Source organism: Nicotiana tabacum, chromosome 20 (assembly GCF_000715075.1).
Source record: "Nicotiana tabacum cultivar K326 chromosome 20, ASM71507v2, whole genome shotgun sequence".
Taxonomy (NCBI): Eukaryota; Viridiplantae; Streptophyta; class Magnoliopsida; order Solanales; family Solanaceae; genus Nicotiana; species Nicotiana tabacum.
In genome coordinates this window covers 86,276,228-86,348,316 of record NC_134099.1, presented here as the reverse complement: position 1 = coordinate 86,348,316, position 72,089 = coordinate 86,276,228, and the positions used below count along the sequence as shown (strand labels likewise).

General features: G+C 38.4%; 1 protein-coding gene and 2 long non-coding RNA genes across 5 annotated transcripts; 1 reads left to right on the top strand and 2 right to left on the bottom strand.

Annotated features, from left to right (window-relative positions):
• Positions 1-27,615: 27,615 nt before the first annotated feature.
• Positions 27,616-33,844, bottom strand: LOC107775278 (uncharacterized). Of its 2 annotated transcripts, none has more exons than XR_012703987.1 (7): positions 33,562-33,844; positions 32,212-32,313; positions 30,717-30,851; positions 30,357-30,401; positions 29,870-30,002; positions 29,676-29,783; positions 27,616-27,911 (listed from the first exon to the last, which is right to left on the bottom strand). It is a non-coding gene; the product is annotated as an uncharacterized LOC107775278 (long non-coding RNA). The 2 variants fall into 2 exon arrangements; XR_012703988.1 differs by having other exon boundaries at positions 32,212-32,338; positions 33,562-33,831.
• A 116-nt stretch (positions 33,845-33,960) lies between these two features.
• Positions 33,961-37,655, top strand: LOC107775279 (uncharacterized). Its single transcript, XR_012703898.1, has 3 exons — positions 33,961-35,606; positions 36,111-36,203; positions 36,408-37,655. It is a non-coding gene; the product is annotated as an uncharacterized LOC107775279 (long non-coding RNA).
• A 112-nt stretch (positions 37,656-37,767) lies between these two features.
• On the bottom strand, positions 37,768-47,243 carry LOC107775276 (WAT1-related protein At4g19185-like). 2 transcript variants are annotated; one of them, XM_016594995.2, is made up of 8 exons: positions 47,040-47,210; positions 46,661-46,902; positions 44,239-44,301; positions 44,005-44,121; positions 42,689-42,974; positions 41,758-41,913; positions 38,694-38,845; positions 37,768-38,130 (listed from the first exon to the last, which is right to left on the bottom strand). In XM_016594995.2, exons 2-8 carry the CDS (start codon positions 46,867-46,869, stop codon positions 37,947-37,949), a joined length of 1,167 nt encoding a protein of 388 aa, XP_016450481.1. In that variant the 5' UTR covers positions 46,870-46,902; positions 47,040-47,210; the 3' UTR covers positions 37,768-37,946. The 2 variants fall into 2 exon arrangements, with proteins under 2 accessions (XP_016450481.1, XP_075097241.1); XM_075241140.1 differs by having other exon boundaries at positions 46,661-47,243.
• Between the last annotated feature and the right edge of the window lie 24,846 nt (positions 47,244-72,089).

Genomic DNA, 72,089 nt, shown 5'->3' with positions numbered 1-72,089 from the left:
CAATGCTATGTATCTCAGAGATGAATCATGTACTCACACTCTTAGAGTACTCAATCTCACTGTCTCACACTTTTCACTCATCATGCTCAACCACTCGGTACTGTATATGGCCCATTTAGCCCAGGCTGATCCATCCCGAAATATATACATCACTGACCATCAGTCACTCAGTGCCGAGGAAGGCCAATCCAGTCCCATGGAGAAGATCCATATCCTGGTATATAAATGCTTCGGACAAGATCCATGTCCCAGGGAAGATCCATCCCTCAATATAATCAATCGCGTTCACTGGGGGTGTGTACAGACTCCGGAGGGGCTCCTTCAACCCAAATGCTATCACAAGCCATATCCAAACATAAATCAATATAGCATGTTGCGGCGTGCAGCCCGATCCCATAACTGTCCTCATAATCACCTATGGGCTCACAATGTCATAAAGACTAACCCGGAACAATGATATGATGTGTCAATGAATAATAACTGAGACTGAGATATGATATAAATGCATGAATATGACTGAGTACGAAATATCAATGAAAAACCAGTGGGATGACAACAAGAAATGACCACTATAGGTCCCAATAGTATCGATATAAAGCCTAAACATGATATCTAGCATGATTAAAATATCAATTATTTTATCACATGATGAAAACACAGATATCAACAAGATAGGGCCACTATACAGTGCCATAGAAAACAACAGAGCCACAATTCACAGGATGCACGCCCACACGTCTGTCACCTAGAATGTGCGTCACCTCAACACCAATCACATAACACGTAATTCGGGGCCTCATACCCTCAGCACTAAGTTTAGAAGAGTTACTTAACTCGAACAAGCCAATTTCAATACCGAGAAAGCCAAGCGATGGTCTAAACTCACGCGTTCCGACCTTCGAACGGCTCAAAACTAACCAAAAACAACTCAAATACATCAAACAATGCTAAAGGAACCAATCCCAATTGAAAAAGGTCGAATCTTTAATCAAAAGCCTAAAATCGGCCAAAAAGTCCAACCTGGGCCCGCACCCCGGAACCCGACAAAACTCACAATATCCGATAATCCATTCAATTATGAGTCCAAACCATACTAATTTCACTCAAATCCGACTCCGAATCGATGTTAAAAACATAAAAATTCACTTTATGAAAATATAGGAAAAAACCCCCAAATTTCACATTGAAATCATCAATCAAATCCCAAAATCGAAGATGGATTCATGAAATATAACCAAAACCAAGTAGAGAACACTTATCCCAATCCATATGGTGAAAATCGCCCAAATTCGAGCTCTCCAACTCAAAATATGATCAAATGAACAAGCTCTTATTTTATATATATATTCTGCCGGTTATTCTACCTCATTTCTCGTGCCAAACGATCCTGAAACTCTCCTTTTATGCCTCCAATGAATTCGTCGTAAAATTTTAGTAAAGTTAGGCTTTTGAATCGCTCCATTTGACCTTATAATGAAGGAGATATGTTGGTTTTAATATTTGCAAATAGTGCAGATTTTTAAATACAAATTCAGTTGCAATTTTATAATTAATCTGAAAAATCTTGCAACCCAATTCTTAGTAAAATAATCATAAATTCCTCATACGATGTCCAAATTTAACGATTCTTTTTGCTATAACTCCATAATTACGATACAGATTTAATGCTTCAATCAAAAGAGAAATCAGAGATCATTTGCTTAATGTGGTACCATTTATGCTTGAAGAAACCACGTCGAAACATAAGAAAAATGAGCGCAACGCATCCCAAACCTATCTGAAACTCACCAAGCCCCTCGGGACTCCATACGAATATAACAACAAGTCTCATAACATAATACGGACCAACTCGAAGCCTCAAATCATGCATAACAACATTGAAACGACGAAACGTGCCTCAAAAAAAACTTAATGAACTTTCGACTTCCAAAAACTCGCGCTGAAACATATCAAATCAAATCAGAATGAACTCAAATTTTGCACACAAGTCCTAATACATCATATGGAGCTACTCGTGTCCCTAAACTACCGAGGAAATGCAAATGCACAAAATGATCGATCGGGTCGTTATAGGTTTGACATAAGTGTGGGGTTTTAAATGTTAGAGTGTATGTATTAAAGTACTTAGGGAGGTGTAATCACTCTTATATCTAAATGTATCCTATCAGTTTCGCAACCTACATTACAATCAATTAAAATCCTACTTGATCTTAGACTGAATAAGCTCAATTAGTAGAGTAGTACACTACGGGCAAGCCTATGGTGCATCTTTTATGGCATATGAATGTTGTTTCTAAGAGTGAGAGAATTCTTTCTATCTTAAGTTCCTAATTGTTCTTAAATTTTATTGAGTGTGGAACTACTCTATTTTGTTTTGGGGGGGGGGGGGACTTGATTCATAAAGGAAATGTAATGCTTGACCTCTATGTTAGAGTAAGTGAGAGGGTTGTGAAAAATACATTGTGCTTGTGAGTCAAATCTTGAGGTGATGATGTTACACTATTGTGCTTAGTCTATTTTAAATATTCTTGGTATAATGAGTTAGGAGGATTATTTAAAAAGGTTGTGCCTATATAAAGTGCAGTTTGACTGCTCGAGGACGAGCAATGGTTTAACTGTGGGGTGTTGACAGTACGCTATAATTACGTATTTTAGTCGCTTATCAGACTCTGACTTACTGCACTTTTATTGTTGGAGCTTTAATCGCTAGTGTTTGCACTTATTGTGTATTTTATGCCTTATATGAGTGATTCTGAGTTATGTAGATGTTGTGGAAGTAATTTGAGTTATTTGGAGCTTTGAAGTCTGAGTAAAAGCCCAAGGGATTAATCCAGGATCATGTTCGGGGCTCGAGAATAAATTATGGACGTCAAAATTCAGGGAAGAAGCAATTGCTGAAGAAATGTACTAGTGCGAGGCACTATGCTACGCATTGTGAGCATGTGATTTTTGCCCTATATGAAATACTTCTAAAAAATTCAAGAAAATAGATTTTTTCCAATTATTTGCCATTTTATAGGATTTTTATTAATTGTTTGCATTTTTGTGCATGTTTAATTTTTATTAAAATAATGAAAATATCAACAAAAAAAATACCATGCATTGCATTTAGATTTTTGTTTTTATAGTTTTAGGATTAATTAGTTAATTATTTGTTTTATTAAAGTTGAAAATCAAAAATGGCTCATTTTATATTTTTTACCTTTTAATTTTTAGATTATTGATTTTTTCTCTTTTAATTTAGGATCAAGTAATTTTTATAATTATTATAAATAGATAATTAATTAAATTTTACCAGTAAAGATAATTTAGGACTTAGTTTAGAGTTTATTTAAATTAATTAGTCTTTAAAAAAGGATTTTTGGCCGAATTGGGCCATTTCTTCCTAAACTAGCCCAATCCTAATTTAACCCAAGACACCCCAAGCCCAAAACCTTAAAAATCTGATCCAAAACCCATCTTCCCCCCTTTTTATCTTGGCTATTGATCTCCAACAAGATCCAACTGTCCGGAATTCACCCCACTTTTAATATAAAAGTGTCCTAAAATTTTCACCCCCCTCATTTTCAAACTACCACAATCTTCCACTTCTCTCTCAACTCCCCAAACTCTAAAGCCCTCATCTCTCTCCCTTCTCTCTACCCCACTTACGTCGCCGCCCCTCACCACGGCGGCGGCCAACCTCCAAAAAAACCCAAAATAACTTCATTCTTCTCCTCTTCTCCTCTTCTCCTCCTCTACCTCACCCCACCAACTAAACCCATAAATAACCAACCCACCTAAAACCAAAAAGTGGCTGAAACTCCCCCCCCCCCACCACCACTACTCCGCCGTCGAAAATCACCCAAGGCGGCGGTGGAACTCCAAACTCCTCAAACTCACTCCATACACTCCTTTCATCCTCCTAAATCTTATCCTACCAACCAAATCCCCAAAAACCAAACCAAAATCCGTAGATCTTAGATCTAAAAAGGCCAAAACCCTATATCTACCCCTTTTCCATTTTCCTATCCGTTAAAAAATCCTCCGGTCAAGATCTTCCATCAAGGATCTTAGATCCAAGACGGGAGTCTTAGCTTGAGGCTTTTTTCATGGTTAGACCCTTTTAATTTTTAATTTTATTTACGCATTTGTTATTTATTTCCGTCATTTACACACTTTTTCTATTTCCGTTAATTTTCGCATTATGTTCTGTTATTACGCATTTTTTTAAATTTTTTATATTCTGCCCATATTTTTATTTTATTTTATTTCGTTTACGAAATTTTTTTATTATTTTTATATTCTACCCGTAATTTTCGCATTATGTAGTTGTCACTTTGATTGTTAATTAAATAAACGGATTAATCAGAAAATTTTAAAAAAATAATATAAAAAAACAAAAAAAAAATAGTGTTGCATTTCTTGCTTGATGTTTCATTTTTGTTATTGTTATTAATTTTTGGGTCTGGCTAAATAGACAGGCCCATAGCTTTGTTATTATTGTTTATTTATTTTTCGTTGTTAAAATTGGGTCTGGCTAAATGGACAGACGCGTGACTTTGTTAAAGTTTAAGAGCCCAAGAGTCATCTGAATCAGGCCCGGAACCAACCCGGTTTTGAGGTAATTCCAAGAAGGGTCAATTTTGAAAACCTAAATTCTAAAAATCATTCAGAAAGTGCTAGAACTTTCTAGAATAGGGACAATTATCCCAATGCTGAGTAGGAAAAAGGATAAGACCCAAAATTATCTGAAAATAGGACACTTGTCCATTTTCTGAGATAAGGAAGGTACTAGAAGTTGGACAGCAGACCATTTCTGTAAAGAAAATGCCATTTTCCCTAATTTATAGGGAATTCTAACAGATTCTTTGTACCTTAATTCTAATTTCTTTTATTATACATTCTATAAATACACTCCTTCTTTTTATTATACACAGAGCTGGATATACATTTTGGACCTAAAAATACACTAATTCTGCACTACTTTGGAGTCTCTTTCTTTTACTATTAGCAAAGAACTCCTACTGGTTTTTCACACTATCTTCTGGATTTCTGGGTTTTTGGAAGCCGGTTTTGGTTTTCTGTTTGGATTTGCTGTTGTTTATCACTCAACTTTTCAGAGACCTATTTTCTTTCTGTTTGTTTTCTTGCTGCTGTCAAGGCACTTTTCTTAACAAAAAGTGTAAAGTTTCAATCTTTTGCTGAATCATGATGGGAATTTGTTGATAAATCCGCAATTAGTTTGAATATTGCATGAACCATGTTAGTTTGAAGCTTGTTTGTTTGCTATGTTGCAAATTTGTTTACAATATTTTAGGAAAATGTATTAGTTTAAAAGAGTTCTGAAAATTACAGAATCTGCTTAAAGATTCATACATTTATAAAATATGTATGTTCATATGTAGTAGTATCACATAAATCATTTTCCAAAAATTCTGTTAGAATAGCAATAGGCAGTTTGGTTATTCAGTTAGCAAAAAATGTAATAATTTTACTGCATTTCCTTGTGTGTTAAACCAGCTTAATATATTAGCAATTGTGACGACCTGGTCAGTCGTCTCATGAGTTACCGCTCCGTTTTCCCCCATTTTTGTTTCTTTATGCTTTGTTCATCTGTGTTTTGTGGTATTGGGTTGGTCGGATCGAATCCGGAATGATTTTGGTAAGATTTGAGACACTTAGTCTCTTTTAAGGATGTTTAAGTTGGAAAAGTCAACCAGATGTTGACTTCTATGTTAGAGGGCTCAGATGTGAGTTTCGATGGTTCGGTTAGCTTTAGGAGGTAATTTGGGACTTAGGAGTGTGATCGGAATGAGTTTTGGAGGTTTGGAGTAGATTTAGGCTTGAATTGGCGAAGTTGGTATTTTGGCGATTTCCGGTTGGTAGGTGGGATTTTGATATAGGGAGCGGAATTAAATTTTGAGAGTTGCAATAGCTCTGTTGTGTCATTTGGGATGTGTGTGCAAATTTTCAGGTCATTCGGACGTGGTTTGGTTGGGTGTTTGATCAAAAGAGAAATTCGGAAGATTTTAGAATGTTTGGCTTGAATCCGTTGTGGTGATTTGATGTTGTTTGAGGTGTTTTGATGATTGGAACAAGTTTGAATAAGGTTTTAGGATATGTTTGTGCCTTTGGTGGAGGTCTCAAGGGCCTCGGGTGAGTTTTGGGTGGTCAATCGGATCATTTTGGAGTTTAGAAAATTGCAGAAGTTGCAGGTTCAGCTGTTGCATGTTTTTACTCTTCGCGTTCGCGAGTGGACCCTCGCGTTCGCGAAGAGTCAGAGGAAGTCAGTGGAATTTTGGCCTTCGCGTTCGCGAGAAGGTTTTCGCGTTTGCGGAGGGCTAGGAAGCGATGCATCGCGTTCGCGTGAAGGGCTCCGCATTCGCATAGAGCAATTGGGTCAGCTGGGTTTGAGGTCAAGTTGTTCATCGCATTCGCGGGAGGGGGAGCGCATTCGCGAAGGTTCGTCTGGGTAAAGCATCGCGTTCGTGAGGGCTTAGTCGCGATCGTGTAGGAGAAAAAAATTTCAAAGTAAATTTGTGCTTCGCGAACGCTAGGGTTTGACCGCGTTCAAGAAGAAGGAATAAATGTCTGGGCAGAATATTTTTAAGCTCGTCTTGTCCCTGATTTTGGGGCTTATCTCCTCCATAGTTGATCGTTTTTGGAGATTTTTGAAGGAGATTGAAGATGGATTCAAGGGGAAACGTTTGGAGGTAAGAATTTTGGACTAAAAACTCGATTATTATGTGAATTCCACCTAGAAAATAATGGAAATTAAGCCAAAAAAATTGAAGAACTAGGGCTTGGAAATTTAGACATTTAATTGAGGATTTGAAGGACCATTTGGGGTCGGATTTGAGAACTTTTGATATGTATGAACTCGTGGGGAGATAAGGAATATATTGATGTAAAAATTATTGAATTCCGAGATGTGGGCCTGGGGGTTGGGTTTTCGTAATTTCGGGATTTTTGCCATATATTAATTGTTTTTGCTTGGGCTTCGTTCCCTTAGCATATTTTGACGTCCTCGTTCTGATTTTGGATAGATTCGACGCGAGTGGAGGCCGATTCGAGGGTCAAAGGCATCGCGAGCTAGAGATTTCACCGGTTCCTAGTGAGTAATGATTAAAAATGATGTTCTGAGGGTTTGAAACCCCGGATTGCATATCGTAGTGCTACATTGAGGTGAGGCACACGCTCGATGACGAGTCTGGGGTCGTGCACTATTGAGAATTGTGACTTGGTCCGTCCTGATTGATGATTTTACCGTGTATTGGATAGAAAACTATTTGCTATCATTATTATTTGGGCTGAATGTCATATTTGGGCCTAGTGCCAACTATTTGAAATATCGTAATGCTACATTGAGGTGAGGCACACGCTCGATGACGAGTCTGGGGTCGTGCACTATTGAGAATTGTGACTTGGTCCGTCCTGATTGATGATTTTACCGCGTATTGGATAGAAAACTATTTGCTCTCATTATTATTTGGGTTGAATGTCATATTTGGGCCTAGTGCCAACTATTTGAACCTTTCGGGGCTTTTTATTGATATTTCCTCACTGTTTTGACTTTATACTTGAATTCAGTCATGTTATTTTCCACTGTTTTCATACTCAGTCATGTTTACTCAGCTTTTAAGACTTAAATGATATTTTAAATGATGTTTGGGCTGAGAAACACTGTTTTACTATTGCCCGAGGGGCTTGTGAGGATTTTGACTGAGTAAGGCCAAGGGCCTATGTTGTGAGGATTTAATACTGATTATGAGGCCGAGGGCCTGAGATATGTACGCCACGAGGTGGATTGACTGATATGAGGTCGAGTGCCTAGTTTTGATGCCACGAGATGGCTTGTTATTGCGTTTGGGCCGTAAGGGGCCCCTCCAGGAGTCTGCACACCCAGTGAGTGTGGGTACCCACTGTGATGTGAGATTGAGCCCGAGGGACTGGTATTGTTCGGAGATATTGCCCGAGGGGCAGATTTGTTGATACTGTGCCCGAGGGGTGAGCCTTTTATGTGTTTACTTTTCATAATTGACTGTCAATTACCTGCTTAATTATTGAAAAAGGCTTTTCATGAAACTACATTTGAGTTAAAGGATTTTACCTATCTTTCATTGATTTACTGATTTTAAATGGTTTTACTATTTCATTATAGAATGCTTTGTGCCTTACGTGCTTTCTTACTTTCAGTCATTATTTACATTTGTTACTCACTGAGTTGGAGTACTCACTTTACTCCTTGCACCCTATGTGCAGATTCAGGCGTAGCTGGTTCCGCTCCCGAGTGTTGATCCCTCCAGCTTCAGGCGGACATTCGGAGTTCACGAGGTAGTTGTTGGCGTCCGCAGCCCCGTGTCTCTACTCCCTTATCAGTTCTATCTCTTTTAAGACAGTTGTACTAGTTTATAGACTTAGTTGATTTGTATTATGACTTATAGATGCTCATGACTAGTGACACCCCGGTTAGGGCCGTGTATGGGTGTTCTTCCGCGTATTTATGTTATCATTTGTTATTTCGGATTTATTTTATCATGTTTAGACCGATTCTTAAATGCTTAACTATTAATAATTGGAAAATGGGAAGTGTCGGTTGGCCTTGTCTTCACGAGAGGCGTCATCACGACCGGGTCTGGGTTAGGGTCATGACAACAATTTACCACACTATTTTTTAATAGTTAAATAATGCTGGATTATTATTAAATTAAAGTCATAAAAATTAGATTTTTACAAAGTAACTAAGTAATAACCATAATACATTTTCAGGCCCAAAGCCAATTGGGTTTATGAATTTGTGTTCTGATTTTTACTAAAACAAAATGAGTTGATCAATAGCATTTACACTTCAAGATTTTTGAAATACAAATAAGCTTCAAAATCAGCATTTCGAAAATAAAGACTTAGGCAAATTAGTAGGAAGATTGTCTAAAATCTAATAGATTCTGATTTATTCAAAACCCTTTTTACTTTTCTGTTTCAAAAGATAAACAAAAATATAGTTAAAATCCTGCATTTTGTCATTAGGAATATTAATTTTAAATTTCTTCAAATATGTGTTGGACTAGAGTTCATTTGGACTCATTATTAAGTTTATTTATTTGTTCACAAATAGATTTTAGGCCAGAGTTACTTGTACTTATTAGTAGGCCCAAATCTTCTTGAATGCATTACGTTTAAATAGAGTAATTGCTTAACAATTTATTTGGGCCAGATTCGTCTGAATTAAGTGGGCTCAAGTTCTTTTAGAATTAATTTAGCTGTTTGAATAATAGACAATATATGTTTTGAGTTAGAATTCATTTGGACTCAACCTTTGTCAGGCCCCAAACTTTAAAATCTGGGCCTGTTTGGCATTTAATAAATAAAGTTGCCACATTTAATTCAAATAAGTATCTCATGTATTGTATCTTTACACCTAGCTACATGATGTAGAATAGTTTAGTGATATAATCACATCTTTAGGTGCACTTCAAAATTACGCCTTAATCAAATACTCGTAGAAATGCTTTAGGTGCAATTAATTAACTATCGTAACTATGGGTACGGTTATCGTGGCATAGTCATGATACCTAATTTCCAAATTCGGGAGTGCATTTCATGTAACCCGATTATAACAACTTCGAATATTAATAAAATACACATGTCGTATATCATGGGTGCATTTCATGTAGCGTGGTTCGCGGCGTGTTCTAAAACAAACAAGTGTACGACAATCGTAACTTGTTCAAGAAATAATTCTATAAATCATAAAAGTGGTTAAAATAATTAAAAGGCGGTTATAAAGCTAAAAATGCACAATAGATTTAAAAAGTATAGTAAATCAAATAATAGGCCAATGTTAATAGTTTAAGCGACCGTGCTAGAACCACGGAACCCGAGAATGCCTAACACCTTCTCCCGGGTTAACAGAATTCTTTATCTAGAATTTTTGGTTCGCAAACTTATAAACTAAAGTCAAAATTTCCTCGATTTGGGATTTTAAAATAAACCGGTGACTTGGAATACCAAATAAACTATTCCAAGTGGAGACTCTGATAAATCAATTAATCCCATTTCGATTTATGTCACTTTAATTGAAAAAATTCCCTTATACCCCTCGGAGTGTAAAAAGGAGGTGTGACAGCTCTGGCGACTCCGCTGGGGATAGAACCCAGCATCTCTGGTTCAGGGTTCAAGAATTCGAGCTTAGAATAACTGTTATAGTTGGCTTGTTTTTATCTGATTTTTACATGTTGAGCCTAATATGTTAATTGTCACTTTTTACCGCTTTGATATTGTTTGGACTGTATATAAATTGCTACAAAACCCTCCTCTCTCTGAGTCTTCTAAATCATCTGGGAAGTGTGCACTTCATGTAACTTCTTTTCTGTTAGAGTCATATCCCAATTTTAGAATGAGGTTCGGATAAATTGCAAAGCCGGTGAAGCTTCTGTATTCCCGGTACGCTGCCCCCCCTTCCCAGCTCGAGCTGTCCGCTCGGGTAAGCCAGGTCTAGAACAATACACCCAGATTTTTAAACCTAGTATAACATAGCCTCATGCCGGATCCCTAGTAGGAACGCTTGTTTGTATCACGTGCATTTGACTTTGGGGACTCAACACATGGGTTGGGTCCGTCTAGGATAGGTATACCCGAAATCAAAAGACCATCCTGATGCATTTTACTTGCTACTTGTACATTTATTTGCTTCAGATTGCATGTTGACCGGCTTATGGAAGAAAAAATAAATTCAAACGAAAAAAAGGTGAGAGGTAGGTATCTAGAAAATTCTGAAACTCTGCCGAAATTCTGAAAAAGAAAAGTCATTTCAAAATGAGCCAAAAATTTCAAGTGCCATGTTTCCCTTATTCCGTCAAAACTGACCGAATTACGCGGGTCTGATTCTCACCGAATGTGAGATACGTAGGCAAACCTCATCGGTTCCGACCCCAATTTTTAAAAAATCCAAAAATATCTGCTTTTAGTTCCTTCTTTAGAAATCTTTCTTTAGAAAAAAAACAACAACAACAACAATAACAACAACAACCACCACCCAGTATGATCCCACTTAGTGGGGTCTGGGGAGGGTAGTGTGTACGCAGACCTTACCTCTACACTAGGGTAGAGAGACTGTTTCCAAATAGACCCCCGTCATCCTTCCCTCCAAGAACTTTCCCACCTTGCTCTTGGGGAGACTCGAACTCACAACCTCTTGGTTAGAAAAAAAAAAAAGAAGTTTTAAAAAAAAAGTAGTTTCCTTCTTTCAAAAGTCTTTCATATGGAAAAAAAAGAAAGAAATAAAAAATCAATCAAAAATCAAAATCCAACACGGGTTTCCTTTATTTTGAAGTATTTTTCCTAAAAATTCAAAAAAAAAGAATTAGAAAAAAAAATTATTTTTCTTGTTTAAAAGTCTTTCTTTCGTAAAAAAGGTGAAAAATTGAAGTCTAAATATATTTCATTTTTCTTTAGAAATACTTTTGTAAATTTAAAAATAAAACCAAAAAAAAAACTCAAAAATCCAAAACATTTTCTTAAAAGTCCCTCTTTCAAAAATTAAGAGGCAACATCCAAAATTCAAATACATTTTCTTTATTCTTTAGAAAAAGGGAGAACAAATGAAAATTCAAAAAAAAAGGCTTTCTTTTACTTTTGAAATTCCCAAAGTTTAAATCAAAAGAAAAGGAATTTTTAGAAGTTTTTTTAAAAAAGAAAAAAGAAAAAATCAAAATCAAAAATCCAAAAAAATATTTTCTTTCTTCTTTTAAAGCATTTCTTTCGAAAATTCCAAAAGAAATAAACAAAAAAAATCAACAAAATATTTTTTTTCTTTTGCCTTAAAGCTTTCATGGTCTGAGTTTTATAAAAAGTAAAAAACAAAGAGTTAGTTTATTTACTCCATTCTCGATCTTCCCGAACTACGCAAGATCTGATTTATGCGGCGTCATGATACGTAGGCAATCCCCATCGGATTCGACCATAGCCATAAATAAATTGAGTAAAAAAGAAAAAAAGGAAAAAGGGAGTGACAAGAAATAAAAGAGTGACAAACAAAAAAAGAAAAAGAAAGTGCCAAAAATAAAAGAGCGGCAAAACAAAATGAAAAAAAATCAAGAGTGATTAAAGAGAGGCAGAAATGAAGAAAAAAGGTACAGAGTGAAAAGGGTTAGTTAAGGCCGGGATGAAGCATGCAACCGTTCAAACACATGGTAGAAGCGTTTAACTGTTAGGTGCATTACATCCCAACGTGCGATTTCCTATATGTTAAATGTCTCAAAACTAACAAGGTTGTTGGGTGTGCAAATTAGCCAGGTTTTGGTTGTTGGTTTTGTTGGTAGTCTAGCCTCCTCTCCTTCACAAGATCCAAAGAAAAGGTTCCTATGGCCTCTGAAAGCCATCTACGAATCATCGATCCTAAGGATAGCACAGCATCGGCTATTCCACAACTAGAATCAGCAGCTGCTTAAGAGAATAAGATGTTGCGTCTCCGCATATTAGAAATGTGGGACGCCTGGTCTAATGGTAGAGAACTGCCAAGTGCAATCCCTGGGTTCCCTGAGTTGATCCCCAGGTCAGGTGAGGTTACCAACGCCCCTGTGCCTAACCCGCTCATCCCATGCGAGCACCCTCCAATACCGTCCAATGTTCCTGGCATGCCTTCTGTGGTTCGCCCCCAGGCAACAGTTTCTAGAGCACCTCCAATATTGTTCTCTACAGCACCAGTCTGCACCAGAACACAACTAACTTTACCACGACCGTATGTTGAGCCTCCAATGTTCACCTTTCAGAGTCCACAGCTTCAATCAGAAATAGCATATGTGAACCCGTTCTCTTTCACTCAACCTCCACAAGATGATTTCTCAGTGGAGCAAGAAAAGGATGTTAAAAGCCTCGATCAGGAGGAAATGGCTCTGAAGATGAAGAGCCTGGAACAAAGCCTGAAAAACATGCAAGGTCTGAGTGGCTAGAAGAGTGTCTCATACTCTTGACCTCTGTATGTTTCCCCATGTCCACTTGTCAGCTGGCTTCAAGATGCCAAAATTTTAAAAGTACAACGGGCACGGAGTCCCGGTCACTCATCTGAAATGATATTGTAACCAGTTGAGGGGTGCTGGTGGAAAAGAGGATATGCTAATAGCCTATTTTGGGGAAAGCCTTACCGGAATCACTTCTGAGTGGTATACGGATCAAGAAATTACCCATTGGCACGTGTGGGATGATATGGCCCGAGATTTTATTCGCCAGTTCCAGTATAATGTGGATATCGCTCCCGATAGAAACTCTTTGTCCAATTTGAAAAAGAATATCACGGAAAGCTTCCGCGAATATGCTGTCAAATGGCGTGAGCAAGCTGTCAGGGTAAAGCCTCTAATGGACGAAATTGAAATGGTCACGGTCTTTCTACAGGCCCAAGAGGTGGACTACTTCCAAAACATGATATCCGTTATGGGAAAGCCATTTGCTGAGGCTATCAAAATGGGAGAGATGGTAGAAAGTGGGCTAAAAACGGGTCAAATCTTGAGTCATGCTGCTTTTAAAGCCACAACACCAAATGTTCAAAATGGTTCAGATGATTTGATAAATAGAAACGGGAGAGAAGAAGGAGCCATGATGGTTTCCAGCTCGAGGGGGCTCGCAGTCCATTCAACCAATCATATATGCTTCCTGAGGTCCCTCAACACTATGATCTCCTTCAAGATGTTGCTTATGATGTGGCACCGCCTCCCTATGTTGTGATGAATGCGCAACCCTACCCGCGGCCACAACATTATCCACAAACCGAGCTCCACCTCCCAGAAATGCACATCATTACCAAGCTCCATATAATCCTTAACCAAATGATCCCCAATACAATCCTCGCCGAAGAGAGCCTTTCAAAAAGAATCAGTTCACCCCTATTGGTGAATCGTATTCAAGCTTGTTCCAAAAGCTAATCAGGCTAGATCTATTGCAGCCAGTGGCCCCGAACAGGCCGAACCCCAAGTTCCCCTCGCACCGAGCTGATGCTAGATATGAATACCACTCTGGAGCAGTGGGACACAGTACAGAGGACTATTGTACCCTTAAAAGGGCAGCTAAAGATTTGATTGAAGCTGAAAGAATTGTTTTTCAGGATGAAGAAGCTCTTGATATGATGAACAATCTGTTGCCTGCTCCCAACATTGAGCCAATAGTCGGAATGATTTGTGAAGATGAGGAATTTGATTCAGCACTGAAGGCTATTGCAGCCATTGCCGAGATAGGAGAAAATCCAAAAAATGGTCGCCAAGCATGAAAGTTCCCTATCAGACGGGAGTCTCGGTAGCCAGTCTTGCTATCCTTTCTGCGTCTGGATTATCTTAGGGTGTGATCCAGATGCTTTACTTTATTGTCTTACTTTTCGATGTAAACCCTTCTATCTTCAAAAATTGAAGAAAAAAAATCAAAAAATTCAACTGAAATTAATATTTCATTGTACAAGAATATCTCTTTTCTTAATCTTGTCGTTTTCCTTATTCTCTTTTTAGTTCTATTAAATGCATATTTCAATAACATGACATGCTTGCGGACTTCATGCCCAGATCCTAAAATACTGTCAGACTTCGAAATAATGAATCAAGAATTAGATTGCAACGAAGATAAGTTTAAGGAAATAAAACAAAGAGTTGGAACATCTAAAGGAAAATTGGCTTCAGTTTGGAAAGGTCCGTACATTGCAACAAGAATACTACCAAAATAGTGTGTTGTACTTGGGACACATCGAAGGAAATATCCCTGTAACAACTGTCAATGCAAATGCAGCCAAAAGTTACTATGTTTGATCCTCCATATAGTATTAATATTCTCCGGTTGGGATGACGAAGGCTTTTATTCTCGCTACTCAAACACTATCAACCATTTGCAAACCCTTTGAGTCGGTTACTCTTCTTTGATTACCCTCTTTGGAACCTGAAAGTGTTATTAAAAAAAGTATTGGAAAAAAATGAAAAAGAGAGAAAAAAGGTGGAAGAAAAAAGCAAATGAAATGAAAAAGAGAGGAAGAAGAAAGAGAAAACAAACAAAACAGAAAAAATCAAAATCAAAAAAAAAGTTCCCTGAACTACGTTCGACTTGATTCCGAAAGGATACTTAGGTAGCCTCTCTGGGGTTCAGTCACACCAAAATAAAAATCCAAAGTCCCCCAAAAAGTGAAACTGGGGCAGAAGTTATAATGTTTCGGCGACGATCCCACCCAAAATGTTCCAAAGTTGTAACTCAATCCAAATCATTTTTTACCCAAACCCTGTTCAAGTCCTTCTGATCAATCGGTGAGAATGTTCTAGGACCGAAGCATACAGTTACTTGGATCCGATATAGTCAAAATGAGAGAAATAAAATGAGAGTCTTATTGGTGAAAACTCACACGGGCACCGTGAGGCGACAGTAAGCAAAGAAATCAAAATGAGAGAGTCTTGTTAGTGAAAACTCGCAAAGAGCACTATAAGGCGATGATGAGAAGAGAAATGAGAGAGGTCAGCTCGTGAAAACCCGCAAAGGTTGCCCCTGATCGAAAAGAGGATCCTTGCAACCATCGCCACCGACAGAGTCCTGGCAAGGTTTCCCGATTTCGAGGCAAAAGTTGTGATGAATTTCTGAAAGTCGAACGGTTTACACAGATCAGGCATCCAGTTCAAAAGGCATGTCATGTTCATTGAAGTCCGCATGTACTCCAGATAAGTCCTTTCCTTTTCCTGAAAGGGACACTTCTTGCTTTAAACTCATTCTCCATTTCCCTTGTTTGTTTTCTTCGAATCCCTTTCAGTCTAACTCTATTCCGAAACTAAGACAAAGAAGAGATAGCAAGATTGATTTACAGGGTTTTCGTGAGCCACGTGGGACTCAACCTTTTCAACTTCATTTGCCTTTATAGGAACTTTAATTTGATTTTCTCCTTCCGAGAGTTTTAAATTCGAATCATCGGCCGACATGGCCAGTCGAGGTCGACTTGATGCCCCTGACGAGGCCGGGTGCCTTTTTGTACATGAGCTCGTATCAAAACCATCTCGGGAAAAGTTTGAAAGCCAAGGTAACCAAATGATCTGAAATTAAAGTTGGAAGAAAGAAGCCAGAAATGAAATGCCCACAAAGGCAAAATAAAGTTGGAAAAGGTTAAGTCCCCCGTGACTAGCCGTTGCGACAAAGTTTGAGGAGCCAAAAGTCCCCTAATGCTCCGAAGTTTTAAAAAAAATAGAAAAAGAGAAAAAAAAGGGAAGTCAAAAGGGAAAGGCCTACAAAGGCAAAATAAAGTCGATAAGGTTGACTTCCACCGATCAACCGTCATGGCAAAGTCTGGAAAAACCAAAGGTTCTCCAGGGCCTGAAATGAAATCGGTCCTCAAGGAACAAGCAGTCGCAGCTGAGATCTTCATCAAAGAAGCCGGGCCAAGATCAAGTGATTGAAACAATCAAGGCCACAAAATCAACCACCGTTTCAAACTAACAATTGTTCTTTGTTTGAAAACATGAAACAAGTGCAATCCAAAGCAACCTTGCAAGAAGCAAGTGCAACCAAAAGAAACTGTGCAAAGGCTAGAAACAGTGTTGCAGCAATAATCAATCCAAAAAGGAAGTCTCTTCCAAATTCTTTCCTGCATTCTTAGTCATTTTTTCTCAAAAAAAATAAGAAGAAAAAAATAAAAAACAGAGAAGAAAATTCAAAAACATGGTAGCCTAGGGTCTCCAATCTCTAGTTACATTTTTTTCCAACATAGGGTCTCCACTCCCTAGTTGATTTTATTTTAGACATAGGGTCTCCACTCACTAGTCTCTTTTCCAACATAGGGTTTCCACTCCCTAGTTGATTTTATTTTAGACATAGGGTTTCCACTCCCTAGTCGCTTTTCCAACATAGGGTCTCCACTCCCTAGTTGATTTTATTTTAGGCATAGGGTCTTCACTCCCTAGTCTGCTTTCCCAACATAGGGTCTCCACTCCTTAGTTGATTTTATTTTACGCATAGGGTCTCCACTCCCTAGTTGTTTTTCCAACATAGGGTCTCCACTCCCTAGTTGATTTTATTTTAGGCATAGGGTCTCCACTCCCTAGTCTGCTTTTCCAACATAGGGTCTCCACTCCCTAGTTGATTTTATTTTAGGCATAGGTTCTCCATTCCCTAGTCACTTTTCCAACATAGAGTCTCCACTCCTTAGTTGATTTTATTTTAGGCATAGGGTCTCCACTCCCTAGTCTGCTTTCCCAACTAGGGTCTCCAGTCCCTAGTTGATTTTATTTTAGGCATAGGGTCTCCACTCCCTAGTCTACTTTTCCGACATAGGGTCTCAACTCCCTAGTTGATTTTATTTTAGGCATAGAGTCTCCACTCCCTAGTCTATTTTTACAACATAGGGTCTTCACTCCCTAGTTGATTTTATTTTAGGCATAGGGTCTCCACTCCCTAGTCTAATTTTCCAACATAGGGTCTCCACTCTCTAGATGAAGTTATTTTAGACATAGGGTCTCCACTCCCTAGTCAATTTTCCAACATAGGGTCCCCACTCCCTAGTTGAAGTTATTTTAGGAATAGGGTCTCCATTCCCTAGTTTGCTTTTCCAACATAGGGTCTCCACTCCCTAGTTGAAGTTATTTTAGACATAGGGTCTTCACTCCCTAGTCTGCTTTTCCAACATATGGTCTCCACTCCCTAGTAGAAGTTCTTTTAGACATAGGGCTTCCACTCCCTAGTTACTTTTCCAACATAGGGTCTCTATTCCCTAGTTGAAGTTAGTTTAGATATAGGGTTTCCACTCCCTAGTCTCTTTTCCAACATAGGATCTCCACTCCCTGGTTGATTTCATTATAGATATAGGGCTCCACTCCCTAATCTCTTTTTCCCAAGGATACACAATCCTGATTTTATCGCTTTCAATAAAGAAATAGTTTAGATTTTTTTGTTACAAATAACTCACGATATTTTCCTAGTGAAAACTAAGGCAGAAAATTTCGTTCATTTGTTTGCTTTGGTGCCTGAACAGGTTTTCACTGTGAGGCGCAAGGTTCGAGATGACCAAAAGAAGAAGTCTCAACCAAAATAAAAGAAAAGAAAAACAAGAAAAGAAGTTTAACTCTAAGTGTAGAAGAGTAGAAAAGATGCAAACTGCCCAAGATATGATTGAAATCACAAGCTTTGCATGTCCCGCCTTGATCCGAAAAGTTGAATAAAAAGGAACCGGCGGTTGCAGCTAACGAGCATCAAGATTCAGATCGCAGTCTGCATGAAGAACCAGCCAAGACTCAAGATCAAGCTTTAGAAAGTTTATAGATAGGAATCTTGTAACTCGTAGTTGATAGGCTTAGCTAGTTTAGCTTTTCATCTTTCATTTTGGTATAATAAGGAGCTCAGCAAGAAGAAACAACAACAACAGTAGTGAAATCACAGTTTCTCGGTAGTCTCAGCTACCAAAACTTCCAGAACTACACTGACCTGATTCCTTTATAGCCAAAGATATGTAGGCAACCTTTGAAGCAAGGTTCGGTCAGACTTTTTCAAAAAGATGCTTCTCATGGAGTTTCAAACGGGCAAAAATCGCTCGTAATTGCTCATTTTATCTTTGCCCGAAAACCCTTCGTGTTTCCGAGCAAAGAGGGGCAGCTGTGAGCATGTGATTTTTGTCATATATGAAATACTCCTATAAAATCCAAGAAAATAGATTTTTTCCAATTATTTGCCATTTTATAGGATTTTTATTAATTGTTTGCATTTTTGTGCACGTTTAATATTTATTAAAATTATGAAAATTTCAAAAAATAAACACCATGCATTGCATTTAGATTTTTGTTTTTATAGTTTTAGGATTAATTAGTTAATTATTTATTTTATTAAAGTTGAAAATAAAAAAAATGGCTCATTTTATATTTTTTACTTTTTAATTATTAGATTATTGATTTTTTCTCTTTTAATTTAGGATCAAGTAATTTTTATAATTATTATAAATAGATAATTAGTTAAATTTTACAAATAAAAATAATTTAGGACTTAGTTTAGGGTTTATTTAAATTAATTAGTCTTTAAAAAAATTTAAAAAAAAGGTTTTTGGCCAAATTGGGTCATTTCTTCCTAAACTAGCCCAATCCTAATTTAACCCAAGACACCCCAAGCCCAAAACCTTAAAAATATGATCTCAACCCATCTTCCCCCCTTTTAATCTTGGTCATTGATCTCCAACAAAATCCAACGGTCCGGAACTCACCCCCCATTTTAATATAAAAGTGTCCTAAAATCTCCACCCCCTAATTTCCAAACTCCCCCACTCTTCCACTTCTCTCTCAACTCCCCAAACCCTAAAGCCCTCATCTTTCTCCCTTCTCTCTACCCCACTTCCGCCGCCGCCCCTCCCCACGGCGGCGGCGCCCGCCGAAAATCTTCACCGGCGGCAGCCAACCTCCAAAAAGAATATTTTAATTGGGCCATTTGAATTTTGTAATTTTATTTTCATCAAATAGGAGTTGAGTTAGTTGTATGTGATAGGAGTAAAGAACACAACAGTATGTGATGTGTCTGTTTTTTCAGATAGCTCGAAACCTATAATATGTTTAAAGTCTTTCACCACAACGCATTTGTTATTTATTTCCGTCATTTATGCACTTTTTTTAATTCCGTTAATTTCTGCATTATGTTCTGTTATTACGCATTTTTTTTAATTTTTTATATTCTGCCCGTATTTTTTATTTTATTTTATTCTGTTTACGCAATTTATTTTTTTATTTTCTACCCGTAATTTGCGCATTAAGTAGTTGTCATTTTGATTGTTAATTAAATAAACAAATTACCCAGAAAATTTAAAAAATAATAATAATAAAAACAAACAAAAAACAGTGTTACATTTCTTGCTTGATGTTTCATTTTTATTATTGTTGTTAATTTGTGGGCCTGGCTAAATAGACAGGCCCATAGCCTTGTTATTATTGTTTATTTATTTTTCGTTGTTAAAATTGGGCCTGGCTAAATGGACATGCCCGTGACTTTGTTAAAGTTTAAGAGCCCAAGATCTTTAGGCCAAGAGTCATCTGATTCAAGCCCGGAACCAACCCGATTTTGAGGTAATTCCAAGAAGGGTCAATTTTGGAAACCTAAATTCTGAAAATCATTCAGAAAGTGCTAGAACTTTCTAGAATATGAACAACTGTCCCAATGCTGAGTAGGAAAAAGGATAAGATCCAAAAAATATCTGAAAATAGGACACTTGTCCTTTTTATGAGATAAGGAAGGTACTAGAAATTGGGAAGCAGTCCATTTCTGTAAAGAAGATGCCATTTTTCCTAATTTATAAGGAATTCTGACAGATTCTTTGTACCTTAATTCTAATTTCTTTTCATTATACATTCTATAAATACACTCCTTCTTTTAATTATACACAGAGCTGGATATACATTTTAGACCTAAAAATACACTGATTCTGCACTACTTCGGAGTCTCTTTCTTTCACTATTAGCAAAGAACTCCTACGAGTTTTTCACACTATCTTCTGGATTTCTGGGTTTTTGGAAGCTGGTTTTGGTTTTCTGTTTGGATTTGCTGCTGTTTCACGCTCAACTTTTCAGAGACCTATTTTCTTTCTGTTTGTTTTCTTGCTGCTGTCAAGGTACTTTTCTTAACAAAATGTATAAAGTTTCAATCTTTTGTTGAATCATGATGGGGATTTGTTGATAAATCTGCAATTAGTTTGAATATTGCATGAACCATGTTAGTTTGAAGCTTGTTTGTTTGTTATGTTGCAAATTTGTTTACAATATTTTAGGCAAATGTAATAGTTTAAAAGTGTTCTGAAAATTATAGAATCTGCTTAAAGATTCATACATTTATAAAATTTGTATGTTCATATGTAGTAGTATCACATAAATCATTTTCCAGAAATTCTGTTAGAATAGCAATAGGCAATTTGGTTATTCAGTTAGCAAAAAATGTAATAATTTTACTGCATTTTATTATGTGTTAAACCAGCTTAATAGATTAGTAATTTACCATACTATTTTTTAATAGTTAAATAATGTTGGATTATTATTACCTTAAAGTCATAAAATCAGATTTTTACAAAGTAACTAAGTAATAACCATAATACATTTTCAGGCCCAAAGCCAATTGGGTTTATGAATTTGTGTTCTGATTTTTACAAAAATAAAATGAGTTGATCAATAGCATTTACACTTCAAGATTTTTGAAATACAAATAAGCTTCAAAATCAGCATTTCGAAAATAAAGACTTAGGCAAATTAGTAGGAAGATTGTTAAAATTTAACAGATTTTGATTTATTCAAACCCTTTTTGTTTTCTGTTTCAAAAGATAAACAAAAATATAGTTAAAATCCTGCATTTTGTCATTAGGAATATTAATTTTAAATTTCCTTCAAATATGTGTTGGACTAGAATTCACTTGGACTCATTATTAAGTTTATTTATTTGTCCACAAATAGATTTTAGGCCAGAGTTACTTGTACTCATTAGTAGGCTCAAATCTTCTTGAATGTATTACGTTTAAATTGAGTAATTACTTAACAATTTATTTGGGCCAGATTCATCTGAATTAAGTCGGGCCCAAGTTCTTTTAGAATTAATTTAGCTGTTTGAATAATAGACAATATATGTCTTGAGTTAGATTTCATTTGGATTCAACCTTTGTCAGGCCCCAAACTTCAAAATCTTGGCTTGTTTGGCATTTAATAAATAAAGTTGCCACATTTAATAAATATCTCATGTAGTATTGTACCTTTACACCTAGCTACATGATGTAGAATAGTTTAGTGATATAATCACTTCTTTAGGTGCACTTCAAAATTACGCCTTAATCAAATACTCGTAGAAATGCTTTAGGCGCGATTAATTAACTATCGTGACTATGGGTACGGTTCTCATGGCATAGTCATGATACCTAATTCCCAAATTCGGGGGTGCATTTCATGTAACCCGATCATAACAACTTCGAATATTGATAAAATACACATGTCGTAAATCACGGGTGCATTTCATATAGCGTGGTTTGCGGCGTGTTCCAAAACAAACAAGTGTACGACAATCGTAACTTGTTTAAGAAATAATTTCATAAATCCTAAAAGTGGTTAAAATAATTAAAAGGCGGTTATAAATCTAAAAAAATGCACAATAGATTTAAAATGTATAGTAAATTAGATAATAGGCCAATGTTAATAGTTTAAGTGACCGTGCTAGAACCACGGAACCCCGTAATGGCTAACACATTCTCCTGGGTTAACAAAATACCTTATCTAGAATTTCTGGTTCACAGACTTATAAAGTAAAGTCGAAATTTCCTCGATTTGGGATTTTAAAATAAATCGGTGACTTGGAACACCAAATAAACTATTTCAAGTGGCGACTCTGATAAATTAATTAATCTCATTTCGATTTATGTCACTTTAATTGGAAAAACTTCTTTATACCCTCTCAGGGTGTAAAAAGGAGGTGTGACACACATTAGTGCAAATTTTTGTCAGAAATTTCCAAAGTTCAGAGATTGGGTTTTTTATGGTCTGACCGAAAAAAAACATTAGTGTGACTCACTGGGCGACACACAGTGCGACACATGGAAAGCATTAAGTTTGCAAGTTTTCTTATTTCGGCTAGGAAAGGGAGATTTCGTCTAGGTCTGACCGGTATAAATACATGGAAAAACGTTATTTTTTGAACTTTTGACACACTTTAGATCTAGAGACACACGAGTAACATTCGGGAGCAAGGATATCTCAGATTTCTTCATCTTTTCTTAGTATTTTCAATTATCCAAAACTTATGCATTTGTTTGATACTATCATGAGTGGCTAAACCCATAGTTCTAAGGTTGTGATTTAGCCATGAATATTGTTGTTTAACGTTGACTTAACCTTGATTATAATTCACCATTATATTGTTATTTTTTTAATTTGTGATTAATTGCTTAATTGTCTGGCTAGCAGTTAGGTTCTATTTACTATTTATGCTATTCTTGGGAAAGTCATATTTAGATTAGAGAAGAGTTGAAGAGAGCATTGTGATAACCTAAGAGGTCATCACTTGTTTTTAATAGGAATTCTGTGTTTGAGGCTTTAAAAACCTCTTTTAGTATCACCTCGATTTGCGTGCACAGTCCGGGCATGTAGCCGAAAAGCCTAAATGTGAAAATCTGTGAAAATGATAAATTTTGACTATAAAATGAATTAATTTGACCTCGATCAATGTTTTAAGTAAACGAACTCATACCCGTGATTTGACGGTCCCGAAGGGTCCGCAGGAAAATATGGGACTTGGGCGTATGCCCGGAATCGAATTCCGAGGTCCCAAGCCCGAGAAATGAATTTTTAAAGAAAATTATTTTCTGAAATTGTTTAAAGGATTTGGAAATGAATCTTGATTAGAACATGTTGGTATCGGGCCCGTATTTTGGTTTCGGCGCCCGGTACAGGTCTTAATGTGATTTAAGATAATTCTGTGAAGTTTGGTGAGAAACGAAATTTGTTTGACGTGATTCGGACCTTAAATGCAGATTTGATGTTTAAAGAAGTTTTGAGAAAATTTCATTGATCTGGAGGTTTAATTCGATGTTCATGATGTTATTTTGGTGATTTAAGTATACGAATAAGTCCGTAGGATGTTTTTGAGGTTGTGTGTATATTTGGTTTGGAGCCCCGAGGGCTCGGGTGAGTTTTGGATAGGCCATGGGGTGCATTTTGAACTTAGAAAAATTGCAGGATTTTTGCTGGTTTGATCAGGACTGTAGGCTTCGCATTTTCGAAGCCTGGCTCGCAAATACGATATCACAAATGTGAGGGCTTGGTCGCAAATGCGAACCAGCCCAGTCCTGCCTTATCTCGCAAATGCGAGTTGTGCTCTGCAATTCCGACCTCCCAAATGCGAGGGTCCCTTTCGCAAATGAGAAAAATCCAGATTTCCTAAGGGTTCGCAAATGCAAGCTTCCTTTCGCAATTTCCAAGCCAGCAGAGGTCGAGGTTCGCAATACGCAATTCCCACATCTGAGACCTGGAACTTTTATACTTAGATGATTTTAAACTCATTTTTCATATCCTCTCAAAACATAAACACACTAGAGCGATTTTTCAAAGGCTTCTTCTTCTCCAAATCAATTGTAAGTCGTTTTTAACTCATTTTCTTCAATCATTAACATCTTTTAACATGATTTCAACTTAAAATCAATGATTTTCATGGGGAAAATTGGGTGTTTTGGGTAGAACCTAGGTTTTTCAAAAATTGGGGATTTGGACCTCGATTTGAGGTCCGAATTCAAAATAAATTATATATTTGGGTTCGTGGGGGAATGGGTAATCGGGTTTTGGTTCGAACCTCGGGTTTTGACCATGTGGGCCCGGGGGCAAATTTTGACTTTTTGGGAATAACTTTGGAAAACTCATTTTTATGCATTCAAATTGATTTATTTAGCGTTTATTGATATAATTAAGTAACTTGTGACTAGATACAAGCGAATTGGTGGTGGAATCACGAGGTAAAGCTATAGTTGGGGCTTGAATTATGTTCGTGGCATCGAGGTAAGTGTTTGGTCTAACCTTAGCTTGAGGGATTAGGAATTGTGTCCTATTTGCTATTTGTTTCTTGTTGAGTACGACGTATAGGCATTGTGACGAGTATCTATACGCTGGTGTCGAGCATGACCGTGAGTCTTATATTGTGATTTTCATGACTTCATTATGTTATTCATGCCTTGGTAATGGTTTCTATTGTTGTTTTAAGTTTGTGGAAAGAATTGTGACCTATGAACATTGAGGAGTGTTGGCTCAAGTTGTATAACGAATTGTTAAAGTATAAGTGATAATTGAACCTCTAGAGCATTGGCTCGAGTTGTGAAATGAATTGTGAAGTAAAGGTGAGAAAGAGAAGAGACCATTATGTTTCCCCCTTGCCGGGCTATTGTTGAGTTGTGGTTCCCTTGCATTGTGTTCTTAGTTGATATTACAGATGCTTAGGTTGATGATTCTTTGCGTTGGGTAAGGATTATGGTTATTCTCGAGGAACAAGTTTGGTTATAGTTGTTTCACCATTGCCGGGACGTAATTACTTATGCTGTCGGATCTCTTGCCGGGGTAGTGTAGACCTTATTAATCCCTTGTCGGGACTCTCATTATAATTGTAAATATTATATGTGGATCGGGTTGCACGCCGCAACAATGATAAATGATATGGATCGGGTTGCACACCGCAACAAAGATATTTGTGGATCGGGCTGCACGCCGCAACAATGATAAATGATATGGATCGGGTTGCACACCGCAACAAAGATATTTGTGGATCGAGTTGCGCGCCGCAACAATTATTGATACAAGTGTGTTTAGCTTGGATATTAGTTTCTTTTGTTTTGCTGTGAATTCTAAGCTGCCCTTAGACTGTTACTCTTGATTTACTGTTAATACTGGTATACCCCCATAGCATGCCCCTCTCATCCTTACTTGTTCATTTCTGTTTTATTTTCCGATGTACATTATATACTGCACAGGTTTATTTGGTAGTCTGGTCCTAGCCCCGTCACTACTTCGCCGAGGTTAGGCTAGGCACTTACCAGCACATGGGGTCGGTTGTGCTGATACTACACTCTGCACTCTTTTGTGCAGACCCTAGTGTTGTAGACTTCGGACCGCGGTGGGATTGCTGATTCTTGTTCATCAGGCGACCCGAGGTAGCCCTGCAAGCGCCCGCAGGCCTTGGCGTCTCCTTCCATCTACTATTCCTGTTTCTTTCATGCAATTCCAGAGACAGTGTTGTATTTATTTCTTTCAGACCTTTATTTGTAGTGTTCTTAGACCGTCTGTGAAAATGTAACACCAGTTCTGGGTAGTCGAGATTCAAACAGTTGTATTGGATTCATGTTCTGATAGCTTTTTTTTTCTTCCGCTTATGTTAAATTCCGTTGTTTAAATGTTATTACTCCGAAATTGTTAATGAATATAAAATGGGTAAAAATGTAAATTGTGCAAATAATTGGCTTGCCTAGCTCGTATTAGTAGGCGTCATCACGACTCCCGATGGTGGAAAATTCGGATCGTGACAAGCACGATCTTAACTCTTGGGGGGGAGCGAAATTGTGGTTAGGATAGGAATATACCTAGTCATTGTGCTTAATTAAATATCATAATCTCAATGCATTCTTAATAGATTAATTTCATAGGCATATAGGCATTAATCTATTTTGAATAGGCGAGTAGTACTTCTGGAGATTGACTATGAGAGCAATTGTTCGATTAATTAGCAACCATGAGTGAATTGTGTGAAAGGGAGAGTTAACTAGAACACAATAGGATTGATAAATCGATCACAACCCTGGAATATTGTCTCTACTGAATACACAACAACCATTTTGTTGCTTGATAATTTAGTTACTACTTAGAATTACAGTTTAATATAATTAAACTCTTGAACTCGAATTGGCTAGACTGAATAACAATCTTGGTGAATTTAATGGGTAGTTGATACAAATCTTTGTGGGTTCGACACTCAACTTATTATTTTATTATTTGTACGACCACACATACTTGGTTGTGCGTTGGGAGCAACAATGCTTCAATGGAGAAGTATAATGATACGTGATGGATATTTGAAATTTGTATGGTGATTTAGAGGTTAATTTATTCACAGAAGGAAAAAGAGTTCATAATTTTCTGACTATGATGACAACACAATTTTATTCAGGATGACTAAAAAGTTTAATCATGTATGTTACGTTTTTTATTGATTAATGTTTGTTACTTTAACCAACAAAAAAAAATTACTAAATGTTTGTATATGTAAAATAAGAAGTATATATCGTTATAGTTTAAATATGATGCCCTAAATTCAATAGTTCAGTATAAATCAAAGACTTAATGGCTAATGCATATATTTACGTAAATAAATGAATATTTCTTCTCCAAATTTGTCAAAATACTCTACTAGAATTGCCGCAAACGCTATTAATACCTTAATCTTCATACTTAATTAACAAATGTCTTTTCTATCAAACAATTAGTTGGTTAGAGAGATTGGCTAGCAATTGATATTATTTCGTAGCCTAGTAGGGTCACCTTTAACTTGGCGGCTCTAAAAGTCTCGTGTATTCTTTTACTAACTTTTAGGACACATTTTTTTTCATCATTATCGTCATTATTTAATCATCATGATAAATGTCATGGAATTTTTATTTTAACAACGAGCAGATATATAGCATAGTACTATTCTCATACTACAAGAAAATAGGTCTTCAGCGAGGGAAAATTTGGTCGATAAAAGTCCAATTTCGGTCGTTATAAGTTGATAACGACCGGAAAAAGTTCAGCCGTCACCGGTCGTTAAAAGCTCCGTCGTTACAAGTTAACGACCGGTTTTACAATCCGGTCGTTAAAGGTTCTTTAGCGACAGTATAATTTTCGGTCGTTATACATGCTTTTTAGCGATAGGATTTTTCCCTCGTTAAAATGTTATCCGGTAATTAAAAAACTCTAATCACGACAACTAATTAAGTCAATTCAAGTAATTTAAACGACCGATATTCCCTTCGTTGATTGTATAATTGCTTTTAATAGCCAAAATTCCCTTCGTTAATAGTCATTTATCTGTTAGAGAAATATGTCGTTAAAGAGTTTTAATAACCACATCTTTCTTCGCTAATATGAAAATGTAATAAATATAATTACTAAAATTTAAATTACATGAATAGTAATAATTCTTTATATGCTTTCATACACGCTGAACAACATTAGAAAATAAACCAAATACTTGATATCTTGTTAGTATAATGAACTAAAGTATCATATTTACCAGAAACCAATCTAAATTGTAAGAGATCATTTTTAACAATTCCTAAAGAGAGAAAAAGTAAAATTGCATCATATATATGTACATAAGACAATGTCTTTAATCATCCCCCACAAACCAAAAACCTCTTATACTTCAATATGCTCTACACTTTCTTCAAGGATAGGTTCTTTGGACTTCAAATTTTTAATCTGTTAAAATAACAAATTTATGTTAGTTTAGTAACAAAGAATAAACAACTAAAGAAGATCATACTAAAGTATAATATAAAGATGAAAAATTTGAAGTGAAAAAGTACATGTTGAAATTGATGAACAGGCCTATTCGAATGACTACAAAATCTTTTTCTATGTTGATCCTATAGGCATATTGCTCAACTTCTAAAAATGTAGTCTAAAGCTGAAAATTTCCAGAAAAAGAAGAAAGGGAAAGGATGACTCACAATGCAAGACTTCATTTCGATGATCGAGATAACAAGTGGGGGTTTAAAGAAATACCGACTCTTAGACTTCAATCCCATTTTCTTGTTGGAATCAAAATTTAAAACTTCACTCACAAACAAATACTAGTACTACGTAATGATATATTTATTTCAAGAATTCTATTCAATGGGATTAGAGTTTAAATTGGATAAAACAGAACAATTAAAGGCCTTACATTATATCAAGGATATGACATCAATATAGGAATATCACTGAATGTGATCCAACGATCCTTAGTCTGCAAAAATACTTCTTTTTTGGTAAGGAGTCTCCTTAAGTATTTATATTAAGGATAAATACCTTTTTTTGGGGCAAAACTATCACTGAATGTGATCCAATGTCTTTGTGATGACAACTGCCGTTATATTGTACTTGTTGTAGGCGTCAAGGGCATGGTGAGAATACATGTCATTTGATTTTGTCAAGGACTTGAGACAGTGTAAGGAATGGGGAAGACGAGGATTGTGAAGATCAAATTTTGGTGGAGAAGTTTCAAGGTGATCTGAGGCAATTGTTGGATGATAAATAATGGCAGCAGGTAGTTGAGGGAACATGTTTGGATGCTGCTAATAATAATGGGAACAAGTCCATTGTAGTTCATCAAGGATTTGATGTTAATAAGATGCGAAATACAGCAATTGTTGCTAAGAATGCATCTGGGCAGCAGGAGGTCACAAAACCTGGAAAAGAACTAGCTAATAGTGGTCCAATAAATCCTGTAGGTGATGTTTCAAAGGTGGTGAAGGATCAATCTAAACCTATAGGTGATGTTCGTGCTACTACAGCCTTGGCGAGGCTTTACAAGGCTGTGAACTCAGTGTTACAAACTAATCCTAAGCTGGATGGTAATGGGGAGGTGGTAGTCGCAGGGATGCAGCTGGTGAACCATCTGATAAATCAACAGGTTTTAAAACTTCTATTGTGGCTAATGAGGGGCAAGAATCAGATGTTGTAGCTAAAGGATCCGATGTTTGTAAGCTACTGCCTATAACAGGTGGTTCCAGTGCTGCTACAGGTCTTGTTGACGCTACTGTAGTTAGGGGTTCTCAGGTTTTACAACAACAACAACTCAATATAATCCCACAAGTGGGGTTTGGGGAGGGTAGTGTGTACGCTAACCTTACCTCTACCCCGATAGGGTAGAGAGGCTGTTTCCGATAGACCATCGATTGGCATGGCACGTGTAGCTTCTGGCAAATATTAGTGTTTTTTGAAGAATTAGAAAAACACCTATGCCCAATGTCACACCAGTTTGACACGAGTACATTAAGGCAATTGAAGGATCCATGTAACATGAGGAATGACTATAGCATAGACCATTAAAAAAACGCAAACAAGCAACAATGTGATTCTTAACTGAATGTCGACATATGCTTTTATAAACTAATCAGCATAAAGTAGTGCAAACTGCATAAAGATGTCATTTATTATTTATATGACATGAGAGAGAAAAAAGCATGAGATTCTCCTAACCTTAACTTCTATGGTAAAGTCTCCAGGAATAACTTTGTGTAACTCTTCGCTATGAACAGACACTGGTATTTTGTGGACAAGTAGCTTTGCCACCTAGGGCTCTTGCACCTAAATTCAAAGGAGTAGATGACCATCTTATAATCAGGACACAAGAAAGAAAATAAAATTTAAAATAAAAGGCTTTATGATATTACCTCCTCATGAACTAACGGTATGATACAATCAACTCCACACTAATCTTGGCAAGAACAAGTTTCATCGCAGTACATGCATCATCCAGACAATTATGTGGAGAGTCCTTCTTTCGAAGTTCAAAACCTAACACAACTATTTGGAAACTATTGTAAGTAAACAATAGCATTCACCAAGCAGAGCTTGTGATAAATAGTTAAATACTTGTTAATCTTCAGTTTATAAAAGGAACCATAGTTGGAAAAAGAAGAACAGGGGGACAAACCACAAAGACTGCTAAAAAAAAAGCAGCACAACTATTTTACTAAACACAAAATGAATAAAGTTATTTGGAGTGTTCAGATAAAAGCATTTGAAAAAATGTCTGCACTTATAAATTCCCAAATAAAATAGGAATCCAAAGTAAGGGTTGATATGGCCAACAATTCAACAGAGTGGACATACCGTAGCATGGGAAAGAAATACTAAGATTAAAAAAGCACAGCTTACCTTACACAAATTACTTAAAGAAGGTCTTCTATTAGAAGGCTGATCCTGATATTTGAAGACATAAGATGTGTCAATCACTCTTGCATGATCTATCTTCAAAGTTATTAAGAACAACATAACAGATCTTTATCAAAAAAAGAAAAAAGAAGCGAAGGACATAACTGAGGAAAAGCACGGCATAATACTCTACGGACAGGGAAAGAAAAGAGAAAAGGGAGTAGAAATAACATTAAAGCCTGGGGATATTAAAAGGAGACACGTGATCATAAAAGCCATATCATTTCCATTTACCAGTAGATGTGCACCAAAGATTTGAATGTTAATTAAAGACCATCACTTATGATGCAAGATGTAGCTTACCTCGAAGGTCATTGTGTAAACTGTGGCCAATCAATATGGTTTTTAGCTTCTTCATGGACATCTGTGCATCAGCCAATGAACAAGAAACTCCATCTAAATCTCCGGCGGTTATTCCAGTAATCTCAGTTTTGTAATCTGCAATTGGTTTATTTGGATTTACAAATTCATTGAGTCTAACCTCCTCGTGTGAAGAATGCAAAAGCACATGTGGTTGATCGAAAGGACTGCTATATAATTATAGATGCTGAGCAATACGCTAACGCAGCTGGACAGTTGATCACTAAGGAACTTGAACAATCTAAGATGCAACTCTCAACAGATCGGAAGGAGAAAAGAGTTGGGCAGGTACTTGATGCTCCAACTCCTAATGGGAATCGAGCTCAATCATCTCCTGAAACTATTGCTGCTTTGAAGGATCCTAAGGCAACAGATGGTACAAAGGTTTTGGAATTTCCTACTGAGATTCCAAAACATTAAGGAAGTGTCCCGAGTGTACATTTTTCTCTGTTTGTCTAAAGAATTTGCTATACGCTCTGTTTATTCCATCTCTAACAAAAGTGATAATTTTATCATCTTACTAATTATAAAAAATTAAAAGCAAAAAAGAGAACTTATCCCATCAAATTGTACAAAAAGAAGAAGAGGATAACTAGGAGCATGGTCCCTACCCCAAACAAACCTTCTCCATCATATACAATAGAACCAGTACTGCCTTCCCAATAGGTAGCAGATGATATACTTAGTATAGGAATGAATATTGACAGCAAGTATACAACAAGTGTCAAGGAGATAGGAAATAACAATGTTAGAAGAACAATGGTGGCACCTCCACCTATGTTAGAAATTGTTGGACAAAAAATGAGCAGACTAAGAAACCCAACAATTAGTGAAGGAACCATTGGTGATGGCTAGGGGTGGCAATTTGAGCCCAAACCCATCTAACCTGCCCAATCCGCCCAGAGATAAATGGGTTGGGTTACAAACATTTTAGCTCATGGGTCAATTTGGGCTGAGCCCAAGTTAACCCATTGTATTTTATAGCTCATTCTGACTCATTAAGTAGCCCAAATACAACCTATGAAACTCATCCAAAATAAAAGGTATCTCAACCCAACTTATATAAAAATTTATTTAGTTGCCCCAATTTTACTCTTTTTTTTTGTATTTTTAATTTTATGTTCTTTTATTTTTCTACACCATACACCCACCCTACCCCCTCCCCTCAAAAAGAAATTTTTTACTTTTTTTTTTGTATTTTCAGTTTTTCTTTTTTTCTGCACCACCAACCCCCCTCACCCCCTCAAAAAAAAAATTACTTTTTTTTATTTTTAATTTTCTGTTTTTGTTTCTGCACCCCCCACCCCCGCAAAACCCCCTCCCCTAAAAAATATTTTTTTACTTTTTTTTTGTATTTCAAAACAAAAAATTTATGTTTTTTTATTTTTAATTCGATCTCATACATCACAAAGTAAAATAGGATTTTCAATCTACTAACCTGTTAAATGATTCAATCTATTGATCACTTGAAGATGGTGATGAATGCTGATCAAACACTATCTTTGCAAGTTGTGTGTATTTACTCCCTAGCCCATCCATCCTGAAAGAGCATGATACAATATGTGCTGGCAAGTCAAAACAAACATATTGCCAGTACGATTAACCTGATGAACTCTTATGGATGAAATACCTATTCCGAGAATTGAAGTTTGTGCAGATTAATCAGACAACTATGTACAATAATCAAACTGCAATTCGTACTGCATCTAATCCAATATTTTTCAAGAGAACCAAGCATATACAAATGACGATCGTTTTATCATAGAGACACAATCACCAAGTCTGCAAAGTCAGAGGACTAACTTTCTTACGTACTAAGTTCATTGCTAATCCATAAACTATATATGTAGGTTGAAACAAACTTTGGTATGACATATATACACACACCCCTTGAGGGGGAAGATAGCTAGACTTAGACCAAGTTAAATACGTACAGAAGTAACAGTGCACATACTAGTGTCTCACATCAGATAAATATAATATACACATTGTAAAGTATGCCTATGAAAGACTCCATCATACGACATTCAACTTTACGCATTCTCCCAATCTTTTCTCCTTTTTTCTCTTCTCATATACCTCTTCACCCCTTCTAAATCAATCCCGAATGAGCATGACATTTTGGTACAATGTATAGTAGCTAAAATCAGTGCATCGATGCTTCTCTGGTCACTCAACACAAAGTTTTCTACTAGTATCATTTCCATCATGGGTGTTATATAATAAAATTATGAGGATTACATAAGATTGTTGTATATTAGATAAGCTATGATGGAGGAAAGGACCAAAAGAGGACAGTGCATCCACCCTCTTCTCTAGATTGCTTCTAGTTGAAACACAACATTTCTCCCCTTTTCCCATCCATTTTGGTTTTACATATTGATTCATCTTATTGTCCAATCAATATATAGATAGAAATAATTTTTGTATTTTGTGTCATTCTTTCACCAAAGGGAACACCAATATCCATATACATACAAGTGTGTTCGCAACCGCTAAAAATTATCAACTTTAATTTTAGGAGGACCAATATTTCGACAGTTATACTTGGCACTCAGTGAAACTGATAGCACGAAATTGACATTCAGAATAAACTGTTAGAGAAGATGATTTAATCGTGGCATGAGATATAGCAGTTGCTCGTTAAAAACAGATATCGCTCAACTGATGGGGAGTCAAATCACAATCTATGCTCTGGCCTCTCTCATCCCTGCTCCTAATTGAGATGCCTTTTCTAGCAAAATTATCACTCAATTCACGTAGAAAAGGGTAAAATTTTGAACCTTACCTTAATGAGAAGAAACTCGAAGATGAGCAGCTGTTGTCAATGAAGGTGACGAGTAGCTGCGTTCGCTAATTGCTGAATTTTAGGAGTAGATCAGTTTCTTTAATTATTTGAATTCGTCGTAGCAGATCTCTGCAAATTCGTTCAAAACTGAGGTTATGATGGAACTGTTAGAGAAGTTGACGTTTCTGGCTTTTTAGGTTTATACGAACTGTCTAGAGAATTAGTCGACGTCTTAGGGCTTTTCCCTTTTTTTAGGGGGTGGGGTGGGGGTGGGAGTGGGAGAAGAGAGTTGAGGTGTGCGAAAAAAATGAGGGAAAAGTTAGCGCCTTTTGTTAATTAATAATTATTTAATGACCGGCTGTGTTATATTTAACGGCCGAATATTATCTCCTCGTTAATATTGAGCTAAAAATTAGTTTTAACGACTGGAAAAAAAAATTTGGTTGCTATAAATACACTTATAATGACCTGATTTATGTCCCTTCGTTAAGAAATGGTCGTTAAAAATCAAATTTCTTGTAGCAATGTCATGGAATCTTAGGAATTAGAGTGTAATAAAATATTAACATGTCAGCTTCGGGTTATGCTATTATAATTTGAGTTAACTTGCATTAATCATCGTCAGCTCATGTCTTGTTATTCTTAAGTCATCTTCTTGAACTATTCTTTTGACTCGTATCTTTGTTGCTTTTTGATAGTGCTTTTTTTTAAAAAAAAAAAAGTATTTATTTCATTAACATTCTGTTTTCGAGCCTTATTGGTTATCTTTAAATCTTAGAAAATGCTGTATGCATCATTGCAAGGGGTGTGTCATCAACCCATGATGGTGAGCAGAGCAATGCTGTTAAAGCATATTCTTGGCTTCTTTAGATATTTTCAGAAGGTTATTTTTCTTGTAAATTCAGCAGGATCTTGTTGATGATTTTTGGTTCTTGTTTTACTTTTACAAGGACATTTTCTCGATTTGTGTATGTTATGCTAATATTCTCTGTATCATTGGTGCTAGTACTAGGCAATTCCCAAACCCTTTGTTCTTTACAATCATCAGGTATAATTTTGGTGGTCGGATTGCGAATGAGAAAGGAAGATGGACGAAATTGGCTACTCCAACATGAAAGCAAGACGTTAAGCATTTTTCTTCTAGAGCCAAAATTTATCAGGAGATCAGGACTATATATGTTTCTTCTGAGAATTTGGAGCATTTTGTCTCTTATATTAAGTGCATTGATTGAGGTTTCTAAGATTTGGCAGGTTCAAAAAGGTGCAAGGAAAAAGTTTATTCAGGAAATTTCTTTCCAGTCAAAAGACAAAAGATATTTGGCTGGATTATATATAGGATTTAAGTTATATACACTATTGGTGCGAAGAGTTTTTACTTCATCAGTATAGTTTAACCTATTATAGCTGCATGTTAGTTACTATTTTTATCATGTTGTCAATTATCATAAAGATTTACCTGATTGTGTAAACATTTATTTTTTATGCATAGAACTTAAACTGTCTACTATGGGATATAGACCTTGCTTTACGTTGCCACTGGGGATGAGGCATATATATATGGCTTTTAACCGTGAAATGGATGCTAATTCAGTCAAAAAGGAAAGAAGATGTACTTCATTGCCATCTGAATCACTAGAGTGGAACATGCCTCTAGCTGGAAAGAAGATGAATGAATGTCTGAGTTGAATGCTATTGCAAGGGAAGTTGAAGCAGAGTTAGCTCCAAGAGAAATAGGATGCAATTTGGCTGACCTTTTGGATGCAGTGAACACAGTCCTTTTCAAGTCAATGGCTTCAGATATCAATAGCAATTCACAGACAGAGCTTGAGATTGCAATTATTGGGAAATCGATCAACTCTCCTAATAAACTGCCAGCCAGGTCGCGTGACCAATAATTATTACTCTACTACATTCTTTTTTTCAGAGGCTTCACTGGAAATGTGCTTCTAGAGCAAATCATGGTTTAATGCCGACTTCTCCTCTCCACTTAGGTCTACTGATAATTTTAGTTCAAATGCATATTTGGTGCGGCCTCAAGATTTGAGGTAATGATCTTATATTCTTTTGTGTCTTTGTTTCTACCATTGATATGCTATCTTGAACAAGCAGGTGCCGCTTTGTGTTGTCCCTACAGGTTCAAGATGCTAAATTGCAACCTTGGAATGGGGAGAATTGTGATTTTGGCGACACAATGTTATTCTTAAAGATTTTAACTTTCAACCATTTACTCTGTGATACTGCAGCCATCTTTCCTGGTTTTGAAAAGTTCCTCTCCATATTTTAACTTCATTTATCAAAGCCAAAAAGCATACAGATATGCAGATTGGCTTTTTGTCACATTATCTATCCTGTTACAGAATGATATATATATACAAATTATATAGCAGCCAACAATACTAGATCTCACACTGCATGTAGACTTGATTTTTCCTTTGTAGTATCCACTGTCTTCTGACCAAAACATCTGATTTAGTTTAACAGACTTATTTAATTATTTCTGTGCATACTTATAATGACATAACGTATGAGATGTTATTATACTTTTTTAGGCTGGCTATTATGGCTTCAGAAAGATTGCTGATTCTGCAGCCACACAATTGGTCTTTGAGGAGAGATCATGGCATGATGTTGTACTATAGTAGGTAAGAAACGCAGATCATCGCCGCAAAATTTTCTTTTCTTTTCCTTTATTTTGTAGGACTTTAGTAGACTAGTAACCTGCTAAAATATGTTACTAATTTACATTGATAATGTACCAATTTTTACACTGTTATCGTACATAAGTTAAATCCTTTTAGTATTGTACCATTATAAAAATCCAATCTTGATAAATGAACTTGTATCAGGGAATATGAGGAGGCAGTGAAGGAGCTAAGCATTTGAGAAATTACACTTACTGTGTTTGGAATCATCATGGAAATCACTTGGACATAAAGGTCACTTATCAGTTCCTTGACTTGTTTTGTGAAAATCTTGGTGACTTCTTGATCCAATATACAAAAAGAACACACGACCAGTAGGACTTTATCTGTAGTATTTATTTATTTATTCATTTGTTATATTTGACTTTTGTAAATAGTTTCCTTGGACCAACCTTTTTTGCATTGTTTCAATGAATGGACTATTTTGAACAGCTCCCAGCAGCTATCTTAGCTCTCATAGCTGGACATCCTTCAAAAATAAGTTCCATCTTCATGCGAATAAAGTCCTATATTAAAAGTTGATATGAAAAAATAGGCTATATATAAGGTAAGGTGATACTTCTGATGCGTGGAGCCTTTTGGGAAAATCATCCAGGTTTGGTCCAAAAACGGAGACCATGTTAAGAGTGTCTTTGGATTAACTTAGCCCAATAATGTGGTCAGCAGGCCTAAAGAATACTAAGCATACAGTTTGAGCCATGTTGTGCAACTTAAACGTGATTATGGCTAATTAGTAAAAAAACGTAGCTTTTAACTAAGCTTATTCTAGCTTATTAAGCTACAAGGTACTGAGCTTCTTAACTACGTTATACAAAAGATTGAATATCTAGAATATTTTGATAATAACGTTGCAGATCAATAGGATATAGATACATTATGATTATACACTAATTTAAGTAATATGCCTGTCCTTGAAAGTTTGGCAATTCAATTTGCTGATGGTGTTTAACTAATATCCTTCCATACTATTTCTGCATTCTGGATTATGCTTGAACTAATGGATTAGGTACTTTGGTAGATGAAGTTATCTATGTGGATTTTAAAGCTTGTTGCTTTGGTTACTCAATTGTCAAATGCCGATCATTAGCAGGAGACAAGATTAAAATAGCCCCACCCACCACCACCCTAAGCAAGGGGCCTTGAGTCAGAGGCGAAGCCATGATTCCAACTTTATGTGTTCTGAACGACGGCTTCAAGTGCTAATAACTAGGTTCTATATTTAATGTGTACATAATGGATTTGGCCGAACCCATATTTGAGCTTCTACCTTCTGCCTTGAGCATCCTTTGCCGCAGACAAGATTAAGACAAAGCGACAGCTTTTACTAACATTATTAAATCAAAAACTGAGTTATCTCACTAACACTCTTGATATTGAAACTAAAAGCATGTTGAATTGTCCAACTCTATTTATCTAAAAGAATCAAATTGCTCTCTCCTGTTCTAAAGTAGATATGGTAGACAATGCCATGTTGGCTTAAAATAAAAGTGGTCAGACTGCAGGATTTGATGAAAAGAAGTATTTATCGAACAAAATAGTTTGGCAGAATTATAAGACTGTTGACTTAAAAACTGAGATGAAAGATTTTCTATATGCTTTCTGACTACTGCAAGAAAAAAGTTTGATAAAATTGTATAAATGATCATGAAGGTGATCAAGTAATATGAATATCCACAGCACTATCTAATCAATGATCTTTGGTATTGAGGAAGTAGGAAGGGAGAAAAGGTGTCCTAGCTGATATTGAATTGGAGGATCCGACGACCGTGAAGCATGAGAAACAGTTCCAATGGCTGCCTGCCTCTGTCTGTAAGATGCCCAAGTTACCAAATAAAGCCCAGCTATAATGAGAAGCCCTCCCAATATGCTGCAAATAACAAATTCATGAGTTCTTAGAGTAAAGGGTTCGTCTAAGAATAAGTAGAAGGTAGAAGTAGAAAAGAAGATTATATGAGACAGTCAAATGTTCGAGTTTTTAGCCAAAATTATCCCTTATCTTTCGGTGTAGGCTTGACTTTGTCCTTTAAATATAACACTGAGCGCTATTTATCCTCTAAGTTTGCAAAACTTGAGCACTTTTAACAAGAACCATCTCTAAATAAAGAAAATTTGATGTAGGAATAAAATGATTAAACGAATATGCTCATTTTCCCGTGAAGGAGCTTTCAAAACTCTTTCGCTTTTGTAATCCTCATTGTGCCAAAATTGTGAAGCATAACAAAGAGGAAAATGATAATAAGCATGGATATTACTTAAGTTTCACTTTTAGGGGCAGTATACTGACTCAAAATTCCCGGAAACAACCTCGCTATCCCTCCGAGGTAGGGGTAAGGTCTGCGTACACTCTACCCTCCCCAGATCCCTACTTGTGGGATTCTACTGGGTTGTTGTTGTTGTTGTATACTGAGTCAAAAAAATTAGAGCACTAACCTTCCAAGATAAATAGGGCTCCCAAGGAAAACTCTTGATAGGAATGCTGAAGCAGCAGGTTGAAGTGGATTATACAGAGCAACCATAGAAGGGCCAAGAATCTTATTGCACCATGTCAACATTCCATAGTTCAGGGCAGATGCAACAATACCCTGAAAAAATAGAAATTATGGTAACTCAACTATTTTGTTTTTACCGCTAACTAAACGACTGTTCCTTGTAAAAAATAAATAAGAATGCACATCCTAACCACAAGGGATGAGATATACAGATGAAGGAGAGAATCCACAATGAATCAGTTAAAAATAAGCTTAACTAGATGTTTTGGCATTCATTTTTTATTTCATTTTTTTTGAATAACCGTGGTGTCCGGGCCAGAATACCCGCGCCTTGACTAATTCCACGGGATATTTTGGCATTCATAGTAGACATGGTTGGCAGTAAATCTCTATCACTAATTGCCATTACTAAGTAGTCAATGATGATTGGAACTCTAGATAGCAATACCAGGGAAGAAAAGCATGAAGACCGTTAAAAGTGTCAGTTGTACACTAGATTGTATGCTATAAGGCACGCATTATATGCACATCAGTGATAGACTAGTATAATTCAAGGCATCTCTTCTGCTTGTAAGATAGGAAGGAACTAAGCTTCAAGTTGAAAGAAAGCCACAACTTGAAGCTTAGCTCCTTACTATCTTGAGTAGAATCCTTATTCACGTGGAACAGAATGAGCTTTGTTTCATAACATAGGCAGTGAGAATGTAAGTGCTTATGTCAGATTTACTACACCAGCAACAGTTGCGCCTCAATCCCAAGCTAACTGGCGTCCACTATATGAAACCTCAATATCTATTTTGCTCCATTTGGACCACTTTCGTTCCGATATTCAATAATTTGGGTTCTCTAATACTACAGGTTCTCTACATTTTCTAATGACATACAAATCTATAAAGAGGCTAGAAGGACTCCAATCAAATCTGGACTTAATGTAAGCATGCAAACATGACTAAGCCTTAATCCCAACTAGTTGGTATTCGCCTATATAAATATTTTGCTTTTATTGTGTTCTATTTTTCGCTATCTCTGCATGGATTTCGAGATTGGAGATCCCTAAAAACAACTTCCTTTCATGTGATTTTAGATCTACCTTATTTGGTTTTTAACACTTTCAATGATCATGTTTCCCACTTGTAGGCCAGCACATCTGGAGATCTATAAAGGACAGAGTCAAACCATCTCAAGTTACTGTTATGTTCTCTCATATTATCAGCTATGAGTGATCCTCATACTGATGCTAATTATACTGTTTTGTTCCATCCACAAGATGAGCCAGGTTTCCTTAATGAGATTACATCTTTGTGATTGATGACATAGTGCCTTGCAATAGCAGCAATATGGCTGAGAGAAGTACGATCAAACTGAAATTTGAGGACAGCTAAATTGCCTTCTGCTTGAGTTATCCTCTCACCTACCTTATTTTTAGAATTAAGGAGCAAGCCTTGATATTGCGTCGTCACAACTTTATCACTTACTACCACGCCTTACAGCAACTTCCATAAGTTAAGAATACAGCATTTCCACTTTCTCCTAAAAAAAGGCATTGTTCTAGAAACACTGTGACAAGAGGGGTTGCTCTGATGGTAAGCAACCTCCACTTCCAACCAAGAGGTTGTGAGTTCGAGTCTCCCCAAGAGCACGGTGGGAAGTTCTTGGAGGGAAGGATGCCGAGGGTCTATTTGGAAACAGCCTCTCTACCCCAGGTTAGGGGTAAGGTCTGCGTACACACTACCCTCCCCAGAGCCCACTAAGTGGGATTATACTGGGTTGTTGTTGTTGTTGTTGTAGAAACAAACTGCGTTGAAAATGAAGATCGCTAATTTTACTTGATTTGTCTTCCTATTGTAATTGAAGACATATTGACCTCTTCAATTTATGTTTCTCCTCTTAAACAGAAGTATTTCCTTGATAAATAAAATAAAATAAAATAAAAAGGGATGCATGTTGCTTAAGAGGAATCGAAACTAACAAAGTCACTTATGGTGGAAATGTTATTAATGAAAAGGTTAGATGGAAACAAATGAAATCGTACTCTGATATGAAGGGACTCGTATTGCATAGGTTGTAGCAAAAGTTAAAAGGACAATTATATATCTACAAACTTTTGATTCACGAGAGATCAAAGTTGAAGATCAGGCTCAAGAGCTATGATAAATTGGTGAATTGATATAAAAGAAAAAAGAAAGGCAATAAGAGTAATCATCACTTTTTGGGTGTGTTTGGTATGATGGAAAATGTTTTCCACGGAAAATATTTTCCTGGAAAAAAAAGTGGTTTCCTTACTTATTTTCTAATGTTTGGTTAGCGAGGAGAAAATATTTTTGCAAGACCATTCTGATATAAATTAGGCAAACACTATAATCCTGAGCCCTGGACCCTATCCCCCGACCATGACACCCGTCCCGAACCCCGACCTAGACCATATCCCGACCATGGCCACAACACCTCGACCCCGACCCTGATACCTGGTCCCAACACCGAACCTCAACCCCACCCTCGACCTAGACCCCAAACTCGATCTCGGACCCCGACACAACCCCAGCCCCAGCCCCTGACACTCGGCCCCCGACCCCAACCCCGTCCTCGACCCCGACCCTGGAACCACCCCGGCCCCGAAATATGGAGAACATAAAAGAGAAATAGACCTAGATGCCAAAGAGAGAGAGAAACGACTGATTTAGGAAGTCTTTGCCCTCCGAAATCCAATGCATTTACTTTCTAAGACATTCTGAAGGGGAAGTGGGAGGCAGCAAGCTGAACACTTCTCCATTTGGGGGCTGTGGCGAATTTCACTGCTACTCCTTCGACCCATTGAGCCAAATCATAGCATATTCAATAATCCATTTAAATAATATATCGATCAGGCATGATATTCTAAAAATTGCTGCAGCTTAATATCTAATATCTTTCTAGTTGACAAGTCATTATAATTTGAAACTAGGAAAAAAATAGTAATTAAAACCTGCTTCAGAACAGGAACCATAAGGGAATGAAGAGAATCTTACGGCATAGCACACAGCGAAAACTTCTGATTGTGTCAAGTTCCAGTCTGTTGACTCATTGGTCATCGAGAAGGCCGTTGCTATCATTAAAAGACAACCAAAAAAGTAGGAATATGCTGTCACTGATATACTCGCAGGGTATTTTGCCAAAACTGGAGCCTGAAAAATTCTTAAAGTTCAGCCAACTCAGCGCAGTTGAAAACAATACAAACAGAAATAGTTTATCAGACAAAGTCAAGGGTCTTCCAGACAATGCTTCAAGATATGCCAAGATCTAAACTATCAACTATGTCCCAAAAAGAACAATGTGCACCAACCAAATACAGATTACTTTGATTAGAAACTAATGCTGTTATTTTTTCAAATAAAGTTATTATTTGTTATTAAATTATATTTTTTTTGAGAAGGATTTGTTATTAAATCATATAATAATCAAACATCTCAATACTCAGAATCCCTTGGAATCAAAAGAAAAGAGGCCTAAAATTAAGGTGGTCAATTAAGTGTTAGGTCTGATCAGTAGACATTAATGGTTAGCTAACCCTATTCTCATTGAAATTCATGAACAATTTACCGTATTTTCAATCACATACCAAATTTTCATCCCTAAAGTAACAAAGTGTCAGGGGGTCTCATTGAATTCAGATTGTCAATCATAGGAACGAGCATGTACTCAACAAAAGCATGCCAAATCACATTCAGCCGCATGTTCGCGGAATTGGTCATTGATGCTAGAAACTGTTGTATATCTATCTTTTTTTTATAACCGAGAAATCCCCAAAGGCCAGTGGTGCACGGTTCAAAACTCGGTGGATAATGGGCCCAAAATTGTTATACTATGTGTGAAGCCTTTCAGTTTAGTTGCTGAGGAACAATATCTGGTTCTCATCTGAGTCTTATGGAATCAATGAAAAGGAAAAATTCACCAAATTACCTGGATGGCTAAGTATGCCGCCATGCACATACAGTTTCCTATTAAGCATAAAACTCCAAGGTGCCAATCATCGAACCCCAACTCCAGAAATCTTGACATTAACCATCCAGTAGGCTCTGGCTGACCCCTAGCACTTATATCACTATGTGCTATGAATTCTGAGTCCCTGTTTCCAAAAACCACAGGTCCACGGAAGACGGCCATTAAAATAGCCCCAGAAACACAAACAATTGTACCTCCAACCTTTGCTTGACCTTCCACTGTAAAGAGCTTCACTGTTTCTGTACTGCATAAAATAACATTTAAGAGTAAAGTTGAACAGATCATCAACTACAACAGACAACTGGATGTGCAAATACATGAAAATTACACAAAATAGAAGGTGCTAGATTGAGGATGGCAGCCACTTTGTGGACAAGATTGCCAAGCAGAGAAGAACAACAAAGAATCTACAGATGAGTATCAAGGGCGTCAATTTTAGCATGCTTTTAGTACTAAAACTAAATGATAAAACTGCAAAAGTCACAAGTAAATATGTCAAATAGCAACAAAAGAATGGATACCTTGATTACCACTCTCCTTAGATAAATGAAATGCTTCAAGACAAAAATAGTTAGCAGGTCTTCTCTTACATCTTCAGAAAATATCCCAGAAATAATTTGTTCTGAAACCAATTTTTTTGGTGAAAAATGTAGGAAGCAATACAATGTGCATAGCTGCATAGATTCCTTCTTTTTTAAGAAGCAGTCAACGGCGAAAGAGTTTAGCATCCCTTTCAACAACTATGTTCATAGTTTCCTGTAAAGTGCCCCTATATCTACCGATTATGTGGATTCCCACCATCTTTAAAGTTACTGAACCGGTTCATCTATACTACTTTGACTGCAATAGAACTATAATAGTGGAACTTCATATAAACACCAAACATGTTATCTTACTCTGTACGCAGAGCAGTCTCATCCGATGAACCTGTTATATAACTTTTTTATAGCTAATCCTTAATAAAAGTTTGCAGATATCCAAAAATAATATCACAGAGTATCATATTTATCGAAATCCTGATTCTCATTCGAGGTGTGAAAATTAGTGTCGTGTATTACTAATTCAATTTAGACAAAGCCATTTCAGGTTTTCTTGAAGGATACAATAATATCAGCTTATAGCATTTCATCCTAAAGAGACACAAGATTCCAAGTCCCCTTTCTCCAACTTCCAGTACAAAATTATCCACAATTGATTACAGAAATATACATGAATTCGGAGTGAAAGAGACACAGATACAGAATTCAAAGAAAAGGGGTTGATTTCTTACTGACCCCATCAATACTGCAAATATGAATGTAAAGACTGGTACTGCAGGTTGCACGGCCGCAGCATAAGTTGGATTTGTGTAGCCAAGACCAAAAAGAAACAAAAGTTGGTTCCCAAAAATACTGTTGCAGTTGCCAAGAAACAAGAAAAATATCAAAAAATCAGGTTTTTGTTCAGTGTAAGAATTATACAAGTTAATAACACAAATCTACTCAGAACAGTAGGCACATCAAACTTACCCGGTAAATCCTAGAATGAAAAATGATAGTAGAAGCCGCTTATTTAAAGGAATTCTCGACCGCCTAGACATAGAATGGAAGGAAATATTATTAGTGTTGCACCATGTACTTTCTGATATTGCAATTAATTTAAAAAAGAACTTCAAAATTTTGAAAAATGCTTAATAAAAATTAAAAAAAAATGTTTCAAGTAGTGCAAAGAGGACTAACACAAAGCAAGAAATGAATTTCACATTTAAACAAATATGTATAAACAATGATATCAGATAATAAATGAGAGAGCAAAAGCTAGAGACATGAGCAACAATTTCAAGTAAAAGAGATATTACTCATAATATCAACAAAGAATTCTTTATGTGAAGTCCAAGACCGTATACACATGATATGAGTATTTTTAAAAAGAATGTATCCATATGTTATGTTTGTTGAAGAAAATTGCTTCACTAAAAAAAACATTCTTGAGCAGCAAGACCCTCAATCGGGCTTTCGTTGCCATTTTTACTGAATCTAATAACTCTTTCTTTAGATCCATCTCACACACCAAGATAAGCAAGTCAGCATTCATTTTGAGAGCTTGTGATGAGTTCATACTATTATAGGGTTGTCATTCTCAAATCTTCAAATGGGAGAATAGCAGAATAATTTCAGGTGTAATCATAGTGGATTACCAAGTCAATTAGCAATGGAACACAATAAATTCAAACTGAATTCAGAAATTATCTTAATCCATCAAAATGGTCAACTAGAAGCACATAAAGGAAAGATGAAAATAACAACATAATTCTTTTATGAAACATTAACTAACCAAACTTTTAAGACAAAAATTAGCTTTTACTACAGAAACTCAAGATGCAACACCGGGTTGGCGGTAAACCAGCTCAGGCGACCAGACTCTCATAAGTCATAAACACATACTAGTAGACATTGTAGCAAAACGAGTTTCAGTAAATCTAGAAATAATATTTTCTAACATGAATAGTAGAAAGGACGGAACATGAATTAACTGTGAATAACATCTGTTATTAAGAATGCATCTGCCTGCCCATGCCTTCCACAACTTTTAACATTCTTTAATATAAAATCAATGCAACACCTTTTGAGGAATATTATGAAGGGATGAAAAGAGTTTCACGGTTGTATCTCATTAGGGGTGAGGGAGGGTGCAGGGTTAGTTTAGGGGGACAGGTAGTATGAGGACAACCTGTTGCTGATTACTTTTCCAAACATCTACAACATTTCGTGCCAAAAGGAGATGACAACGCAACAAGCTTGGAGATTACATGAGGGGAGCGTTACATGGGATCTCAAATTTAGAAGGAACCTTCAGGATTGGGAGATAAGGGAGTTTTGCTCCATAAACAAACTTTAATGGTAGACAATCAGTTCCTGGAAATGGGTGTTTGCGAGCAGTGGACGATTCTCAGTAAAAAGACTACTGCAAGTTGCTAGCTAGAGAAAAATCGAGTTGCCCTCATTTATTGGTTTGGATCCCTAGGGTGCCAGAAAAAGCATGTTTTTTTGGCTTGGTTTGGCATCTAGAGGTGCAATTCTGACGGGCAAAAACTTGAGGAAGAGTGAGATTACATATGTTAGTTGGTGTTTATGTGTAAACACTCAGGAGAGGACGTGGATCATCTAACTGCATGTAACATTATGTCTATGGTAGGAGATCTTAAGATGGTCCGTGGTACAATGTACCAAGCTAGGTACTATGAAGGATGCACTATTCAATTGGGCCTTTAGAGGACCAGAGAGAAGACAACGGGCTTTGAACATTCCTCCAGTAGCACTTATGTGGACAGTATGGAGGGAGAGAAATAGGAGAGATTTCAATATGAAGAGCTTGATTTTACACATTTGAGGAATACCCTCCTTATTTTAATGTCTTTCTGGTGCACCCAAGAGGTTCCTATTTGTCTATAAGATTGGGTGTCTTTCGTAGAGAATCATATCTCTCCGTACATTCTCTACCTTTCTCATATGCCTCTTGGATACTGGAGTTTTTTCCCCATTAATAATAAAATTGCATTTTACTTGATCAAAAAGAAATAAATCAATGCAAAAATCTTCCACCAAATATAATTGCAAAAATTGGCTCAATGTAAAATCATAATCCATGCCCCCAAGAGTATGGCTAAATAGTCGAGGCATAGGAGTAACAACCTGGGGATCCTAGGTCCAAATCTTAGCTACAAAACTTGGTGTAAGCTCATTTGCTCCATCTTAGTAAATAGGTTAACAAAATACAAGACTGATTTACCCGATACCAATGCTAATGAGCAATAACATGCTTAATGAATTAGTCAAAATCTACTCAAGCTTACCCAAACACCACAGATTAGAACTAAAACTATATGTCTGCATAAATAGATACATTCTTGGATAATAGATTCAAGAGCAACATAGAGAAAAAGGGACTAACTTTTCGCGAACATAGGCGACAGGGGCAAGAATGGAGAGAGCAAGAAGATCCCGATATAAGCAGAAGACAATTTGATTCATTCCAACATTGAGAGCCACTTTGGTAATAACATGGTACCCACCATACAGGAGCTGTATCATAGCCATTGTTCCATGAGCTCTCCATACCTCATTCCCATTCCCCACTGAAACTGCTGTCATCTTTATCATTTCATCCCACTGTATAAACACTTTTATATATTCCTATATATGTATAGAAAAGAAGTTATGGGATTGTGATTGTGGAATTGGTGAAAAATAGTGATGTTTGGTGTGATGGGGCCTTGTGATTCTTGATAATAAAGGTAAATAGAATGAACAGAAGGCGTGAATTTTCTTACAGATTTCAGTTCTCACGTTGTTGTCCTGATTTGGGTTTTTGTTTTTGCTGTTTGGTCAGAACCAAGATTTAAGTTGGTCTTTCAACCAATTGCAGTGCCCCACATCGTACATCTGCATCTCTCTTGCCAAATTTCAAGTCTTTCACTTTCTTAAAGCTAAAATGTCAATCATAGACATAGAGTGGGGCTAAATGTACTCCTCGGAGCATAAAGAATTACTCCTACTTTGTTCTATTTAGGATTACTTGGACATAAGGAATATCTAGGTTTCTGTAATTAGTAGGCGTTTCAACATAAGAATTGTAAAATTCTTAAAAAAAAAAAAAAAAAAGGCAAAAATCTTTTGTAAGTGAAAAAGTTTTTTGAAAATTAGAGTTGTGTTTGGACATGAATATAATTTTGTGTTGTTTTTGAATTTTTACGAGTGATCCGAGTAAAAATTTTGAAAAACGGCTTTTTGAAGTTTTCAAATTTTTGAAAAATTTCAAAATTCATTTTCAAGTAAAAATTGGAAATTTTATGGTCAAACACTGATTTCGAAAAAAAAATGAAAAATTTTCGAAAAAAAGTGAAAAAATTCTTATGTCCAAACGGGCTCTTAGATTCTGCCAAAGGAGAGAGAAATAAACTTTCTATTTGTCTTTGATAATTTGAGAGACGAATATACATTTGCTCAAGAAAATAAGTTATATGTTGACATAGCAATGAATTATTTATATTATTAATATAATTTAACATGTTATAGCATACTAGTACTTATTATTTATTCTAAGTTATCGATCAATATTACTTACTCAATATATTTCAATTATATGTTTTACTTTCCTTTTTAATTTATGTGAAAAATGTCACTCTCTTTATTTTGTAGTAACTCTTTTGATTCCAAAAATCCTAGATTATGTGTTTAATACTGAGTGGCAGATTGATACAGTATACGCATCTCTAGTAGGTTTATTACAATTAGTAGAAGAGTGAGTGAGATCCAAGAGATGAAAATGATAGTTTGTAATAAAAAAAAAATTCTTAATAGCTTTGAACATTTTTTGTAAGATTTTCTTGTGTGATGTTCTTTAGAATTGTGTTGTATTTGCTATATTTTCCTTTTCTGATGATTTTTGGCTATGATCTATTTGAAAATGCTTTAGATTTGTTTGTAGATGATGACTAAACTATCAATCGCCCAAAAACAAGGTTAATAGTTGATCAGGTTGATTCCCTACAATTTTGAGATGCACAGAGCTTTAACGTATCTGCAAATCTTGGTTTACATCTACCTTACAATGCTACCTAGAGGTCTACAAAGCACCAACCCAATAATTCGAATCAAACTGAGAAAAAAAAAACCTTGACTATAGTTTGGTTTGATTTGGTTTGGGGTTGGGAAAAAAACCGACCATAATTAGTTTGGTTTGGTTTTGTTTTAACTAAAGAAAATCAAATCGAAAGCAAACCAACCCGACATTACATATATAGAAATTTTAGATATATTTAAAATATACTTATTGTGATGTAATTTATAAATATTTCTTAAATTTTTTCATAATTTTATCTTTTAAGTTATTATTTCAAGGTTAGACTTGGAACTTTTGAATGTTCCAATAAGTTTTATAGCCATTAATATTAGTAACTTAAATAATGCTAACAAAAACCTAAACTGGTCTTTTATACTTCAATACCACACAAGAGGGGGGTGATTTGTGTGGTGTCCAATTTTTCACGTGCACAGATTACAAAAGGACTTGGTTCTTCTATGTGTTTTTTATACTACTGTTGCGGAATAATAAATGCATAAATTAAAGAACACAAGTATTTTACGTGAAAAACGCCTGTCTCAAAAGGTGAAAAAACAACGACCTACTTTCTAGTAGGATTTTTCCAAACTCTCCACTAAAATCATTGAACCAAAAACTACATTTACAAAAACTCTTTTGTAAACCTAGGACTAACTCTAATCTCGTTGTAGCACACAACCTCTAACTGTTGCGACAACTTCAAATTAACTCTAACTTGAAAACTCTGAGTACCTATTACAATTGCCTCTAGATAAAGCTGCAAGGTACAATATGAAAACACCTACTACAATTGAACTAGAATAAAATATAGACACTTGGAACTGGTTCTTCTATCTGGTTCATGTAGCTTCAGGTTTGCACAATTGAATCACGCGCGAATTGCTTGCAAAATTGCCTTGCTATTTTGCTCTCAATTCACGTTTAACTTTTGCGTTTGTGCAACACCTGTAAAGTGAGAATATCATGCAATTTATAGAGTTAGTAGATGAAGAGAATAACTAGATTTCTAATGCTATTCTTCCTTGGTGGAAGAGTTCTAGTTGATCTCAACTTCTAACTCCTTCCCTATCTTGGATAGTGTTCTCTTTGAGTAAGGAGTCATTCTCCTTATCAATTATGCAACCTTTTCGATTAGGAGATACTAAATACACCAATTTAAGCTTATCTCCTTCACGTGCATCTCACGTACTCAAATCTGCCCGTTTTTATGAACCTGAGGGATGGACCTGGTTCATGCGTGAGCTTCCTTTGCCAATCCTCAAAACAAACCTTTACTTGGGCTAACAACTTCCTGTCACACCTCCTTTTTCCGCGCCCGGGAGGGCGCAGAGGGAGTTTTTTCCAATTAAAGGACAATCGAAACGGGATTGGTTTAATTATTTCAGAGTCGCCACTTGGGAGATTTAGGGTGTCCCAAGTCACCAATTTTAATCCCGAATCGAGGAAAAAATAATGACTCTATATTACAGTCTGCGTACCAGAAATCCGGATAAGGAATTCTGTTAACCCGGGAGAAGGTGTTAGGCATTCCCGAATTCCGTGGTTCTAGCACGGTCGCTCAGCTGTTATATTCGGCTTATTTTTCTGATTTTTAAATACAATTATGAACCATGTGCAAATTTTATCTTTTAACCACTTTATTAATTATCATTATTAGGAATGTGAACGTCGCTTAAAACATGTCTTTGGATTGCGTCACATGAAATGCACCCGCAATCCGGAACATATCTTACTTGACGTTGTGGGATTTGGATTTGGGTCGCATGAAATGCACACCCTAAGTCTTAAGAAAATAAATTATTAAACACGCGCCTAAAAAGACTATCGCGTTATTATTTTTGGAAAGGCCACGGAATTCACTAAGCGGCCCTCCTGAATTCTAAGTAATTTAAAACAAGTATTTACTGAGGGCCCCGCAATCTGTGTTTTTATTCGGCGAGGCTCATCTCATTCTTATTTTTAAAGGATATCCTATAGCAACTACGTTTCTTGTCGTGTTTGTCTCTATCAATCGAAAGCAGTAGATAATCCTAATTAATTAATGCTTGCAAGTTATTTTATGACAGAATTCGGAAATGCTAAAATCAGGAACAAGGCTGCGCGCACAGTCAGTCGAATAAGTAGTCATGGGCCCAAATTCGACCCATGCGTGATGGGCCAAACCTGGGCCCCTGCTTGCTCGAAGCAGGCCGGCTAGGCCTGTTTTGGTCTGAACTCGACCTTTACGGGGTTGATATTGCAAGTTTGGTATTCTTTGTCTTAACAGGTGGTTTACTAGTTATATGAGACCATCAATCCGAAAAAGGAAGAACTTAATCCAGGATGTACAGTGTTCATACTTGGTATACATATCAACATATACTGCAAAGTAAACTAGAATCTGAAATGCAACATATCTCATTGAACATATTATCACCTATCAGCATACATATGTAAGCTACCATTTAGCTAACTTATATTAATATACATTAGGCATATAGGCTGCTTCGATTGTCAATACAAGAATGAAAATTATCATACAATACATGATATCTAATATAACAGTATATATATGAAAATCAACTTCAAGTCTTTTTCCTTTCTTTTGCATTCATGCTCAATGTTCTAATTACATTTGATAATGCCTTGGTTGTGTACCTGATGTAGAGGAACAGAAGAAGAAGGAAAAGGGTCAGCTGAGTAGCACACAGCAAACAACAGCAATCAGCAGATTCACAGCAACAACACAGCAACAAACAACCAGCCAATAATGATGAAGCTCAGCAAAGAGTCGAACAACAAATGGACAATCCCAGTAAAACAGAGTAGGAAATAACAGCCCAGAATGTTGAATGTAACAGCAACAGAAATCCAATGACCACAAGAAAACTTGGCAAACGACAGAAAAAGCAAAGCCACGAAGACAACCTGATCAAACTGGATTCTTACACAGTTTCTTCTAGGCAATACTCCTTCACAATGTTCTGAAATTTATTCCTGTTTTTTTCCTTTTCCAGTTTTCTTACTCATAGACTCTCTCAAGACTCGAAAATCAACCCCCTTTTCTAACGGATGGTCTCCTCTTTTATAGCCTAACCTTAACACTTTACAGTCTGTTTTACAACTCAAAATTGCCCCCCCCCCCCCATGTTGCTTTTCCACTCACTTGTTTTAAATAACCAAGCCCCCATGAAATCCCTGACAGCCCCTCTCTCTTTTTGGTTGTTAAAGTGTACTGATCACTTGTTTGTTTAAACAAAGTATGGGCAGTAGGAATATAATCTGACAGCACATGCTGTCCGATTATTTTAATTCCTTAAAGCAAACCATACACATGCTGCCCACAGTCCAAACCAAATGGCATTGTGTTTAAAAACCAAAATCTGAATCTGCCATTATAACCTTTCCCCTAGATGTTCTTTTAATTTAATTTGAACAAAATCAACAGGCAATACAATTCAGTTCCTAATGAGACTCAAATACGATCACAGCAGAAATAAGCAATACGAATCAAGTTGTTACCATTAACGATTGAAACTAATTGACGACATATATCGACTCTACTATATTAATCGTAACACATAACAATCAATCGTTCATATAAACAACATGTATAGAGTCCCGAATGACCTCAGATAAATTTGTTCAAACACTGGGAACTTATATGAATTAAACTCACTTGACGATTAATCTAATTGATGAACACGTATATCACAGGGTATATTCAGAACACAAACAGAAGACAATTGGCCAAATAAAAGGCCTTTAACAGAGATGGAAGAAATCCGAATGAAAAACAACAAAATAACAAACAAACACAAAGAAATATGCTGACAACTTAATTAGAACCAAACAAAGAGAAAAGGAAACTTACTGAAAAAGTTTGAAATCAAACGGACTCAAATCAAACTCGACTTCGAACTTTTGAGGCCGAACAAACTTTAATCAGGGTGTTCTCACATGAGAACACCTTGATTAAGGTCTATTAGACCTCAAACCTATGTCCAAACCGGCCGGATTCCCCAAGTGCATGTGTTCTAAAGTCTGGATTTCCAGATCTGGATTTTTGGGAGTTGTGGGTAGATTCGGACCAAACCAAGTTTGGTTTGGTCACGAGGAAGGTCAGGGGAGTGTCTGGTATGAAGATGGGATGATTTGGCATAGATCCGGGTTCGACTCAAATCTTCAAATGAAGATTCGAGACGAACGAAAGTGATTCGAGGTTCGTGGTTAGTGGATTCGTGTTCAGGGTGGTTGGATGCTTTAGGGGTGTGAAGGGGGTGGTCACCGGCGTTCGTGCCGCCGGGTTTTGGTGGAAAGGAAACCAGGGCGGCGTTAGGGTTTGGGGGTTTCAGGGTTCGGGGAAGGAGATGACTGAAAGGGGGGGTTCGGATAGGGGGTGCGGGGTAAAGGGTCAAGTTTATATATGGAAGGGGAAGAGAGATTGGAGCCGTTAGATCAAGTGATCTAAACGGCTTAGATCTATTGGTGGGTAACAGGACGGGGTCGTTTGGTATGGGAACGGGGTCGTTTTGGTTTAGGTGAGGGGTTGGGTTAAACCGGCTAAATAGGTCGGGTCATGAGGGAACCAGGGACCGTTGGATCAATGAGGTTGGACGGCTCAGATTCAACTTGCCTGAAACGGCGTCGTTGAGGTGAGTTGGACAACCTGATCTGGACCGTTCCTTTGAATCAGATCAACGGCTTCAAATGGGGACGCCGATACGACGTCGTTTGAGTCCGTGCCTGGGCAGGCTGGGTTTGGACCGGGTCAGATCGTTGGTTTGGGCCTATTTTTGTCTTATTTTTTGGGCCCAACTGATTTCAACTTCTTTTGTTTTCCAATTTAAAAAAAATAAAAATAAAAATAAAAATAATTAATAAAACAAATGAAATTAAAACAAATAACAATATGGCATTTCAACATAATTATCATACCAAGTAAGTTAAATCACAACCTAAAACGGACGATGCACGTATATTTATATTTTTTTTGAATTTTCTCTTAACGCCACATATATTTTTTGTATTTTTGTTTGATAAGGACTAGATGCAAAATGGACAGACTCACAAACGACTAACAACACATGTCACGGAAAGATCGAAAAATTGTACAGCGAAATCATTTGTCACTATTTTTATTTTCTTTTGGAGCGATTGCTCGTAAAGCAAAAATCACATGCTTACAGCTGCCCCTCTTTGCACGAAGACACGAAGGGTTTTCGCGCAAAGATAAGCGAGCGATTTTTGCCCGTCCGAATACTCCGTGTGAAGCATTTTTGAAAAAGATTTGACCGAACCTTTGCTTCAGAGGTTTCCTACATATCCTGGGCTGAAACAGGAATCAGGTCAATGTAGTTCGGGAAATTTTGGTAGCTGGGACTACCGTGTGACTGTAGTGTTTGCTGTTGTTGTGCGCTGTTGTATGCTGCTGTAGGATGCTACTGCTCAACCGATCTCCCTATTACATTGCTCTAAAAGGAAAACAAGAAGCTAAGTTAAACTGAGGATCCTGAAATTTCATCCATCTTCAACTTGTTCTTGTTGCCTTGCTTTCTTGTCGGCTAATGCTTTCCTCCGACGCCTTTATTTTGTGAACTTGGAGATGATGCTGGTCCTTCACCTTTTCTGAATGTCAGTTCTTATCACTTTGCTTGATTTGCTGGGGACACGGCTTTCTTCTTTAGATCTTCCAATGGTTTCTTCAGTGGTATGGCTTTTCATCAGAATTGTTATACTGGGCATGCTACAACGTTCCCAAACTACTTCTTTTGAGACGCGTTCCTTCTTCCCTTTGAATGTGCGCTTGCTTTTGCAGTTGTCTGCTTCTTGGTGCTGGGGATTTTATTGTTTCCCGTTTGGGGATCTCTGTTGTAACCTTCTGTCTTCAGGTGGGGTGACTGATTCCAAAATCTAGAGCTGAATGTATTCCCGCATTATACTGGTGGGCGACCTAGAACTTAAATGTATTCCCGCATTATACTGGTGGGCGACCTAGAACTTAAATGTATTCCCGCATTATACTGGTGGGCGACCTAGAACTTAAATGTATTCCCGCATTATACTGGTGGGCGACCTAGAACTTAAATGTATTCCCGCATTATACTGGTGGGCGACCTAGAACTTAAATGTATTCCCGCATTATACTGGTGGGCGACCTAGAACTTAAAATGTATTCCCGCATTATACTGGTGGGCGACCTAGAACTTAAAATGTATTCCCGCATTATACTGGTGGGCGACCTAGAACTTAAATGTATTCCCGCATTATACTGGTGGGCGACCTAGAACTTAAAAGTATTCCCGCATTATACTGGTGGGCGACCTAGAACTTAAATGTATTCCCGCATTATACTGGTGGGCGACCTAGAACTTAAATGTATTCCCGCATTATACTGGTGGGCGACCTAGAACTTAAATGTATTCCCGCATTATACTGGTGGGCGACCTAGAACTTAAATGTATTCCCGCATTATACTGGTGGGCGACCTAGAACTTAAATGTATTCCCGCATTATACTGGTGGGCGACCTAGAACTTAAATGTATTCCCGCATTATACTGGTGGGCGACCTAGAACTTAAATTTATTCCCGCATTATACTGGTGGGCGACCTAGAACTTAAAAGTATTCCCGCATTATACTGGTGGGCGACCTAGAACTTAAATGTATTCCCGCATTATACTGGTGGGCGACCTAGAACTTAAAAGTATTCCCGTTCTTCCGAGAAAATTTTCGACAATTGGCAGAAAATTTTCTGCCCCGGTTTTTGGTGACTTCCATGGCGGTGCATCTTGCTGCCATCATCAATCCTTTGTTTTCCTGCAGCAGACAAAAGGATTTAATCAGTTTTAATCGTGGTGGTAGAGGGTGCCTTTTTGGCGAGCCATTTTTCTCTCTTCCCCTTCTCTTGCTCTTTGTCCCCATAATTGGTTGGCGGGCAAAGTTGCCTGTTGGGGGGTTTCTAGCCTGCTGGGGATCGGTTTTCAGTTTATCCCCTTTTCTGCTTTCTCTTTAAGCATATTCTGTGGGAGTCTGCTTCTACCTCCCGAAACCACTCCCTTTTGGAGCTTACTTCTTTCAAAATTTCCGAGCACAATCCCTGCATTGCCTGGGGCCGGCTTTTAGGACTATTTGTATTCTCCTGCATTGGATGAATTCCCCTTCGATTTCTGGTAGTAAGCTTTGAAAAATCCTTTAAAGACACATTTTAGGAAAAGAAAATAAAGATATGGAAAAGAGAAAAACTTTGTGAACCAATATTTTGTGGGAGGAGCTAATCAAAAGAACTTATCTGGAGGACATGACTGGTCCCCGTGATCATGGCGTGCACCATAGATTCCCGACCCAGTCTATTTGTATCAATCGATTTGTCCGATGGTCTGACTTGCTGGGGATGATAAATGGATGTTCATCTTGTTGCGAATGTGGTAGCTTTTGCTGCTCTATCTTGTCGCCTCATAGTGCCCTTCGAGGGGTTTTCACTAATGAGACTCTCTCTTTTCTCTCATCTCCCGGCGCCTTATGGTGCCTGTGAAGGTTTTCACCAATAAGACTCTCTCATTTCATATCCCTCATCTTACATCGCCTCTCGGTGCCTGCGAAGGTTTTTACCGATGAGACTCTCTCATTTTATTTCTTTCGATGAATCGGGGCGTTGTAGATACGACCCTCTCTTCTGGAGATTCCTTTGACTATCAATTCATTCCCAGTCTCACGATCCTCTTCTTTGCTGGGGATCAGTGTATCATTCTCGGTCTTATTTGCCGGATTTGGCCTCTCTCGAACATTGATCGGGAGGTCTTTTGGATGTTGACGTTGGTTTTGGTGTGGGATTGAAGAAAGGATATAAAATGAAAACAACTTGAAGGGTGATATGCTACAACTTTTGGAATCAAACCTTTGTTGGAACTTAAAACATAACCTCTGCCCCAGTTTTCTTGCTTGGGGGATTTATTTTTTACGCTTATGTTGAGTTACGTGCGTTACGCACATTGTGCTACATTGTGCACACTATGTACATTATGCATCCTATATTTGCTATGATGCACACCATGACCGAGCCGTGAGGCGCCTACGTATCCTCTTTGAGGAATCAGGTCAAACGTAGTTCCCACGGTTTTGTCATTTGTGATTTTATCTTCTTCCTTTTTCTTTTCCTTCTTTTCATTTTTCATGTCTTTTTTCTTTTCTTTTCTTTTCTTTCTTTTTTTTCATATCTTTCCCATTAGTGATTCCAAAAGAGGGGTATTGAAAGAATTTGCTTAAGGCTCAAAGGGGGAAGCGAGGGTTAAAAGTGTTTGGATAGAAGAAAGAATTGCCTCCGTCATCTCATTATTCAATAAATGCCAAATACAAACGAATAAACCAAAATTGCCATAATTTAAAGAAATTACACATAATATCTCTTGACTGCATCTGAATTGATAGCCATGTCGACACATCTACCTTCGACATCTGTCAAACACAAAGCACCGTTGGACAATATTCGGGTCACGATATAAGGCCCTTGCCAATTTGGGGCGAATTTGCCTTTTGCCTCGACCTGATGTGGGAGGATCTTCTTTAATACCAACTGCCCTACTTCAAACTTCCTGGGGCGCACCTTCTTATTATACGCTCTTGCCATTCTCTTCTGATACAGTTGACCATGGCACACTGCTGCCAATCTTTTCTCATCTATCAGGCTCAACTGTTCCAAGCGAGCTTTGATCCATTCATCATCATCAATTCCGGCTTCAGCGACAATTCGGAGGGACGGAATTTCGACCTCCGCTGGTATCACGGCCTCAGTTCCATACACCAACAAATAAGGAGTTGTGCCTATGAAAGTCCGGATGGTAGTGCGGTAACCCAACAAAGCAAAGGGTAATTTCTCGTGCCATTGTCTGGACCCTTCCACCATTTTTCGCAGTATCTTCTTGATATTCTTATTGGCTGCTTCGACTGCTCCATTTGCCTTAGGACGATATGGGGTGGAATTGTGGTGTATAATCTTGAATTGTTGGCATACCTCTCTCATCAAGCTGCTATTAAGATTCGCACCGTTATCCGTGATGATCACTTTTGGGATCCCAAATCTACAGATGATATGGGAGTGAACAAAGTCCACCACTGCCTTCTTAGTTACTGATTTGAAGGTTTTAGCCTCAACCCATTTGGTGAAGTAATCAATGGTCACTAGAATGAACCTATGACCGTTGGACGCTGCTAGCTCGATGGGCCCAATGACATCCATGCCCCATGCTACAAACGGCCAGGGTGCTGACATCGTATGCAACTCTGTTGGCGGAGAGTGAATCAAGTCTCCATGTATTTGGCACTGATGGCATTTCCTCACGAAAGTGATACAGTCGTGTTCCATGGTGAGCCAATAACACCCTGTTCGAAGGATTTTTCTTGCCAATACATATCCACTCATGTGTGGCCCACAAACTCCAGCATGTACTTCTGCCATAACTGTCGTTGCCTGCCCGGCATCTATGCATCTCAACAATCCCAAATCCGGGGTTCTTTTGTACAATACCCCTCCACTGAGGAAGAAACCATTCGACAACCGCCGAAGGGCTCTTTTTTGGTCTCCAGAGGCATGTTCTGGATATATCCCCATCCTGAGGTATTCTTTGATATCATGAAACCAGGGTTCGCCATCCGCTTCTTCTTCTATGGCATTGCAGTAGGCGTGCTGATCACGGACTTGGATGTGCAGAGGATCAACATACATTTTGTCAGGGTGGTGCAGCATTGATGCTAAGGTGGCTAAGGCATCCGCAACCTCATTGTGAACTCTCGGGATGTGTTTGAACTTTACCGATCGAAATTGCTTGCTCAGATCATGCAAGCATTGTCGGTATGGTACGAGTTTTAGATCTCGTGTTTCCCATTCTCCCTGAATTTGATGTATCAAGAGGTCCGAGTCTCCCAAGACCAAGACGTCTTGGACATCCATGTCGGCAGCCAGGCGCAGACCCAGAATGCAAGCCTCATATTCGGCCATATTGTTGGTGCAATAGAAGCGCAGTTGAGCCGTAACAGGATAATGCCGTCCTGTTTCAGAAATGAGTACTGCTCCTATTCCAACCCCTTTTGCGTTTGCAGCTCCATCGAAGAAAAGCTTCCAACCCGGTTCCTCAGGTAATTCCAACTCATTCGTATGCATCACCTCTTCGTCAGGAAAATACGTTCTTAAGGGCTCGTATTTTTCATCAACGGGATTCTCTGCCAAATGGTCTGCCAGTGCCTGGGCTTTCATGGTCGTCCTTGTTACGTAGATGATATCAAATTCTGTGAGCAGAATTTGCCATTTTGCTAACTTTCCCGTGGGCATAGGTTTCTGAAAGATATACTTCAACGGGTCCAAACGGGATATGAGATAAGTAGTGTATGAAGACAGGTAGTGCTTCAACTTCTGAGCTACCCAAGTTAGGGCGCAGCATGTTTTCTCGAGTTGAGTGTACTTGACCTCATGTACTGTGAATTTCTTGCTAAGATAGTAGATGGCCTGCTCCTTCCTTCCTGTGTCATCATGTTGCCCCAGTACACAACCAAATGAATTTTCCAAGACCGTCAGGTAAAGAATTAGAGGTTTCCCGGGCTTAGGCGGGACCAATACGGGTGGATTAGACAGATACCCTTTGATTTGGTCGAAAGCCTCCTGACACTCTGCCGTCCAACCTACCGCAGCATCCTTTTTCAGCAGCCGAAATATGGGTTCACAAGTTGCTGTGAGTTGAGCGATGAACCTACTGATGTAATTGAGTCTACCCAGCAAACTCATTACCTCTGTTTTGTTCCTTGGCGGTGGCAAATCTCGGATGGATTCAATTTTGGATGGGTCTAACTCAATCCCCCGTCGACTGACGATGAATCCCAGCAACTTTCCTGATGGGACCCCGAATGCGCATTTGGCCGGGTTAAGCTTGATATCATACCTCCGGAGTCTTTGGAAAAATCTCCTTAGGTCTGCTATATGGTCCTCCTGACGCCAAGATTTGATGATCACGTCGTCGACGTACACCTCAATCTCTTTGTGTATCATGTCATGAAACACAGCAGTCATTGCTCGCATGTACGTTGCCCCGGCGTTCTTTAACCCGAACGGCATTACCCGATAGCAGTAGGTTCCCCATGGCGTAATAAACGCTGTCTTCTCAGCATCCTCTTCGTCCATTAGGATCTGATGATAACCCGCATAGCAATCCACAAAGGATCCGATCTCGCGCCCAGCGCAATTATCGATCAGGATATGAATGTTGGGTAACGGGAAATTGTCCTTGGGACTTGCTTTGTTGAGGTTGCGGTAGTCGACGCACACCCTGATTTTTCCATCCTTCTTTGGGACTGGTACCACATTGGCCAGCCACTCAGGATATCGAGTGACCCGAATGACCTTCGATTGCAACTGCTTGATCACTTCTTCTTTGATTTTTACACTCATTTCTGTTTTAAATTTCCTTAGTTTTTGCTTGACCGGAGGGTATGCCGGGTCAGTGGGTAGTTTGTGAACCACTAAATTGGTGCTCAATCCAGGCATATCATCATATGACCATGCAAAAACATCTTTGAATTCCCTGAGAGTTTCGATCAATTCTGCTTTGACATTCGGCTCAATGTGGATACTAATTTTGGTCTCTTGGATGTTATTAGCGTCTCCTAGGTTCACAGCCTCAGTGTCATTTAGGTTAGGCTTGGGTTTCTCTTCAAATTGGCACAGTTCTCGGTTTATTTCTTCGAAGGCTTCCCCTTCGTCACCTTCGGATTCATTATCACAAACGACCTCTTGCATCATTGAGTCAGATTCAAATTAATTTATTAGACTAGGTCGAAGATCCGATGTGCATGCCATGTCATTAGGACCAGTAAAAAGAGAACTGTTCAGAAAGAAAATGAACAAAACAAGAAATTAAAATGGGACAAAAGAAAAGAACTTTATTAAATTTGCAGGATAAAAAGGGTTCACACTTTTACAAAACGAAAGTAAAATTTGGATAACACCCTTGAATAATCCGATCAAACAAATAAACAAACAAAACATTAATCAAAGCCTACTACCAAGACTCCCCTCGGACAGGAAGAGGAGTAACCGTCCAATTGTTGGTCTTGGCCTCAGGCCCCACAAATTTTATCTCTGCTCTGCTGGAACCCTTTCCAGCTTCCACCATACTGACATACGCGAATAGTCTCTCAAAACTCTGATTCAGGTCTTCACTTATGCCGATCAAAGGTCCTCGAATCTTTGGGATCGCTGACCCCTTGGCACTAGCTTTAACAAAAGACCTTGAGAAGCGTGGCACTGGTTTAGGCAGAAACCAGACTCTCTTCTTCATTTTTCGTGCTTGCTTCCTGTCTGCTGCGGTTGGTTTGAACCCCAACCCGAAAGTTTCCAGATTCTTAGGAAGGGAGACAAGTTGGACTATCCCTTGAAGTTCAACTCCCAGGCCTTTTCCCGGCACAAACCCATTACCCAGCATTTCTGATATCATCATGACTGTTGCGGCAGCTACCCTAGGGTGCGGGATGATTTCTCCTTCAGAAATTTTGTTGGCCGACCCTGTATCGAGAATCTGGTAGACCCAGGGACCCTTGTCATCAGTGGTCTCTATGAAAGGCACAATGGTTCCGCCCATGGCGCATGTTGTATCCTCGCCGTGCAACACGACCTCTTGTCTTTCCCACTCGAACTTCACTGTCTGATGTAGGGTGGAAGGCACCGCTTTAGCTGCATGAATCCAGGGTCGTCCTAACAGCAAGTTGTAAGATACCGTGGCGTCCAATACCTGGAATTCCATGGTAAACAGGACCGGGCCAATGGTTAGTTCAAGTACAACATCCCCCACAGTGGCTGTTCCGTTTCCGTCAAACCCTCGGACACAGATGCTATTCTCCCGGATTCTTCCACGGTCAATCTTTAACTGGTCCAGGGTGGATAATGGACAAATATTGGCGCTTGAGCCGTTATCCACCAATACTCGAGTTACTACCGAGTCTTCACATTTGACAGCTAGGTATAGAGCTTTGTTATGCTCCGTACCTTCCACCGGCAGGTCATCATCTGAGAATGTTACCCTGTTCACCTCGAAAATCTTGCTGGTAATGGTTTCCAGGTGGTTTACAGAAATCTCACTGGGTACATGGGCCTCGTTCAATATCTTTAACAGGGCCCGGCGATGTTCCTCGGAATGGAGGAGTAATGACAATAGTGAGATCTGGGCAGGTGTTTTTCTCAGCTGCTCAACCACAGAATAGTCTTGCACTTTCATCTTCCTCAGGAAGTCTTCAGCCTCTTCCTCTGACACTGGCTTCTTGGTTGCCACTGGGTTGGTTTTCCTTAACTCCACCGGAGCAAAACATCGACCTGATCGAGTCAGCCCTTGCGCTTCACAACTGACTTCTTCCACCTGTTTTCCTTGGTACGTCACCACTGCTTTTTCATATTTCCAGGGTACAGCCCTGCTGTCAAGCATTGGCAGTTGGACCACCGGCTTTATGGTCACCCGTTCTCCACATACCCCTTTCAACATGACTGCCGGTGTGGGCAGGATCCCTGGTATTACCAACTTGCTTGGCTCGGGTTTGCTTGCTATGACGGACGGGCTCTTCCCCCATATTACTACCGGCTTGACGCCTTCTTCCTGTGACTGTACATTTGTTCCTCCACTGGTTAAGACTTCTTTTGGGGCAGCCTGGATCATCATCACTGTTTGTGAGGGTTTTCTTAATTCTCCTCCCTCACACACCAACTCAATCATGTGAGTTTCGTGGTGTGCTGGCAGTGGGTTTTGGTTGATGTTAGGAGCCTCCGGTGTCTGGACCTCGATCTTATTGGTGTCAATAAGATCCTGTATGGCATGCCTTAACTTCCAGCACTTCTCGGTGTCGTGCCCGAGCATCCCTGAACAGTATTCACAACTGATTGAACGATCCAAATTCTGAGGCGGGGGATTTGGTTCCCGAGTATGGACAGGACTAACCAAACCTAATTGCCGCAGCTTGTGGAACACAGCGGTGTAGGTTTCTCCTAGTTCGGTGAAGGTTCTTTGCTTCCGCAACCTGTCATTTCTGGCATCTGGATTTCCCCGAAAACCTGCCCCTGAAGGATTTCTATATGCCCTTGGTGGAGGGTAAGTGTTTTGTGGTGGTGCATATATGTTCTGGGGAGCCGGTGCGCGCCATTGTGGGCGAACCGGAGGCTGAGTGTATACCTGGGCTTGGTGTACGGAACAATGTGGTTCTCGAGGTGGATAGAAATTTTGTGGTGGGTTGTATGGGTAGTTTGACCTGTGAGGCCTGGGTTGGTTGTAGTGCGGCCTGCCAGCCCTGGACCAACTGCCTGCCTCGATCGTGGCAACCTCTTCTTTCTTTCTTCTTAACGCACCTCCCGTGCCGCTTTGAATAGCCTGGGTTGTGGCCTTAAGTGCCGAATAGTTTAAGATCTTGTCCGACCTCAAACCTTCTTCTATCATGACCCCTATTTTGACCACCTCGTTGAAAGATTTTCCAACCGTTGTCACCAAGTGACCAAAGTAGGTTGGATCCAATGTCTGCAAAAAGTAGTCTACCATCTCTCCCTCTCTCATGGGAGGATCGACCCTAGCTGCTTGTTCTCTCCAGCGGAACCCGAACTCGCGAAAACTTTCCCCGGGTTTCTTCCCAGTTCTCAGTAATGTGAGACGGTCAGGAACTATCTCCAGATTGTACTGGAAATGACCTGCAAAAGCCTGCGCCAGGTCATCCCACGTGTACCACCTGCTGAAATCCTGCCTGGTATACCATTCCAGTGCAGATCCGCTCAGACTTTGGCCGAAATAAGCTATCAAAAGCTCATCCTTGCCTCCTGCCCCTCTCATTTTGCTACAGAATCCCCGCAAATGTGCCATGGGATCACCGTGCCCTTCATATAAATCAAACTTGGGCATCTTGAACCCAGCCGGGAGTTGGACATCTGGGAAAGGGCACAGATCTTTGTATGCCACGCTGACTTGATTGCCCAACCCGTGCAAGTTCCTGAAGGACTGCTCCAGGCTTTTGAACTTTCTTAACACTTCATCCTGTTCAGGGGCCTTAACCGGCTTCTCAACCTCTGCCGGTATTTCCAAATGGGGATTGTAAGCCTGTGGTTCCGGTGCGTGGAATGTAGGCTCAGGGGATAGTATTGTGTATCGTGAGCCTGAAACAATGGCTCACTGGTCGTTCGCTGCAAAGGGGCTGATGCAGGTCCCACAAAAATGGGAATATTGGGTGTTGGGAGAGGTTGATGGGGTGGTGGAGCTTGGGAATCATGAGGGCTTCTTTCTTGATGATAGAGGGGATTTGGGCGGCTTGTGGAAGGGCCAGAGTGAGGGTACTCCGGCACGTGTCCCACTGTCTCAGGGCTCTTTTGCGTTTTGGCCAGGGCTAGCTGCATTGCATGCATCTCTAGTCCCATCCTTTCAATCTTTTCCATTGCCTCTTTTAGCAACTGGCTCATCGGCCTTTCTTCCTCATTACTATTCTCTGAAGTAGTCATGCTTGTTGCTACCGGTCCTTTGGATCTGGTTTGGTATGAATGTGTTGCTAGAATTCTTTAACAACTAACTGTCTGATGTCAGACAACAACAAACTTTGTTAGTGTTAGAGCTTAACAGATTTGATCATAACACATAGAGGATGCAATGCACCTAAGCAGTTAACCGTTTCTACATGCTTTGCTTCAATCCACATGCGTCATCCCGGTTTGTTCATTCGTCTCTTTAAAGTATTTTGCGAAACCCTGCGTTTTATTCTATTTACATTTTTTTTTATTTATTTATTGAAAGCGGTCGAATCTTATGGGGATTGCCTACGTATCACGTCCCCGCGTGAATCAGACCAGGCGTAGTTCTGCCTTAAAGCAAAGACACATAGTAATTCTTCTGGAGTCACTTAATTTCATTATCAAAATTTGCTATTACACAGTACTTAAAATAAAAATAGCAGAAGTACAGACTCCACGGTTTTAAACTTGGTTTGATGAAAAGAAAACAACATATGGAAAAACAACCAAAGCCAAATAAACAGGACTCGACCAAAACTAATTCTCCAATTTAAGGGCCCGCGAGGCATCATTCGGCCTTTCCGCGGCTCTAGGTGTAAGGTCTCTTTGCAGGTTCTTCAACTCGCTCATAATCCGGCGGACGCAGCCCATGATGGAAACAAGGAGGGTCTTCCGAGGTGTTTGCTCACATGCCAAGCATTTCATGTAGATGTAATGCCCTATTTCATCAATCCTTGCTCGGATGTCATCTCTTTCACTGAGCAACTGCCTGATTTGTTGGTTTTTTAACCCCAATGCCTGAGCATCGTCAGCAATTCGATCCTGAAACAACCCCATTTTTCTTTCCATGCAGGCCATTGCATCATAGCACTGTCTTCTGTCGGCCTAGGCGTCTCGTGCTTGTTTGACGATCCGATCATGTAGAGTGGAGCTCGTTTCCCTTAATATTCTGACGCTCATTTCATAATCCCTTATGACCTGTTGCAAATGCTGCTTCCGGGCCATTGCGTACTTTGCCCCTCTGACCTTCATCCTTGTTATGCAAGCTCTTGATTGTTCTAATTCTTCTTGGCCTTGGATGACCTGATTTCTCAAACTTGCTATCAATCTTTCATCAGAGCGACGCTTCTGTCGGTCAACGTTACTCTTACTGGCTTGGCGAAGGCGGGCCTTCAAGGTTTGGTTTTCTTGGGCTAACTTGTTTCTTTCAGCCTGCTCCGAGGCGACTTGCACATTGTTCTCAAATACAAGCCTTTCAACTTGTTGCTTTAGCTTCCCGATTTCGACCCGGTAACCTTTCTCCCTTTTTAACCATCCCCATTGCTCTTGTGAATCATTGGTGAAGTGTTGGACGTGGGCCCTTTTAGCAGGTCTTTGCCGAGTCTGAAACCTTCTTTCGAACCAAGCATCGTACTTTGGGTCTACCTCACCTTTAGCTAGCTCTCGTACCATGGTTTTGGGCTCCAAGAATCTACATTCATGCCACAGTTTTCTAATCTTCCCCTCGGGGAATATGACTCCCGGGCTTAATTCCAAGGCATGCTTGCTCAGATTTTCATCATTAGGGACTACTTGAAACCTGCCCAGTTGTCGTAATACCCGATGAGGGGCATATGGCTGGATGCTGCGAAGCCCCATTAAGAGAACATGACATTCTTCAGCCGACATGTAGATAACCTCAGTATCAGTCAACCAACCAAATGCCCATTCAATTTGGTCAGATGTTGTTGACCTTAACCGTGTAAACCATTCTTCGACACCTTCAGGAAATCTAGCGCCTGTCATGCGCTCCTTGAATCCGCTGATACAGTTCCTCTCGGTCAACCCGTGGTTCATGTATCCTACTCGGTGATGGAGGTGTTCCTGCATCCATAGCTGAAGTAACAGGTTGCAACCTTGGAAGAACTTGCCTCCTTCTCGGCATATAGTCAGAGCCCGGTAGATTTCGGACAAAATTAAAGGAACCACGGTACTATTGGTTCTTTTGATTGCCACGTCGGCCATCCCTACCAGACCTATCTCTATCTTTTTGTCCTTCCTTGGGCAGACCATGACTCCCAAGAATGCTGTGATAAAAGCCAAAGTACGTCTTGCTTCCCATTTGTTTCTGTTCCCGCCGTGAGTTAGCCCAAGGTTCGGTTCCTCGAAACCCTGCGGGGTCCCGTACCGCTGATACAAAAAGTGGAGATCACAACACCCTCTCGACAAATCGTCATGTTGTACCTTCCGACTAATGCTTAGTAGATCCAGAAACGCATGTGGGGACACCGGCCTTGGCGAAAGCAAATATTGCCCTCTTAACTTCTCATTCAGTCCCGCATATCCGGCAACTTCCTCAAGTGTCGGTGAAAGTTCGAAATCAGCAAAACGGAATACATTGCAGGTGGGGTCCCAAAATGGTATTAGAGCTTCAAGAATATCTGTCCTCGGCTCAACACCCAACAAATTTACAAAACCTCCCAATATTCTTCCTATTACCCCTTTGCTATCGGCTTCCAAGTCATTCCACCACATGTGGAGTTGTAGAGGGACCTCGCTGAGGGCTGAGAATGGTTCATTTTGCTCTGTGTTCATCCTGCACACTTATTAGGGTGACCTTTTAGGTGAAAACAAAAACCTTTATTTTGCCTCTAACCAAAATCTTTGGACAAAAAAAAAATTATTTATATACATGTGTATACATATATACATATATGCTTTATGGTATATCTTTTTTGGTAAAAATGGAAAAAGAGTTGGACCCGACATTTATTAGGGTGACCTTTTTTCTTTTTTCTTTTTTTTATTTTATTTTATATATATATATATAATTTTTTTGTAAAATTTTCCCAACATTCAAAACCGGTCATCATGCATGTTTGAAGCAAATAAATGCACAAGCAGTGAGTAGGATGCATCAGGATGGCCCTTTTCTATTTCAGGTTGCTATTCCTAGACGGACCCAACCCCTGTGTTGAGTCCCCTAAGTCAAATGCACGTGATGCAAATAAACGCTCCTACTAGGGATCCGGCATGTGGCTTTGTTATACTAGGTTCAGAACCTGGGTGTTTGTTCTAGACCTGGCTTACCCGAGCGGACAGCTCGAGCCGAGGGGGGCAGCGTACCGGGAATACAGAAGCTTCACCGGCTTAGCAACTTATCCGAACCTCGTTCTAAATTGGGATTTGACACTATACAGAAAAGAAGTCATACGAAGTATGCCCTTCTTCATGATTTAGAAGACTCAGAAAGTATAGGGGTTTCGGCACAGTTTATATACAGTTCAAATAATATCAAAGTGGTAAAAGCAGCATTTAACACATTAGGCTCAAACATGTAAAAATCAGATAATAGATAAAGCCAAATAATAACAATTATTTTAAGCTCGAATTCTTAACCCTGAACCAGTGGTTCTGGGTCCTGTCCCCAGCAGAGTCGCCAGAGCTGTCACACCTCCTTTTTCCGCGCCCGGGAGGGCGCAGGGGGAGTTTTTTCCAATTAAAGGACAATCGAAACGGGATTGGTTTAATTATTTCAGAGTCGCCACTTGGGAGATTTAGGGTGTCCCAAGTCACCAATTTTAATCCCGAATCGAGGAAAAAATAATGACTCTATATTACAGTCTGCGTACCAGAAATCCGGATAAGGAATTCTGTTAACCCGGGAGAAGGTGTTAGGCATTCCCGAATTCCGTGGTTCTAGCACGGTCGCTCAGCTGTTATATTCGGCTTATTTTTCTGATTTTAAATACAATTATGAACCATGTGCAAATTTTATCTTTTAACCACTTTATTAATTATCATTATTAGGAATGTGAACGTCGCTTAAAACATGTCTTTGGATTGCGTCACATGAAATGCACCCGCAATCCGGAACATATCTTACTTGACGTTGTGGGATTTGGATTTGGGTCGCATGAAATGCACACCCTAAGTCTTAAGAAAATAAATTATTAAACACGCGCCTAAAAAGACTATCGCGTTATTATTTTTGGAAAGGCCACGGAATTCACTAAGCGGCCCTCCTGAATTCTAAGTAATTTAAAACAAGTATTTACTGAGGGCCCCGCAATCTGTGTTTTTATTCGGCGAGGCTCATCTCATTCTTATTTTTAAAGGATATCCTATAGCAACTACGTTTCTTGTCGTGTTTGTCTCTATCAATCGAAAGCAGTAGATAATCCTAATTAATTAATGCTTGCAAGTTATTTTATGACAGAATTCGGAAATGCTAAAATCAGGAACAAGGCTGCGCGCACAGTCAGTCGAATAAGTAGTCATGGGCCCAAATTCGACCCATGCGTGATGGGCCAAACCTGGGCCCCTGCTTGCTCGAAGCAGGCCGGCTAGGCCTGTTTTGGTCTGAACTCGACCTTTACGGGGTTGATATTGCAAGTTTGGTATTCTTTGTCTTAACAGGTGGTTTACTAGTTATATGAGACCATCAATCCGAAAAAGGAAGAACTTAATCCAGGATGTACAGTGTTCATACTTGGTATACATATCAACATATACTGCAAAGTAAACTAGAATCTGAAATGCAACATATCTCATTGAACATATTATCACCTATCAGCATACATATGTAAGCTACCATTTAGCTAACTTATATTAATATACATTAGGCATATAGGCTGCTTCGATTGTCAATACAAGAATGAAAATTATCATACAATACATGATATCTAATATAACAGTATATATATGAAAATCAACTTCAAGTCTTTTTCCTTTCTTTTGCATTCATGCTCAATGTTCTAATTACATTTGATAATGCCTTGGTTGTGTACCTGATGTAGAGGAACAGAAGAAGAAGGAAAAGGGTCAGCTGAGTAGCACACAGCAAACAACAGCAATCAGCAGATTCACAGCAACAACACAGCAACAAACAACCAGCCAATAATGATGAAGCTCAGCAAAGAGTCGAACAACAAATGGACAATCCTAGTAAAACAGAGTAGGAAATAACAGCCCAGAATGTTGAATGTAACAGCAACAGAAATCCAATGACCACAAGAAAACTTGGCAAACGACAGAAAAAGCAAAGCCACGAAGACAACCTGATCAAACTGGATTCTTACACAGTTTCTTCTAGGCAATACTCCTTCACAATGTTCTGAAATTTATTCCTGTTTTTTTCCTTTTCCAGTTTTCTTACTCATAGACTCTCTCAAGACTCGAAAATCAACCCCCTTTTCTAACGGATGGTCTCCTCTTTTATAGCCTAACCTTAACACTTTACAGTCTGTTTTACAACTCAAAATTGCCCCCCCCCCCATGTTGCTTTTCCACTCACTTGTTTTAAATAACCAAGCCCCCATGAAATCCCTGACAGCCCCTCTCTCTTTTTGGTTGTTAAAGTGTACTGATCACTTGTTTGTTTAAACAAAGTATGGGCAGTAGGAATATAATCTGACAGCACATGCTGTCCGATTATTTTAATTCCTTAAAGCAAACCATACACATGCTGCCCACAGTCCAAACCAAATGGCATTGTGTTTAAAAACCAAAATCTGAATCTGCCATTATAACCTTTCCCCTAGATGTTCTTTTAATTTAATTTGAACAAAATCAACAGGCAATACAATTCAGTTCCTAATGAGACTCAAATACGATCACAGCAGAAATAAGCAATACGAATCAAGTTGTTACCATTAACGATTGAAACTAATTGACGACATATATCGACTCGACTATATTAATCGTAACACATAACAATCAATCGTTCATATAAACAACACGTATAGAGTCTCGAATGACCTCAGATAAATTTGTTCAAACACTGGGAACTTATATGAATTAAACTCGCTTGACGATTAATCTAATTGATGAACACGTATATCACAGGGTATATTCAGAACACAAACAGAAGACAATTGGCCAAATAAAAGGCCTTTAACAGAGATGGAAGAAATCCGAATGAAAAATAACAAAATAACAAACAAACACAAAGAAATATGCTGACAACTTAATTAGAACCAAACAAAGAGAAAAGGAAACTTACTGAAAAAGTTTGAAATCAAACGGACTCAAATCAAACTTGACTTCGAAATTTTGAGGCCGAACAAACTTTAATCAGGGTGTTCTCACATGAGAACACCTTGATTAAGGTCTATTAGACCTCAAACCTATGTCCAAACCGGCCGAATTCCCCAAGTGCATGTGTTCTAAAGTCTGGATTTCCAGATCTGGATTTTTGGGAGTTGTGGGTAGATTCGGACCAAACCAAGTTTGGTTTGGTCACGAGAAAGGTCAGGGGAGTGTCTGGTATGAAGATGGGATGATTTGGCATAGATCCGGGTTCGACTCAAATCTTCAAATGAAGATTCGAGACGAACGAAAGTGATTCGAGGTTCGTGGTTAGTGGATTCATGTTCAGGGTGGTTGGATGCTTTAGGGGTGTGAAGGGGGTGGTCACCGGCGTTCGTGCCGCCGGGTTTTGGTGGAAAGGAAACCAGGGCGGCGTTAGGGTTTGGGGGTTTCAGGGTTCGGGGAAGGAGATGACTGAAAGGGGGGGTTCGGATAGGGGGTGCGGGGTAAAGGGTCAAGTTTATATATGGAAGGGGAAGAGAGATTGGAGCCGTTAGATCAAGTGATCTGAACGGCTTAGATCTATTGGTGGGTAACAGGACGGGGTCGTTTGGTATGGGAACGGGGTCGTTTTGGTTTAGGTGAGGGGTTGGGTTAAACCGGCTAAATAGGTCGGGTCATGAGGGAACCAGGGACCGTTGGATCAATGAGGTTGGACGGCTCAGATTCAACTTGCCTGAAACGGCGTCGTTGAGGTGAGTTGGACAACCTGATCTGGACCGTTCCTTTGAATCAGATCAACGGCTTCAAATGGGGATGCCGATACGACATCGTTTGAGTCCGTGCCTGGGCAGGCTGGGTTTGGACCGGGTCAGATCGTTGGTTTGGGCCTGTTTTTGTCTTATTTTTTGGGCCCAACTGATTTCAACTTCTTTTATTTTCCAATTTAAAATAAAAATAAAAATAAAAATAATTAATAAAACAAATGAAATTAAAACAAATAACAATATGGCATTTCAACATAATTATCATACCAAGTAAGTTAAATCACAACCTAAAACGGACGATGCACGTATATTTATATTTTTTTTTGAATTTTCTCTTAACGCCACATATATTTTTTGTATTTTTGTTTGATAAGGACTAGATGCAAAATGGACAGACTCACAAATGACTAACAACACATGTCACGGAAAGATCGAAAAATTGTACAGCGAAATCATTTGTCACTATTTTTATTTTCTTTTGGAGCGATTGCTCATAAAGCAAAAAATCACGTGCTTACACTTCCCCCTTTTTGATGATGACAAACTTTGTGCTTTTTCATAAGCTTAGGCCCTGTTTCAACTCAGCTCAACATCAACACAATGTTAGAAATATTTTTCCTTTTTATCACTTATCATCAAGGACCAGGTACATTAGGTTATAAACATCACTATTCAAAGTGGAAAGCATGTAAAGCACAACCTTTTTCTCCCTTTTGGCATCATCGAAAAGTTGTTAAAAATGTGAGATAACCAGATTTTAAAGCTTACTCATGGCCACCGGGCTACTTCAAATGCAATCATGGATTAATCATCATAGATCAAGCTAAGAATTTTAACCATCAAAGAAATATAAACAAATAGTAAGAGCAAAATAAATTTCATTGATGATTGATAAGATTCTACCACAATGCATAAGAAGAAATAAAATACTGGAAACATGAGCAAAAGAAACAAAAAGTCCTGAACTGGGTCAATGGTTAATCTACACTAGGCTAGGAGGCTTAAGGCTGGGAAGAACTAGGTGCTTAGTTTTTAACTTGGAGGAGTTTCAGCATATCTTGAAGAATGACATTATTCTTCTCTTTTTCTCTTGCCAGCTCAGTTATGAGAGTATCTCTCTCAGTCTCCAACTCAACCAACCTCTTCTTCAGGCTCTCAATCTCAGCATCTTTTGCCCCACTTTCTTGCACCAAGGCTCTGACTTTGCTTTTAATTGGTACCTTCTTGGATGAACCAGTTTCTTTAGGAGTGGCATTGACTTCATAGTAGCAAGCAAGCAGAGTATTAACCCCAAAGTGATCCTTGCTTGTACTAATCTCCCACTTCTTCATAGGTACCTTGAAATGTGCAAGTACAGTTATGAGAATTAAGCCATAGAGAATAGCATGAGCTTTGGTGCCATTGATAACCCTATCAGTAGGTCCGCGAGGGTTTCCTGTTCAGATGGAATAGGTTCATCTATCTTTTTTCCAAGTTGAACCAACCCCTCAGCAGC

What these genes read in the sequence shown, in the direction of transcription:
- LOC107775276 (XM_075241140.1), bottom strand. Translation starts at nt 46,869, where the DNA reads ATGATAAAGATGACAGCAGTTTCAGTGGGGAATGGGAATGAGGTATGG. An exon ending in ATATTTGCAGTATTGATGGG is followed by an intron (nt 42,975 to 44,004) that starts GTCAGTAAGAAA and finishes TATTTTATGCAG; the next exon opens with TACAGAAACAGTGAAGCTCT. An exon ending in TTTTCGCTGTGTGCTATGCC is followed by an intron (nt 38,846 to 41,757) that starts GTAAGATTCTCT and finishes CTATTTTTTCAG; the next exon opens with GGTATTGTTGCATCTGCCCT.